The 60,948-nt window shown below is 48.4% G+C and overlaps 3 protein-coding genes across 3 annotated transcripts; 1 reads left to right on the top strand and 2 right to left on the bottom strand.

Moving 5' to 3' along the window:
* Positions 1-240: 240 nt before the first annotated feature.
* On the bottom strand, positions 241-6,117 carry C1H22orf23 (chromosome 1 C22orf23 homolog). Its single transcript, XM_065423818.1, has 7 exons — positions 6,088-6,117; positions 4,199-4,319; positions 2,886-2,948; positions 2,212-2,400; positions 1,539-1,673; positions 670-770; positions 241-345 (listed from the first exon to the last, which is right to left on the bottom strand). Exons 1-7 carry the CDS (start codon positions 6,115-6,117, stop codon positions 241-243), a joined length of 744 nt encoding a protein of 247 aa, XP_065279890.1.
* A 233-nt stretch (positions 6,118-6,350) lies between these two features.
* On the top strand, positions 6,351-12,764 carry POLR2F (RNA polymerase II, I and III subunit F). The gene is made up of 5 exons (XM_065412087.1): positions 6,351-6,455; positions 7,385-7,454; positions 8,285-8,415; positions 10,519-10,590; positions 12,583-12,764. The coding sequence occupies exons 1-5, from the start codon at positions 6,436-6,438 to the stop codon at positions 12,671-12,673; spliced, it is 384 nt and encodes a 127-aa protein (XP_065268159.1). The 5' UTR covers positions 6,351-6,435; the 3' UTR covers positions 12,674-12,764.
* Positions 12,765-17,452: 4,688 nt separating this feature from the next.
* On the bottom strand, positions 17,453-27,468 carry SOX10 (SRY-box transcription factor 10). Its single transcript, XM_065406231.1, has 3 exons — positions 27,059-27,468; positions 18,660-18,925; positions 17,453-18,168 (listed from the first exon to the last, which is right to left on the bottom strand). Exons 1-3 carry the CDS (start codon positions 27,466-27,468, stop codon positions 17,453-17,455), a joined length of 1,392 nt encoding a protein of 463 aa, XP_065262303.1.
* Between the last annotated feature and the right edge of the window lie 33,480 nt (positions 27,469-60,948).

The raw sequence follows: 60,948 nt of genomic DNA, 5'->3' as shown, positions 1-60,948 counted from the left end.
GAGACTAATCAGTGTTGGTAGGATTTTGCAAAGACTTTCTCCTGTTTTGTACTATGCATAAATAGTTACTGCCCTCTTGGGTTTATGCAACAGGTGCTACTGACATTCCTCCGAGAGGATCTGCCTTAGATGGATAGGCGTAGACCAGTTCTGTGACCATTCTAGGGAGGAGGCCCAGCCCTGTTGGAAGGACAAGGAAAGAAGGGGTGGGAATGGTCTGCTCTGGTGTCTGGTTTTGGTCTAGCTATTGGGATCCGATTTGTTCCCCACAGGGAAGATTTTTGCCATTGCCTCTCTTATGTCCTTACTCCTCTTCTTATCGATGATCTCCATCTCCCGCAGTTTCTGCAAAGAGCAGAACAAAAAGGATGAATTGGTGAGAATGCCAGAAACTCCTATTTCCTGCCAAACCTGAGAAGAAAGGATCCTCTTCCCCAGTGAAATTACATACCGAAATGACAGAGGGGCTGGAGGCCTCTCTCCCGCCCCAACCTCCTAAATTCATCCCTCTTTTTCTACCTCATCGCCTGAGAGAAAATGCTGGGCTCTCCTCCTTCCAAATCTAGGCCACATCTAGTTATTGGATAGAAACCCTAGAACTCAGATCCTCCAACACCAAGGTTCCCTCAATCCAACATGCTGCAGAGGCCAGAGGGGTTCCCAAGGTACCTGTGAGATTTCAGTGAGGACAATCCCTCGATACTGCTTGCTCTGGCCCAGAGCCTCCATCTCTGCCAGGAATTCCTTCCGCTCCTGAATTTCATTCATCACTGAGCACAAGAGAAAGAGACATGCACAGAACCAGTCAAAGTGGGGACACACCAGCATTGCCTGAACTCTGACCTCCCCACTTCCCAGCCCTGTTAGAATGGAGGGGGGGCGTAATATCTAGAATGACTCTGACTTTGCCCTCATCACCACAGTATCTTAGCATCCCCTGCATTTAAGGATAGAAATAGCCATCTCTTTATTTCTCTCTCTTCCCAGCCTATAGGAAATACAGCTTGATTTGGGGCCGGGGAGTGTTTTTAAAAGCTTATTCAGTGCAGTGGGATGTTGGGAATCACCCCCATAGGATTCTACACGCCAAAGCTGAGCAGTGGTCCAGCTAAGGCCCAGTCTACATTAAAAGTTTTGTCAACTTTATTGGTTCAGAGTGTGAAAAACATCACACCCCAAACTGACATAGCTATGTCAGCAAAAATCCTACTGTAGGTGCAGTTATACCAGCAAAAAAATGTTTTTGCCAGTGTAGCTAATTTTATTTGGGGGAAGTGGTATAAACTATACTGCCAAAAGCACTTTTCTGCCGGTATGAGCTGCATCTCCACTAGAAGGGTTTGCCCATATAGCTATGGTACCGTACTACTAGTATAGCTATATCAGCAAACCTTTCTAGTCTAGATAAAGTCTAATCCAGCATCCCACCTGCCACAACAAATCTCAGCTCACTAATGCATAAAGCCCACCACCCTGCCTTTTGTAAGGGGCCTGTATCTAAGGCCTTCCTTTGTGCCTTGGCCTATTTCCATACGTACGTTCTTCAAACCGGTCAGGTTCAGGTATTTCCTCTTCCTCTGTCCGCACTGGCTTCTGCTGTGGCTTCTGTTCCACCATGTCCTTTCCAGTCGCTAAGATATTTTGGAGCCTTTGCTTCTCCCTCTCTAAGTCACCTGTGGAAGATAAAGAAAACAAATCTTTGTCAGACCGAGGCAGAAGTACAGTCTCCCCACCAAGGCCCTGCTGGCAGCTGTGCCTGGACACACACAGCTGGAGATTCTATATAAGTAATTGGACAGGAAATATCTATTATGGTACATCCCATTCGCATCCTATATACAGCACAGGCACTACACGTACTGTACTGACAGCAAAAGTCCCAGCTACATTTACATCAGTGGTCTGATACCAGTCTATGAGCCATAAAATTATGTGAGAATTGCCTTGTCACAATAAGGTAAAGTGAAATCCTGTTCTGTTAATGAGCCAGCCAGCCAGCAGGCAGGGTTGGGATGTGATCATCAGTGAAGGGAGGCGCTGTCAAGAGTCCCCTCACAGCTCTGGCTTTTGTGCACCTGCCAGTGGATTAGAGAGAAGGAAGAAGGAGGCTGGAAAGCAAATAAGAGAGAGTGTTCTGGAGACTGGAGGAAAATGGGAGGAAAGGAAAGAGAGGAGGCAAAACTGATCCCTTAGCAGAATTTGCTCACTTACGAGTGGCCCGGGGTTTGAATTTCTCTCGGGTGTAGGCATCGCCTGCCCGGCAGATCTCGGCAGGTCGGAGATGAGGTCTGGCCAACAGAGTGACTGAAAGACAAGGCTTTGGTGGAGAGGATGCAGGCTGCGCAAGCTGTGGTTCTTTGCTGGATGTTGGGTTGCAGTGAGTGGGCAGGGAAACACCTCCTGGGAAAGGAAGGGAAGACAATGGCAGGTTAGGAACAGCCAAGTCTGTGGCTTGGTGATTTCCCTGGACCACATAATGCAGTTCCAGTATTAGTCTCATTCCCTGGACCAGTTACATGGGGAAATCCCATCCAGTCCTTATAAAGGATATTAATAGCTACCAAATTTAGCCTTAAATGGTGGAGATTGGATGCAGGGTTCAAGAGATACTGTTGTATGATGAAAGAGATGAGAACAGCTGCAGTGGACCAAATGCTGAGGAGAAAGAAATACTCCCTCCCCAATTTCTTCCCAATCCTCCAGTCTATAGGCAAATACCCTCTGTAAAAAGAATGATCTATGTATCTGGGCCACGTGAATGCTTCACCACAGCAGCTGTAAGGTGTACACAGGGGTTAGGAGCAGAAGATCAATAAGCAGCAACGTGCACAAGGCAGAGTGCATGTGTGGGGGTTGGGGGTGGACAAAGCTGAGGCATCACTCACGTTTCATGCAGTCCATGAGGTGGCGTTGCTGGAAATTGGTAAGTTTGGATTCCTCCATCATCACTGAAAGGCAAAAACCATCAGTAAAGACCCCAGCCTGAGAACTCAGCAGAAACAGCCTGAGGAACTACATGTCCACTTCAGGCAACCAGAACAAAAGAAGGGAAGGGCTTTGGAGGAAACTCCATATTTGTAATCGAGATCCTTTGGGAAAAGACCCAAGTGATTCATGATTCCTAAGGGATTTAGGCTGAGAATTTCAAAGGTGGGTGCCTAAAGTTAGGTTACTAACTCCATGTTTACGCACCTAAATAAGTGGCCTAATTTACAAAAGTATTGGCATTCTCCTTCATACAAAAGGAAACACCAGCTTTAAAAATGGTACGTAAGGGCTGTGGTGGAGGTAAAACTGTTCTCCCAAATTTGAAAGCAAATGAGAACAGCATTTGCAGTAAGAGTAGCAAGGGAACTAGTTATAAGAGCTTTCGAGCCTAATCCTTTAGCTGATCACCAATTGGGGGATCAGGATGGCATTACCCACATGGCGTAGTAATGTGGAATTAGTACAACAAAGGGGTTTTATGTCTTCAACTTTGGCAACGGTTGGAGAAGGGAGACAGAACAAGGTTATTATTTAGTATGTTGTAGAACCCAGAAGTGTGCTTGGCAATAGGTGTTGTGTAAAAATCTAGAGAGACTGACAGGTAGATTGGATTAGACAGGCACTTTACAGGAAATACATAGAAGACAGGTTCCTGCCCTGAAAAGCTTATACACTAAAAGATGGATTTGAGATGTGAGAATATAACAGAAAGCAGGAAAGGGAGGGGTGAGGAATGGCATGGGTTACGGTGATACAATGATGGCTTTAGTCAGTTTAGGCAGATATACAGTTTAGGGGTTCAAAGTGTGTATGTGGGGGAGAGGGGGCTGCAGAAGGGGTCTTTAGGAGTTATTTGAATAAGGTGAGGAAGAAGGATGAGAGAATGGATTTAGGAAGAGCATTCCAAGCATCAGAAGCAACATGGACTACTAATGTTCTTTCTATTCTATGTAGGTTCTTTTACCATCCTAATCACTGTGGTACCTGGGCACCTTCCAGTAGTGCATTAAGCGAGGTGACTAACATCTATTAGATGTGCTTCATTCTCTCTTTCATCTTCTCCACGGGGAGAATTGTGTGAGTGTTTTGGTTTGGTTTTTTAAAATGTCCATACTGCTATTATACAATGATCCAGTGAAGCCAGAAGCATGACATGAGTTTAAGGGGGTCAATGGCCTTTTCACTGTTCTCCATTCAATCTTCCTGCTACCTTTCAGCAGCTCTTTTGTTTCTTTGCCATAATGAGTTGTCCCTGGAGAATGCCAGAAACCGGTTCCTTTTGGGACAGCTGGCGCTGCTCTTCTTCCGTCCTGGGAAGACATTGTGAAACCCTGAAAATGACAGTGAGGCAAGGAGTCAGTAAATCATATTCAACTTCTAATGGTTCAACTCAAAAGAACATTCTCTCTTCACTACCCTCAGTCATTCTAGGATCCCATTACACAGTCTCTACTACCTCAAAATCAACCTTAATACTTATTTAAATATAGCTAATCCATTGAAATCTTGACCCCTGAAGAGTTACTGTAGTGTTTGAGGGACTGGCTGGAATCTCCCGTGCCCTTTTTTATTCTCCCCTCTGTTGCAGTCACAAACCTGCTTCCAACTGAGAAAGGTTGTGAACCCCTAAAACCCACCACAGTCCTACTAAGCACTGCTCAGACTGGAATACCTTAACACCGCAAATTAAGGTGCTGTAATTGTAGTACAAGTAGACATACCCACACCAGTTTTAATCTACAGAGCGCAGGTAACAATGGTAGTGAAAATGTGGGAGCATGGACTTCAGCATTGTTAGCAATGGTCCAATAAAATATATTACCTCATCCACCTTGTCTCCCTATATAATCTTCATTAAAGCTGGTTTGATCTACAGCGGGGGTAGTCAATTATTTTTGTCAAGGTCCAAATTTCTGGGTCAAGGTATAACCAAGGTCCAGGTTCCAGGGAAAATAATAAAAAATACTAACAATAATGATAATAAGTAAATACAGGGCCGCCCGGGGGGGGGGGGGGCAAGTGGGGCAATTTGCCCCAGGCCCCGCAGGGGCCCCCACGAGAGTTTTTCGGGGGCCCTGGAGCGGGGTCCTTCACTCGCTCCGGGGGCCCCGGAAAACTCTCGCGGGGCCCGGGCCCCCGGAGCTTCTTCCGCTCTGGGTCTTCAGCGGCAATTCGGCGGTGGGGGGTCCTTCCGCTCCAGGACCCACCGCCGAAGTGCCCTGAAGACCAGTGGCGGGGGGTCCTTCCGCCCCGGGACCCGCCGCCGAAGTGCCGGGTCTTCGGCGGCAATTCAGCAGCGGGGGCCCCCCGCCGCCGAAGACCCCAGGCCCCCTGAATCCTCTGGGCGGCCCTGAGTAAATAAAAAGATTTCGGGGTCTGTTCAAAAGCATCTGGCAGTCCAGATTTGGCCCACAGTCTGCCTATTGACTACCCCTGGTCTATAGTCTTCAAGGACCTTTAGCACTGCCACACACAAACACACGCACCCTCCCACCAGTCAACTCCCACCACTGGCTGAAGGAAAAACATCCTTTTCCCTCCACATGGTGTGCAGTGATGTAGGTTCAGTTCACATCTGTGATACCACAGATGACACCACCATCCATTGCAATAGAGAAGACACCTTGCTCCACAGTACAGTGCCACGGGGGGACACTCCTCACACCTTGGCACAATACTCCTCTCACCCCACTCTGCATTGCCACAGGACAGTGCCCCACCACAACGCAATGCCATGAAACAACACCCCACCCACCCCATTGTGTAATGCAATAGGATGATGCCCACGTCCCCCCCTCCCCCCCCCCGGAGCAATGCTGTGGGGCAACACAATAATGCAACAAAGCAAGGCCCATGACCACACAGTGCAATGGCACCTGGTGTCGCCTCCAAGCCACTACATGCATGATGCCACAGGGACACAGTAGTGGCCCCACTCATGCCCAACCAAGGTGCAATGCTGTGATGTGGCACGGGCCCTCTCCCACACAGGGGGGCACCCAGGGCGGTGCAATGCCCCCTTCAACGGGGCCTCGCCACCCAGCGCCCAATGGGAGGGGAAGCCTATGGGGTGACGTCACATCGGAGGCTCGGATGCACCAGATGGGGAGAATGAAGTGCCAAGGCCATCTTCCAGTCTCCATGGAAACCCGTGCCGGTCCCTGATTGGCGGGTGGCCCGGCCCCGTCCAGGGAAGCGCAGAGATTCGGGCGTCCGCAGCGAATTCTTCTGCCTCGCTCGATCCTCTCACTCACCCGAATTAGCGGCTCCCGTTACCATGGGAACCCGCTCCGCCGTCCACTTCCGCTCACGTCAGCGCCGACCCCGGAAGTGGCTGCTTGGAGGTCAGCCGCCGCGCTCGTGGGTTGACTGCTCTGTGACGATTCCCTGCTGCTGGGGGTCTGCGGTTGGTATCGTGTCGCGAGATTCTCGCGCCCGGCCGGCAGCATGTCCGACAACGAGGACAAGTGAGAAGGAGGCGGGGGGCTCGTGTCCAGCCGGGGTGAGGGGTCAGGCGGGTCTCGCCAGGGGGCGGCCCAGCGAAGGGGTGGAGGTGAAGGGGGATTCCAAGGGACGCGGGGCAGTGCGGGGGGGGGCAAGTGGGGCGGGTGGATGGGCGGGGACGGGGGGCCGAGGGGAGCGGGGGGATGGACGGGGGGCGCCGAGGGGAGCGGGTGGATGGGTGGGGGGATGGACGGGGAGCGCCGAGGGGAGTGGGTGGGAGCGGGGGGCAAAGGGGAGCGGGTGGATGGGTGGGTGCGGGGGTGGAGGGCCGAGGGGAGCGGGGGGATGGGTGAGGGTGGGGCGGAGGGGAGTGGATGGATGGGTGGGGGTGGATGGATGGGGGGCGCCGAGGGGAGCGGGGGGATGGTTGGGTGTGGGGCGGAGGACCAAGGGGAGCAGGTAGATGGGTGGAGGCGGGGAGGGTGTCGAGGGGAGCAGGTGCGGTATTGCAGGGGAGAAGCAGGGAGCAGTGCGGGGTGGCCCGAGAGGAGCGGAGTGGGGAGGCAGCAGGGCTGCATTCGGATCTCCAACGTGGGCGGCAGCAGCCTATAGGCTGGGATCTGGCTGTAGAGCGATAAGTGACCTTGTGTCAACTCCCATTCTTTCATGTATTTATACCTGCTCCTGTATTTTCCACTCCATGCATCTGATGAAGTGGGTTCTTGCCCATGAAAGCTTATGCCCAAATAAATTTTTAAGTCTCTAAGGTGCCACAAGGACTCCTCATTGTTTTTGCTGATACAGACTAACAGGGCTACTACTCTGAAACTTGCAACAGAGAGTCCTGTGGCCCCTTTAAGACTAACAGATGTATTGGAGCATAAGCTTTCGTGGGTGAATACCCACTTCATCAGACGTATGACCTGAAACTTGTGTCTTTTATCACCCACAGCTTTGATGGTGACGACTTTGATGATGTGGAGGAAGATGAAGGGCTAGATGACTTGGAGAACGCAGAGGAGGTTAGTGCTCAAACCCTTCTTCCCCATAGCAGTCTGCACAGTGCCCACATGCTTCACCTAGCCTCCTTTTTTATACAGCATGTACATTTTTCCTAGACCACTCCCAAGTTCCTGTCATCCAGGAGCTAGTGACTGGGAATGGCAATTGAACCAAAGTCCCTATGATGGCACTGCAGGGTGCCGGCTCCTAGAGCACTCAGCTGCCATAAAAAAGATGGAGAAAAGTTGTTCTCTTGTCACAGAGGGCAGGACAAGAGGCAATGGGTTCACACTACAGCATAGCAGATATAGATTAAATCTCAGGAAACACTTTCTAACTGTAAGAACAATAGGATAATGGAACAGACGCCTAGGGAGGTTGTGGAAACTCCTTCACTGGAGGTTTTCAAAAAGAGGCTGGACAGCCATCTGTCTTGGATGGTTTAGATACTACAAATCCTGCATCTTGGCAGTGGGTTAGACTAGATGACCCTTGCAGTCCCTTCTAACCCTATGATTCTATGATCTTGGTCCTGTCGCGCTCTAGAGAGTGAGACACTAGGAATGGGATTAGAACCCAAGTCTCCAATATGGAAGTTCAAAGAACCAGCTGTTAGGGCACTGGACCCAGAACCTCAGAAAGCCAGTCTTGGTATCTCTGTATATTAATCAGATAAATATACACTTCCCAACTGGGCTTTCTACTCTGCTTTACTCAAAGTCCTTGGCTCGAATTCTGTGTAGACTTTAAACCTTCATTCTTTGATGGTTCCAAAGTCTGACAAAATCTATTAAGGACCTAGAGGTCCCTCAGTGTGCTTACAATAGTTTATATTCCTTTATTTCTTCAGGAGGGTCAAGAGAATGTAGAAATCCTTCCATCTGGAGAGAGACAGCAGGCAAATCAGAAGCGGATCACGACTCCATACATGACCAAATATGAGCGAGCCAGAGTCCTGGGCACTCGTGCACTCCAGATCGCGTAAGTATACTTGTTCCACACCGCAGCCTTGGCAGTGGCATCTCATGGCATTTCAAAATGTTTTTTCCATGTTTAAGTTACTTTCTTACTGTTTGGGATCTTCCATAGCTCTGATGATTACCCACCTGCCCTGTGAGGTTCTGTGTCATAGCTACTGCCAGCTGCGAAGTGCAAGGGCCTGGAAATGTCTCTGCAGCCTTCCTAGAGCATTATACCCAGGACAGTGCTACTGATGGCATATCCTTTATGCCATCTGTCTCAGTTGCTTCTGAAGTGGGAGGCATTTCTCATCTGTAATCAGCCCTCTCTGCTGAAGGCAACGGGAGGGTGGGAGTAGTGTTCTAGGTGTATCTCCTTCCTTACCCAAGGGGAAACCAAACTCTGCTGAGAAACTCAGGATGTTTACAAAAGTCAAGACCCCAGGGGAAATTTGAGGTCTTCATCAACAAATATCATAGGACTGTAGAAAGTACAAATGGAAAACATACCTAAACTTTTAGATTGCAATTATTTTGAGGGCAGGGACTGTCATTTACTTGCTTGGACAGCAGCTGGGACAATGGTGCCCCAGCTTGGCTAGCTTCCCAGCACTACTGCACTACTACTGTTCATGTACCATCCCACCCGCTGTTCGTGGAGGACTGCTCTCTGCTTTCTCTGCTGCTTTGTCCAGTCTAATTTTAAATTATGCAAGTCAATGGGACTTGCACTCCTTGGGAGACTGTACCACAGCCTAATAATCTCAGCCTTAGGAAAGTTTATTGATATCCATCTGAAATAATGTCTTTGCTTGTTTTCATCCTGTTACTCATGGTTATACCCTTTCAAATCACCCCAAACAATTCCTCTATCTCTCCTTAGTCATTGCTTTGCAGAGATATTATTTGCCTAGCCATCATTTGGCAAAGCCATTCTTTGCATGTTCTTTTAATTCTCTGGAAGGCAAAAAAAAAGTTCTGAGCAATGAAGTGGGTCCATCATGGCTCTGAATCCAAAACAGGCTGGTGCCTGTTGCTACATTATCTACTCAGGCGGTCTTTAATTCCAAATCTAGGCCAGCAGCATCCCCCAGTGGCCAAGTTCACACATGCAGTAGAATCTCAGAGTTACGAACACCTTGGGAATGGAGCTTGTTTGTAACTCCGAATTGTTAGTCGCTCTGAACAAAACGTTATGGTTGTTCTTTCAAAAGTTTACAACTGAACATTGACTTAATACAGCTTTGAAACTTTACTATGCAGAAGAAAAATGCTGCTTTCCCTTTTTTTAGTAGTTTAACACTATACTGTATTTGCTATTTTTTTTTTTTTTTTTTGGTCTCTGCTGCTGCCTGATTGCGTACTTCTGGTTCTAAATGAGGTGTGTGGTTGACTGGTCAGTTTGTAACCCTGAGGTTCTACTGTAATAGCGCATGCTTCCTTTGCTGCCATCTCTTAAAAGGAAAGTTACAGATAATCCTCATCTTTGACACCCCACTCTGACATCCCTTCCAAAAAATACATTACATTTTCTATAGTCAGGAGTCCTGATTAAGAAAATCAGCCCCTCTCTTTCTCCCAAAACAAGATCTGCAAGATATTGAGCATCTCAGCAAAACAACAAATCCAATAGGTGTGGAGGTGAGGGGATGATTTCAGTGTGCCTTTTATTGGCTAATAAATGGTACTTATTACTGGGTTAATTTTAGAGTCCCTGTTTTCCGTCCTCACATTAAAATATGTAGGGAAGTGACCCCTGAAGGGATGTGGGCTTCATTGTGAATCTCAAATCCGAGCTTGTGAGCAAAACTGAGAGAAGGGCCATGCGGGGCATTCAACTAAAAACTCTGCCTGTGGCCACTTGCACCCTGTCACTAACTGCCAGACATGCTACTGCCGCAATAGGAAAGGGTCTTGGGATGAGAGAGATTCCTGAAGAGCTTTGTCCTCCACGTCAATAGAGACCTTACAAATCAAAATTGCACCTGTCATTCCGTCCTTCATATTCTGCTGGACTTTATCTGGGGAACAGATATGTCTGTGAAGCAAGTATCCCCACATGCTTTAGCATATTTCTCCCACTTCCTTCTGTCCCCCTCGTGATTGTGAATATTCTTCCTCTTAGGATGTGTGCTCCAGTCATGGTAGAGTTGGAAGGAGAGACAGATCCTCTGCTGATTGCAATGAAAGAACTCAAGTAAGTCCTGGAGATCTTGGCAGTGAGATGTCCTTAGAGTTACGTTCCTCTCGTCAACACTCCAATGATGAGGGTTTATTTCCATTAGTTCCCGAGGCTACAGTTTGCGCACTCTCTTGATAACAGTGGGGGAATACAATCTCCATGTTCATTCAGGCAGTCTGTCCTTGCATCTGTGTCCCTCTAAATCAGGTTTGTGGCTAGAATGGAATTCCTGGCCTGGGAGTATGAATCCCCCTTCCTCTTTTCCGTTCGGAATCTGTTCCCAGCAGCAGGTAGCTTGGGTGTCTGTATTCTCCAGTCCTAGGAACTTCTGCAAAGTCCTACTGGTTAGCAACATTTTCCTGTTTTACTTATTGTAAATTGGAATTCATATTTTTTCTTTAACAGGATCCTTAAGGCCCCATCATGAACTTGTTGGGATCGGAAAAGTCCCTGATTGGAACTGATTCAAATGTAGCCATTTGGACAAATTCATATTTTCACATATTTCCACTGAAAAAATAATGTTGCTTAATAGATTAAAATGACTACAAACACATGGTGGTCACATTAAGAATTCCCTGACTCCCTCCACCTGTTCCCTCCTGTATTCTGTTTCTCCCTGCTACCCAATTCCTTGTGCCACAGCTTCTGTGGTATGAGAGAGACAGACACGCATACACACCTACCAGCTGCCTAGCCTGATTCCCACCACCTCTCAGGCAGTGGAGCTTTGGATTGGTATCTGGATACTGACACACATCATTTGAATTTCAAATGCCCAGAGTTCCTAGCACAGCCTGTGACCTAGCAGACTGGCCCATCAAATAGCTAACGATTTCCCCACTTACTCATCAGATACTGGTTTTTGAGTGGAACTGGTGTATTTGTTTGGTTGGGATTTTTATGCTTCAATTCATTGTAGTTTGTCCTGCAGACTTTACACCCTCATAAGAGAGCCTTATCTTAACTGCATTCCTTCACCTTTATCAGCAGCCAGTACCATCTCAGTTTGTGCTCATGGCTGATCTGAAACAGCCAGAGTTGGTTCTGGTCAGTGGTAGAGTGCAAGACCTGGGAAATAATCAGAGGTGTTGTAGGAAGTAGTGATTGTTTCTTGACAGGGGGCACTCTGCTCTGTCAATACCAAGGCAATGCCTCAGGATGGTGCTAATCAAGTGCTTTGCTACGGGAGAGGCCATCTTTTGGTTAAGACTTAAAACCATTATTCTGAATGCTTGTGACCATTAAAGATCCCATGTTATTTTTCACAAACTGTAGGGTTGTAAGCCTCAGGTCCTGGCCCAATTCCAATCTGGTTAATTACATTCTGCTGACTTAAAAATGCCTCATGTAGATTAAATTTAATTCAGTGTTTTCTAACTTTGTGTCTTGAACTGTGGTGCACTGTTGCTGGGCACTGTTAGCAGCAGCTGCGTTCTGACTTAGAGGTAGCCGTTTTTGGTGGTGGTGGAAATGATCTCTGTTCTGTGCATACATAAAATATATCAAGTGCTTTGGATGAAAGATACTATGTAAATGTTAGTTGTTTATGAAATTCTTCACAACTCTCATTGCGCTATCTGAAGTGGTTTGTGGAGAACTTATCACTGTGGGTTTCCTGTCCGTCAGAACAGTAGCTTCATTTTTCAGTTCCATTGGCTCTCCCACATGCCTCTTGGGATGCGCAGTCTCTTACTGTTGTGATGTTCTGTGGCTTTAGATTGTGTCCAGTGTAAGAATTCAGCACTGCAAAGTGCTGAGCTCCTCCATTTTTTGACTTCTTTGGGGGTGCACAGCGCCTTATAGGATCTGACCTTCCAAGGGAAAGAACTTTCATTGTAATTCCCAATCATGAGCACCCCACCACTACACCAGAAATCTGCTAATGAAACAAAACCAGTGAGTTACTAGCTCTCACCAGCATGGCACATCTGGACTCCTGTAGCTTGCTGAGAGGGTGTAATTAAAGCTCTGGCATTTTCATTTACCTCTCTGTCCTCCCTTCAGAGCTCGGAAGATTCCCATAATCATCCGCAGGTACCTGCCAGATGGAAGCTATGAAGACTGGGGTGTGGATGAGCTAATTATCACAGACTGACCTGCTTCCTGTCATTGTCCTTGGTTCCTCCTTCACCTGCAGAGGCTTTTATTTTTGTTTATATTTGTGTAAATAAATAATAAACCCCCATTTTAAAGCAAATTGTGGGTTTTTTCCCACCTTACACAGTTCAGTCTGCTGTGGCTGGGGGGAGACGGCCTCTTCCTCCTTTCCATCCATTTAGATCTGTAGTTATTCCTTCCCTCTGCCTCAGCCAGCCCTGGCCTCTCTCTTTAGAAGCACAGTGCCTGTTAACTTGCTGTTAGGCTCACTGAGCAGGGTGAGGTGTCTCTCCCTCAGTGCTTCCGCCTCAGAAGCCCTGTTCTTGTAAGCTAGTGTAAAGATTGAGGGGAGCAGCTGTTTTCCCCCTACTTAGTGGCCCCTCATCATATTAAACCTTTGCTCTATAAAAATGATCCTGCAGCTGCCTGGCTTCCAGAAACCCTCTGAAGCAATTATGAACCCTCTGCCCACACCCCTTTTTACAACAGCCAGGGGTTGGAGTGGAGGAGACACCTCCATTGCCTTCCAGTAGACAGGAGGGCCTTTGTGCCCTGGAGCAGGTTGCCGTGGAAACCCCCAATTTCCTCTCTGATCAGGGCTGGCTCTGGGGGCTTCTCAGGAGTATCGTAGAGCGGCTCTCATCAAATCCCCCATTGTTTCTCCACTCCTGCCCCCCACTTCTTATCAATCACCAGGATCCCCTTTCAGTGGCAATGCCCCAGCAGGAAGCGCAGTTGCTGGCCTGAATCCCCACCAACTGGGAACCTGTTCAACAACTCTAGGCGCAGTCTGTGCTTCTACTACATATACAGTCATCCCCTCTCCCCATAAGTCTACCGGTGCCTTAGCCATTGCCCATCTGTATGTACACGTGTTCCCTCTTTCCCCCCCACACCCATCACTACAATAGCTAGAGAACCATTAACAGCTTGAGTTTTTTTCAACAGTCTGACTGATTAAGAAGTTGTGACGTTGTCCTTTAAGACAGCAGCAGTCATGTTAACCTCCACTGTTGACATGGGCCAAGAGAGGAGCACAAATGGGGGCCCACTCCTCTGCCACTAAGAGAAGCTGTTTCTCCATGGTAAAGTCCTCATGGGCCTAAACACTGCTGCTGCCTCTAGATTTTGCCCTGAAGCCTTTATGTGTGTGTAAGGACTTCAGCTCTTGGGGCAAAAAAGCCAACGGGAGGGTAAAACAGCTAGTGCCTTTCATCAGGGCTGATTGCATTATTAAAAATTGCTCTTGGGTTTAAAAAAACAAAACCACCACCAATCTTTGGTTGTGCATGCTGCCCTCTGCTGTAGGTTCATACCTGAAGCACAGGAGCTGTTTTGCCCTTGGATAACATTTCAGTGCCTGTGCTCTTAGAGACAGTTAACATTTGTAAAATATATACCCCCCACACACACTGTTTGTGCGTGCGTGAGTGCCCACTTTCCCTAGGGGTTTATATCCACCTGCCTGTAGAATTGTTATACAGCCCTACAATATACCAACTTCTGTACGTTACTCATATAATCACTTAACAAATCATATAGGCACCAATTAATCTCTCTTGTGTGTGTATAGGGACATGAGACATAAATAAGGGGATGGCATCTGAGGCAAGCTTAAAAAAGCTGAATAGGTCATTGGCCAAATGAGGTAAAGGGGGGACATATACCCAGCTGCATCTAGGGAAAGGGTGTAAACTCCCAGGAAGCCAAGTATTTGCTGTCCATGCTATCCTTGCCAAGAAAAGGTTAATCCACAGAGCGATGGCCTTCAGCCCTCTTCCCCCACCCCTCCATGGAATCCTTTAATCACGTTGGCGCGGTGAAATTTCAGTCATGAACGGTGTCTTTGTGCAATCGTTTTGGCGTCCGCAATGGAGCGCAGGGGTCGTTTTCTCGGCCCTTTTTTTTTAAATGGCTTCTTTGTTTCATACCCGCCTTCTCCCCCCACCCCACCCCCCAGCATTGCATCTGTATCAGATACGATTAAAGGGATAGCAAAGGACTCTGGGCCAGCTCCTGCTTGGCTGCAAGGGGAGTGTTTAACCCCTTCGTTCCCATTCCAGAGGCTAAGGGTGGGGTTGTTCTGGATTCTGTATCAGCTGGGGGTAGAGGCCTGGGCGATACTGGGCCCCCTCCCACTAGATGCTGATCAACTGAGAACCCCACCTCCTTCCTTAAACTGGAGAGATATGGGAGGACTTTTGTATCATGTGAGTAGGAATTTTCTTTTCTCACTCCTCACCTACCTTTCACCCCTTGTGCTCAGCCCCCTTCCTCCCCACACAGTCAGTCCCTTCCCTTTGAGCTGTCAAACAACGTCATCAATCGATTGTCCTGCAGACCCTTCCCCCGGTCAGTGGTTTATAGTGAGATCTCCCTGCTCTCCTCCCTTTCAAAGGTTTTGCCCACCGCTCTGGTTCCCTTTCATTTCCCTGCACCAAACGAACTGGTCTATGTGTTTAGGTCTGAGTCATTCCACTGATGGTGCTTGTGTGCATCCTGTGGTTCTATCCGGCTAACACTGCCCTGGGGAGACTTTGTTCTGAAGTGGGGCGGGCTCTATCATCTGTTCTGCTCATGGAGGGAAGTAGTTGGTGTTCATGTGTGCAGGATCCACGTAGGTGGGCAGTAGGCCCTGCTTAGGAGGTGCCAGATGTAATTTGGAGGTCAGAAGATATTGATAGCAGTCAGGAATGTGTGTGGGGAAAGAGGGCTTCTGGTATGGAAGTATCACGATCTAGTGCTTGGAGCTGAGACTCGAGGTGAGGAGAAGAGAAACAAGAGGCCCCTAGTCCAGGCAACACTATTAACTCACTGTCAATATCCTTTCAGTGATGGGCATAGAAGAAATGTGTACACGCACACAGGGTCTGTGCCATATAAAGGCCCCCCTTCCCTCTTACTGGGGAGGAAGGATAAAATGTGTCTGAAAGGGGAACAAATATTAAAAAAAAAAAAATGGACACACGCAAATGAAACCTTTAAGTTTATTATTCCATACATTTAATGCAGAGTTAATGGTGCTAGGACAGCATATTCTGGAGACAGGGAGAGGGGCTTGGTGGGAGGGGAAGGTGTAATGGAATAAATAAGGGGGGGGACAGCGATGGGTTACATGCATACAGGGGAGCAAACGTACTACATGCTCTTTTCAAACACGACAGAGGAGGAGTCAGCCAAAGCTAAGGGTGGAGGGAAAGGTGTATAAAGATCATCCTCAGCGGTCTCAGTCGAAGGAGAAAAATGGTAGTGAGGATCACAAGTTCTGCTTGGTCAATCTGTCTCATCTTCCCAGACCTGCATATCAGCTGGGGGTTCCATCGTGTGTTTTGGTGGCCAATGGGAGGGCATCATCTTCTCCCACCTTGAGTTATGACATCCTTCATGTCAGCATTCTCTCTGGCACTGTGAAGCCCTGCTAGTCCTAAACATGTGGGATGGGCAAGCAGACCACCCAAGAGAGCAAGGGGGGAAGATGAAGACAAGAAGGAGGGGAACCAGTCTGACCACTGAGGATGGTTGCTTCCAGGTTGAAACCCAAAAGGGAAGGCGAGTTCATTTTCTTTTTACGTGGACTAATTGTCTTTATGCTTATCCACCAACACTGAGAGCTTTCCCCCTAATTGGTGCCACAACAATATCTTCCCCTTCTTTATGAGGGTAGGCCTAAGGTGTTGGCAAATTGGAACAAGCAATGAACAGGCAGGGAGGGGATGTGTTCTTTAGTTCAGCTCTGCTTGGGGTCCCAACCTTGCAGCTTTAAGGTGATTATTTTCGCAAACTGTGTTTGGGCAAGTGGGATTCATGCTGATGCTTCTGGTTGCCGCAATATCTTCAGCTACTCTTCCCTCACATCCCATGCACGCACACGCACACACACACATGCCAGAAGGACAAACACTGCCTTGGCAGTGTATCTTTTGGAATATTAGAGGGTGAATGGAAGGATTTAGAAGGGACCAGGAAATGTTTGAAAGAAACAAAATACAAAATAATCATAAGAAAGGAAGATTCCGTCCCTGTTGCCTTAACAGTCCAAGAGGCCACACACACACCCCCGCCCTCACATGTATGTTGTGACACGAATAAGGCTAGAACCAGCGATATGGTTCCTGAGTCCAGTACAGTGCGGTACAGTACAGTAAAGGGAGGGTGGGTTGAGGGGAGGATAGATGCGGATGTGGAAGTCAATAGGAAAGCAAGCATAGGTTGGTCTTCCAACAGGGATCAAGAGTCATGCATGTGTGAATTTTAGACGGGAACGTTGCAGAGCACTGATCACAAGGAAGTTGACTTTACAGCCCTACCTCTCCTCCCACAACATGTCCACCAGGGTGCCCAGCCAGCTGCTCTTCACCCACAACAGGTGACAAAGAGTTGGCCATTGTGGCCTATCCGAAACACTTGCTAAATCACTGAAGCAGTTGGGGGCGGTTAAGGATGGGGGGTATCTCGTATCTTACAGTCCAGGGTGTGCACAACGAAACCCACCATGACCAGTCACTCCATGTCTAGAATCATCCTCATCTAGAAGGCCAAAAGGGTTTTGCAAGCCAATCGGGTTGGCATACATTGAATTGGGGGCGGGGGGAAAGGGGTAAAACCTTCCTCTAGGCGGCGAGCCAGCGATAACCGGGGTCAAGATAGGCATGTCTGGATACTCAGTGGGTTCTGATGGCTGGATTACACTGAATGACCTCGGAGTTCAGAGGCCCTCCTGCCTGTGCTGATGCTTCGGAGCCTTTCTGTTGCTGCTTTGGTCACTGTTCCCCTTTTCCTACGGTCTGGAGAGAGTTGTATACACGGGCTGTTCCCAATGTGTGGGGCTGTGGGACTGTGGCACAGAGGGTGCAGGGTCAGAGATGGCAGTGTATAGGGGACGTTGCGAGGGTCCCATATACGAGAAGGCAGAGTAGAGGCCAGAGGCTTGGCTGGAGTGGCTATAGTAGGGTCCTGAGGGCTGGTGGTCGGGGTAGTCAAACTGGGGCCTGGAGATGGAGGGGAAAGCCGAGCCATAGTGGGGCAGGCTCAGGGACGTATATGCTATCTGGGAAGTGGAGGGCTGGTCAGTGTAATGGCCTCCAGGGGCAGAACCCTCCGTTTTCACCTGTGCCTTGGAGTCCACCACCGATGATGTGCCAGCAGACAAGGAGACTCCATGCTGCTTGGAGATCCAGGCAGAGTGTCCACTGGCTGCAGCCAGGGCACTCCCGAGGCCGTAGCCAGCGGCCGCTGCTGCCGCATAGCCCCCAACATGGCCTGGATGGCCAGCGTGTCCATTGGGTGGCAGGTACTGGTCGAATTCATTGACATCGAAGGTCTCCATGTTGGACATCACTTCATGGCTGATCTCCCCAATATCCACGTTGCCAAAGTCAATGTGAGGCTTGCCCCCTTCCCCAAGAGAGCGCCCTTCCCGCTTGGAGTCAGCTTTGCCTGCCTGGAGTTCTGTCTTTGGAGTTGTTGGAGGAGTGGGGGGTCCATGGCTTTGACCTGTGAAGTGAAAACCGTTTGGGGGGAAAGAGAAAGAAAATGTGATACCAGTTCACAATATAGCCCTGGTACAACCTGACAGGCAATAAAATAGCTCAGCCAGCTACATGCAACAGCTCTGCTCCTCCTACTGCGCAGACCCGATACTGCCAGGCCTCCCTGGGAACCTCACTGTAGAGGGACAAGAAGGGAGGAGGTGGCCAGCCTTAACCAAAATGGCAACTGTGCATATGAACCCTTTGGGAGATGATTTCCCACCTGTCCAAAGGGATGGAAACACCTGTGGAGCGCAGGTGTCCCCAATGCTGGTGACAGCACCGAGCACGTAGGAGTCATGCCCAACTACTGGGTCCCACCATGGGGAGAGGATCCAGCTCACAAGGTGGTGCCCCAAGAGAGCCATCGATTCTCCAGATGGCTTGGGGGACTCTCCTTGGGAGGAGGATGAGCTGGTAGTAACCTGCTGGTGTAGCTGCAGACATGGGACTGACCTGAGGAGTGCTCGGGGTGCCCATCAGACATGGGGGATCCTTCCCCAGGATGTCTGTGATCCAAGTGGGCATTCTTATAGTGGGCCTGGATAGCTGCAGCCCCGCCAGCTTCTCCCTCGGCTTGGCCCTCACCCTCGCCCTGGGAGGCCTTGCCATTTTTCCGCCGGCGCGGCTGGTACTTGTAATCGGGGTGGTCCTTCTTGTGCTGCATCCTAAGTCGCTCTGCCTCTTCGATGAAGGGCCGCTTGTCGCTTTCATTCAATAACCTACAGAGACCGGAGAAAGAGGAAGAGATGGGAACAGGGATGTCAAAATCCTACTGTAAAGCATCATGGGCACTTGAGATCTGCCCCATTTCAGATACTGCCAGGCATCCTAGAGAAGGTAGAGAAGTATTTAAATAGAGTCCTCAAAGCTTCAGCCCCTTTTTTATTGTTGTTAATTATTAAGCCCTGACACTGTGCTCAATACTGTTCAGACCCAGAGGAAGACATGGTCACTCCCACAAGTGGATTACAATCTATAACCCATATAAATTCACCTCCTCCCATTCCATGTTTGTACTTGCCTTAGGGGACAAAAGTAATCATACTGTGATGACTGAAATCAATGCAGGGCTTTATAGTTACCAGACAAGCTGGACTAAAAGAACTTGCTACAGACGTGAAAATTGTGACTATTGCTTGAATTATGGAAGGGTGGCAAATCTTTGTTACCGATAATGCTCTTTGTCATGTATCTCTGTCTCTCTCAAATCAACTTGTCTCGGTCACCTTAGCTTCAGAGTTTCTGTGTCCTATCCTAACCTTCCATCCTTGCCATTTTATAGGTTTTGTTCTATCAGCTTGAGTGTGAGTGATCACTGAGCACAGAATGGCTATTGCATTTGCCAGCACAGTGGCTGTGCTGCTGGGATCTGCCCCTTAAAGAACCCTGGTATCTCCTAAGAGTGAGTTACAGAAGATGCTGGAGGAAAAACACATTTGCTTTGCTTCTACTTTGAGGATTCTTGATCACACAGCTGCCATTTTCCATCCCAGAAGTGGTTGACGTGGTTCCTGTGCTAAGAATCGGAGAGTTGCAAGTCCTGAGCCACAGCCAGGATCAGGCTTGTAAATCAGGATCAGTTTGTAAATCATCTAAATACTATGGTGCTGGACACTGTAACAATAGATTAATTTTGATCTTTGGGTGAAAGACTCTATGGAAATGTAAAATCATTCCCCATATACCTGTCAGATCTAGGGCTGCTTCAGTCAAGACAGGATCACCTAGGAAATTATGTAACAGAACCACTTTGGATGATGTAAAAAGAGATGAAACCCATTTGATCAGTCATTTTCTTTTAATTTTGAAAATGTTTGATTTAGAATCCAGAACACTGAAAAGGGGCAAGGCTGTTTTTATGGGTATTGCAACCCAGCCAAAACTCTGAGGCTGCAGAAATCTCAAAAGCAAAAACTTGTTCCTTTATGAGATTTCCAGCCCTGATTTTTCCAGCCCAAAGAGAGTTGGACAAAGCTTTGGGGATATTCAGCCAAATGTTGAAGAGGATTCTCTGAACCCTCCCCCCCCCCCCCAAGCCTTAGAGGCTCTGCTTTTGCTAATTCCACTTATTAGATTTAACCCTTTGCAAAGCACAGGATTAAAAACCATGAATTTGTCTTAGAGAATTTAGGAGGAGCAGCAGATGGGGTTTGAGGGGCCTGTTGGTAAAAAAGATGAGGAAAATCAATAGGATCCAAGCAGGTACTGACCAGCATTGAAGCACCTCCATTTTTCTCCTTCTGTCCCACCAGCCAATAGCTAGAGGGTGTGATCTGCTTTGGAACCTCTTAAGGTGCTGACCTGGGTTCACACCAGGCAGCCCTGAGAAGGTCATGGCCGCACATTGCATTCCACCACTGCCTTAATCCAGGAGATTAAACAACTGAGCCACCATGAGTCCAACACCAGCTTTCCTGTCTCCCTCCCGCCGCCATACACCACGCTCACACGTCCCGAAGAGCTCTAATCCTCCACCCTGAATTGCTCCACACACAGCCTTCCATCACATCTAACGGGACATGCATAACCTCAATCTCCTGCAGCGCCCTAGCGAGAGACCTGCATTAGGAATTAAACATGTCCCTGCAAAGCGCTAGCCCAGGGGTCGGCAACGTTTGGCACGTGGCTCGCCAGGGTAAGCACCCTGGCGGGCCGGGCCAGTTTTATTTACCTGCTGACGCGGCAGGTTCGGCCGATCGCGGCCCCCACTGGCCGCGGTTCGCTGTCCCGGGCCAATGGGGGCGGCGGGAAGTGGCGCGGGCGAGCGATGTGCTGGCCGCGGCTTCTTGCCGCCCCCATTGGCCCGGGACGGCGAACCGCGGCCAGTGGGGGCCGCGATCGGCCGAACCTGCCACGTCAGCAGGTAAATAAAACTGGCCCGGTCCGCCAGGGTGCTTACTCTGGCGAGTCACGTGCCAAACGTTGCCGACCCCTGCGCTAGCCCCTGCGTCTCCCAGACTCCATTGGCTGTTGAGGGGAAGCAAAAGACCAGCTGTGGGAATGGAACCAAGCTTTCCATCCTGACAGCACAGGGCACTAACCACGAAGGAACCAGGCTCCTCAGCACTCCTAGCCCCTCCTATTGCACAGCAAACAAGACTCCGAGACTGGGACTGGAACCCACATCTTCCACATGAGCTCAATCTCTCAGTCCCTACTGGTCCCAAGGAGTTCCAATATCCTTCACCTTTATTTGTGGGCGGTACCAAGCATATAGGGTTACTGAAGCAGAACTGCCAAAGGAAACCTGCAATGGAGAGAGAAGCTGAGACCTCTATATTCGTCTCACTGATGACCTAATTACAATGACCTTAGGATCTCTAGGAGATGAACTTGGATCTACTGAGCTGTGCACGCCCTCCCCATCTTCCTGCCAGCATCCTGTAACTCTGCAGACAGCAGGATCGCACAAAGTCCATTCCCCCCATCCTTGTCTTCTCTCTCCCGGTCTCTCTGCTCCCTCCTCCCTCCCTGGGATCAGAGCTCAAATCGGCTTTAACAAAGTGAAACCGGTGTGAGCAGGCAGAGGCCAGGAGATTTGGGGGATTTAGATTTCACTTGTTTCCTGCCCCTGCACCCCCTGGTCTACAATGCAGTGGAATCTTGCAGGGACACAGAAGGGAATGGATCACATAGCAAAGCCCATGGGCTTAAGTCTGTCTGAACTGAACCTTGTCCCCCCAGTGGGGAATGCTCAGAACAGAACCCATTGGACACCCCTGTTTTGGTGGGAATGGAGAGATGAAAACTCTGTCTCCCTCTTTTGTTCTCTCCTTCACCACCATTTCTCCGCTCGCACAGGGCGTTGTGCTGAATGGCGGGGGGAACCCAAGCCCTGCTTCTTGCATGTCAGGTGACTGGAGCAGCCTGATGCATGGCCCCTCCCCGTCAGCCACGAGCGAGCGGCAGCTGCAGATGAGTCAGTGTGGCATGAGGGTCTCAGTAGCGCCAAGTTGATGCAGCGCACGCGTGGGTGAGGGGAGGATTGAACAAGAGGTTAAAACATTGGGGGGGGGGGGGGGGAGATCTCACACACACACACACACACAGAGGCCCTGATCTTCCAGGCATGGCTCGGCTCCCGGGGCCCACTGCCTAGCTAAAGTGGGGTGTAGGTAGAGAAAGGTTCTGCTGCTGTCCAGATACAAAGATCCCTTCACCCCATAGTCAGCTCTTTGCTGCCCCTTTCTACCCATGTCTCATCTGTTTCTGGCCCTGGAGATGTTTCTGGCATTTGGGCTAGTGATCGTGTTGACCTTTTCAACAGTCATTACGTCCCACTCCATTTGAGAACTGTTCCCTGCCCTGCAAGGAGCAGGAAGTGCCCCACCCAGGTGAAGAAAGGGGAGCCTTTGGGCAGGACACGTGATGAAGTCCCCCTTCCCCCTGCATCCTCAGGTAATCATGCATCCTTGGGATGGGGGGGTCAGCCCAGCCTGCACTGCTGACCTGGCTGCTGCTGGAGAGAGGAATAGCTTCTCTCAGCACACCCACCAATGGGAGGCTCAGAACAATCAGTGAGTGTCTAAAGCCAGCTGTACCCATAAGAGAGCCATCAACCCACCGTCAGTATCACTCAGACACACACGCACATGCCAGTTATGCTGGGGAGGTTGACAGAAGCTCATGGCCTTGCTGAGGCATGAACACCCACTGCCCCAGGCTGGGCCATCACCTTGCCAATTGTCCCAAAGTGTTTGCAAATGAAACTGGGCACTAGGGTCAGATTTGAGAACGGAAATCTTCCTTTGGGAGACTCTGCACTGAGGGTAACACCCCTTCCACCACTGTATAGCTTAGTCCTGATGTCTATCACTTTCCCAGTGCGTTCCTAGGACTCGCACACAAGCTGTGCTGATGCACCTCTCTCCTGGCCTGCACCACGCCCTGCTGTTCTAGTCCTGCCCCTGTCCAGCTCAGCCAATGCACCGGAGTCCTGACCTGGAGCAGTGTCCATTCCATCATTCTGTTCATCAGTGATTTCCTCCCTACCACTCGGGAGCCTGGCTGGAATCTGGTCCCACTGGTGGTGCTCCACTGTCATTAGCATCCTGTTTGCCTTTGCCCGACCAGCAGCTGCAAAGTTTACATTCTCCCACACTACAGCACAGTCCTGGCAGTTTGTCTTTGTTATTCCCCAAAGGGTGAGGCTCCTGATTCTAACCCTCTCATAAGCGGAATGAGTTGGTGTAGGTGTGAGGGGTCAGCCTTGACACCCCGCACAACCTCCCAAAGGAACGTTTGTCTACATAACACTGATGCAATTTGACACAGCCATCTGCCTCCGTAGCTCCCTCTGTCTCCCTGTTTGCCTCCCTCCATCTCCTGCAGAATGGCATGTTTCTTATCCCGCAGATCCCAAGTGCTTTACACAGCACTTGGTTTGAGCTCAGCAGCACAGTGGTTGCATGAGCAAACGTGGCAGCCATCCTCCGTTCAGCGATCACTCACACCGAGCTAGCCGAGGGGCTCGAGTCCATTTTGTAGAGAGGATCATGTTGGATGGGACCCTGAGGTTGTTTCTCAACCTACTGGACTCTTTCCAAGAAGACACACAGGATTTTTAACTATCCCGTAGGCAGCATCTCCTTCCCCACCCACCAGAGATGGGCAGAAACAAGCTCAGTTTAATGTTGCTTTCAACTGATCTCTCTCTTTCCCTACTCACTTATAGTGGATTTCTCTCTGCCTTAGGTATTTCTAATGCACCCATTACCACAGCATCTAAGCACTGATATAAAATCAGACCCACTTACATGGAAGTATATCTAGATGGCCCAAATTTTCAAAAGTGACTGGTGATTTTGGGTGCCCAACTTGGCACCTTACAGGATTCTGATTTTCAGACATTCAGGCCCCTCTTCAGGCATCTCAAGTTAGGCACTCAAAATTGCTAGCCAATTTTGAAAGTCTGGATCATGCTGCATAGTGTGGAGTTTGGAGCGGGAGGAAACTGGCATCAGAAAATTGTCTGGAGGACTGTGGGAGATCATAGGGGCTATGATAGCGTAGTAAATTTCCTATGGGACAATCACACTTTAGGTGACTTCCCCTGGCTTTTGTGGTTTTATTTTATTTTCCCACACCTAACAATGCCAACAAAGGCAGTGCAGACACCGATCCTGCCTATACTTGCACGCCCCTAACTTGCTCTGCCGCATTGCCCAACACAGACTGGTAAGAATATCTCCGAAGGCAGCAGGCTCCCTGCCAGTCCATTAGCAAAGACAGCACAAATATCAGACATGTGGGGGAGGGGGGAGACTTTTCCCTTTTAAAAAATGCAGAAGTATTTGACAGTTACAGTCCGAGGCCCTGATCTTGCAAGCTGCTCTGTACGACAGACCCCTATGCCCACGCAGAGCCCTATTGACTTCAGCGGGCTGCCTGTGGGCTCCACAGTCTGCCTGCAGGATCAGGAACACTACAGCTCTCAATAGTGTTAGGACAGTGTCTAAGGTCTATCACTGCAGCACTGTGCGGAGGAACGGTCATGTACAATGCTGTCGCATATCTGGACAGTGGAGCACTCTGGTCTCTTAGGGCTGTTACTGGAGTATTTAAGGGCTCATATACTGCAGTCTTGTATCTTCAGGCCAGAATGGTAATGTAGCGCTTAAGGAGGTCATTGCTACAAAATCCTGCAGGATCCTTGGAACGGTACAGTAGCATTTTTTTAAATAATACTTTTGAAAATTAGAATGGGGGTCTTGCTTCTCCAATAGAATAAAATGTTGGGGTGGAGGTGGGAAGAGAAATCAGGAAGAAATCAGAAGGAATGGTTTGGAGCAAAGCATACAGGAGGTAATTGTTAGTAAAGGAAAGACAAGTGAAAGTATAAAGAGAGAGGCAAATAGCATAACGCGACTGCGTTACAAAGTGGGAGAGAGTAAATAAGAGCAACGATAAATGCTCAGTACAGTCACTTTGCTACCAGAAAGGAGACAACAGGGGTGGGTTAGTGCAACGTGAACTAACTGGGATCATCATTCTGCATGGTATCCAGAGGTGAGCACAAGGTTGGAGTAATCATAGGAAAGGCAGAGGGAGAGGGGAATGGGAAGGGTTAAAAAACACCCAGGCATGGGAATCATATTTGAGGCCTACCACAATTCCCTGCGTTAACTCTCCAAGGAAATCATTTTGTTTGAGTTCCATGAAAGACAGAGGGGTTTGGATAAACTTATTGATGTGATCAAGACAGAAGCTAACACACAGGGACTCAATTCTCCCATACAGGTGGAGCTGACTGAAGTCAGCGGGAGAATCGAGCCACAGGTGGCAATGGGATGGTCACAAGAGTGGAGTTTGCTTCTGTTTTGGAAAAGTGTCTGGTCTTCCTGCAGTTCTCAGAAGACATCCCGCCCCACCCAGCGGGTGGGGGGTCTCCTTTCAAGGGCAGCGCCAGGGAAGGGAAGGGTATAAAAGGGGGCCTGTTTCTATCTCTGTGGAACTCCAAGGCCATTCACATGAAGCTGAGGGTTTTGATTTGTGGCAGGAGGCCCAAGGCAGGGAAGTGATGGTGGCGGGAAGGGGTGTATCTCGGACAATCCCAGGGAGGGGGGAGGCGTTTATAATCATTTGCTGGAGTTATTCATGGAAATCAGGCGGAAAAGTGGAACCACTGGCCTTGTGTCACATGGGTGTTACGTGGTCCCTCCACCCTCGTCTCTTGGCATAACCCATCAGTCCCAATGAGGGTGACTTCATGTAGGGGTCCTGGGGGCAGGGAGGATGGGGAAAGAACCCAAAATTAAAATGGCTTTTACAAACTGAGGGGGGTAGTGTGGGTCCGAAGGATGAGCTTGTGTCTGTGTTGGGAAGAAGGAAGTGTGTACCTGTGTATGCATAGTGGGAGTGGGAAGGCTATGTCAGCCTGTACCAACTCGCTATAGGAATGGCTGCTGACTTGCTGTTATTACTTATTTATTGCACGCCACAGGCCTGCAAACAGAGGCAGAGTTGCAGCCCCTGCAGTCTGAGGGGACACAAACAATGCTCTTCAGCCATAAAAAGCTGTGAATGGCAAGGCAGGATGGCATACTGGATGCATCGGTTGGAGTCTTTTTCTAACAGCCCCCTCTCTCCACCATCCCTCACTGTCCTCTTGTTTTCACCGCTTTATGCTGGGATAACCCATTCCCACCCCCACTTATGCAGTACCTGTGCTGCTAATGTTAAATTGACACCTCCTTGAGCGGGATCTAGAACCAGCAGCTAGCCGGGTCTGTGGCTGGCCATCAGAGAACACGTTCTTTGGGTGGGATGTGTCATTGGGTTTCACTGCTTGGCTACCTGCTCTCTCTCCTTTGTCCCAGACAGGAGTCCAACCCACTAGGTGGAGCTCTGGGGGTTAGGGTCATCTAGCCTATGATCTCCCAGACCTGGTTCAAACAGGCCTGAGGAGATCATGAGTGTAATGAGTTTGGTGGGGGTCAGCTTAGTTAACCTTTCTGGGCCTTGGTTTGCCAAACAAACACACACAAACAGAGAGATTGGGCAGCTGAGCCTCAGGAGAGGACCAGGACTGGAGTGGCATGGGGTGTTACGGGCCGGGAATGAGGTACGCTGGCACAGCTGCTGGGGAAGAGCGGGTTAGAGTGGAATAGCCAGGTGGGGGCTGCAGGTCAAGACTGGCAGAGCTTTGCAGAGGAAGCTCCCCATATAGCTGATGCTAATAACCATTGTTGGTTCCTCACTTCCCTGTGCCTTTCCCTCACCCCGTGATCTTTCCCCTTGATGAGGAACTCCCTTTAATAGATGCCCCTTTAATCTCATTCTGTGCCCAGCCTCCAGCTTGAGATGCAGCCTCTCCATGATTCCATTTGCCCTCACCCTTATGCCCTCCTTACCTCCAGAGCTTCCCGAGGGTCTTACTGAGCTCTGCATTGTGGAGGTGAGGGTACTGGTCAGCCAATTTCCTGCGGGCAGCCTGTGCCCACACCATGAAGGCGTTCATGGGCCGCTTGACATGGGGTTTGCTTTTGTTGCTCCCATTGACCCGCACAGGCATGGGCACCAGGGTCCAGTCGTAGCCACTCAGCACCTGGCTCACTGCCTCCCGGATGCACACGGGGAACTTATCGTCGTCCGTCTCTGAGTCTTGCTGTTCCTTCTTGACCTTCCCCATCTCTCCGCTCCCGGAGCTGGTGAGATGAGAGGGGGTATCTGATGCCATGGAAGGTCCCGGTGAGAGGCAGTGATGGTCTTCGGAACCCACCGGGCTCATTTCCACCTCTGAAAGGTCTTGGTCATCTGTCATTATGTCTCTTCTTCTTGCTCTTTCTTCCTTCTCAATATCCGTCTTCCCACTGGGGGGGGAAAAAAAAGAAAGAAAGGAAAAGCAAACACCAAAACTAAAAGACTTGAACCTCTCCCAGTAACTGACCACGAGACAGGAGCCACTTGATAAAAGTGAAGCAAAGGAGCTGCCATGCGTGCGTGCAGCTTACGGGACCCACAAAACCCATGATCAAGTGGGGGAGGGGATCCTGATTAATTGGAAGCTCCCGATCTGTGCTCTATTCTGGAGTTTAACATGGGCATGTAGAGGGGTCTGCTGCTGGCTAAGCACATTGGTGACATGAGTGGAAAAGGAGAGATCAAGGGGAAATGGACCCCATTTTTTAAGAATAACCTTACTCAGGGCCCTCCCCAAAATTTGGCCCTTGGGAATGACACTTTCTCTTTAAAACCTGCCTTGAAAGTCTGACCAAGAACATAGATGGGAGGAAATGAGTAGCTTCAGTATTAATAAATCAGAATGAAAAGGTCTCCAGGTTGCAGGAGAAAGTTTAGCAAGAGTTGCTGAGTAGAGGCAAATCCCGAGCGCACCCCTGAATTGCCAGGCAAGGAATCTGATGCAGACTGGGAAAATGTGTTTGTGAGCGGAAACGCTAACACTTTGTATATATGCATATATTTCTTTTTAAGCCTCTTTGGCAAAGCCAAGTCTTTAACTTGCCCGTTTCACGCATCCCCCCATCTCTCTCTCTCTGCGGTCACCTCCAAGAGTCTCTGCCAACACCCACCAGTTCCCCCACCTTATTAAAGAAATGCTCAAAAAATAAAGCCCCCCTCCCCCCCCCCCCCGCACACAAAATGGTTAGAAAAATGTGTCTCCCTTGGTTTAGTTGCAAAAGGGGTCAATATGGAGCAGGGGTTGTTATCCCCCCAGTGAGGGAGGCAAGGACTTTTCCTGAAGAAGAGATTGAAAAAGTAATAGAAGGTAGAAAAAGAGCGAGCGAGCATGTGAGTTCAGGTAGGAAAACTTACGTTGGCTGGTATGCCTGGTAAATCCTGAGAGGGCTGTAATTTGTATCCCAATAGCCCCTCTGTTCTCCTCTCAGAGCCCTGGCAGCGTAGGGAGCCCTGCGTGGAGGAGACTCTCAGACGAGTGCCATTCCTAGAGGGAGGCTTGGTTTTTACTAATCCCCTGGCTGGATGTCTCTCTGACTGGCTTGCTGCTAAGCACCGGGGGAGGGAAGGGCAGAAGGTGGAGCTAAGCACTCCTTATAGCTGGAATACATTGATTTGATGCAGGCAGGGAGGGGACCCTGACAGCCCCCCCAAACTCCACCTCAGCCACATGCACGCTCCTCGCTTTCTCGAGTGCAGCCTTCTTTGGGAAAGCTCCAGTCAACTTTTATTTTATTCTTTTTTTCATCCTCTCGGGGATTTAAAATAGGGCATTGTTCAGGCCATTGGGCATAGGTGGTGAGGGGTCTGCATTGTTATCCAAGTGGACTGGATTTAAGTCCCTGGCCTGGTCTCTCTTGCCCTCGGCCAGCAGGGTTTGTTCTAGGGGCCAGGCCTGGTGATCTAAGAGTTAGCATGGAGAGGTGGGTTCTAATCACAGCTGCTTGCTGTCCATGGACCAGCAGGACCTGAGTGCACTGCAGAGGGCGGGCCTGGTGTTATGGGGGTAGTGCTGTCCTATGAAGGAGACCCAGATTCAGTGGCCACTCCTGGTCTTTCACTCTCTAGAGCTAATGGGGACTGGGAATAGTCCAGGGGTTTCCTGGGGATGGTGTGTACTGGATACATTACAGGGGTTGGGGGATTAATACTTTGTGGCCATGCAGAAGACATGGGCTTGGTTTCCTCTCCTGGGCTCTCATGCCCCCAAGGTGGGACTGACACACCACACGCATGCCAGTGAGGTGTCAGGAGTGTTTTGTGTCTCACCCATGCTGCTGAAAACCCAGTAATGTATCCATTCAGGATTCCCTCTGCAAAGTTGTCAAAACCAGGAACCAGCTTTCCCATATCCTCCAATGGTACCAACCAGACCAGTACAGAACTCTTGGCATGGAGTTCGAAGTGGAGTGTCAGCTTGGACATGTTTCCATGCCGGGCCAGGAATCCCAGAGCGAAGAAAGGATGAGTTGTGGTGAGACTCGGGGAAATAATTCCATCAAAGGAGTTCTAAGGACATTATGAACCCCTGGAGCAGAGCTTGACTCACTAGAAGGCCCAGTGATGGAATGACAGAGTAAATAATGGCGGGGCCCACCCAGAGAGACAGGGAAATAATGTCACGGACAGATGGTGAGCATTTGAGCTACAGTTCCCAGAATGAACCTGGAACTGATAACTAGGATTGTGTTATCTGATTGACAGAGTATGACCATTTTCCCTCCACAATTCTCAATGGTTTCTTTCACCTCATGCATCTCAGTGTGGTGAGGGCTGGAGCCACAACGTGGCACCAAGGACAGCTGCATTAGAGCCCAAAGGAGAAGTCTATGTTCGAAGCTTAATGAAGCCAGGTTAGGGGATGACAGGGGTGGGGCTCCCTGGTGCTGATGGCAAGCACAGGATCACTGGCACCAAATACTTGGCACGTGTGTAGTATTCAATGCGCCAAAGGGCAGCTTTCTGGGGAGGGGTTGGCACCAAATAACCCCCTACCAGGGGACTGACTTTAGCCCTCCCTCCTTCCTCCAGCACCATCTGTCTGTCCATGTGACAAAAAGCCAAGGCAAGGGTCTGGTGGTTCTCTCCTACCCAAGAAACACAAGGACTCATGGCACCTATCCTAGTACTGTCCCATCTTCCCTGGGAAGGTGAGGTGTGTAAGCTCCACCCTCTCTCTCTCTTTCTCACACACACTTCCCAATGGAGATCTCAGGGGAGAAATCTCAGGCCCTGATTCCTAGATTAAAATGGTGTAGGTGCTGGTGAGGTGAGTCCCAGGTGTTATCACACAGGTGTGTTCCCCTATTGGGAAGAAATCCTATGTGTGTATTCCCAGCAGAGATTCTGGTGGGTTGTAGGGAGAGCTCCGACTGGTCTTGTGAGGGTTGTTTGGCATTTTTAGCCTCTCTCCATTGGGATTTTCGTGACCTGCTAAAACTGTCCCCGTAAAGAGAAAAGAACTGGGGCAGGTAACCTCTTCCCAAGAGCCATAATAATAGGCACATGCTAGATGCAGTGTCGCTGTATCACACAGACTTTGCTGAACTGAGCATGTCTTCTTTAGCCCGTGAGGTTCATCATTAGGCTGACAAGAGCCTGTGTGAGGGATACAGGAATCTCCATGGAGAAGAGGAACAGCCTGAGGGAGGGGGAAGGGGTCGTCTCCTGGTCCCATTGGGAGGTAGCCACGGCTGAGAAACACTGGCCTGATTGTTCCCCTGTCTGCGGCTAATACCAACCTGGGATGGGGGAAGGGCAAAGCAGGATACAATAAGATGGGGCATTCGTTTCCCATCCCTCCAGGTGCAGGTTCCTGCTGACCTCAGGAGACAGAGAGAATGGGGAAGGGATGTTTTTTCCCAGGAGTGGGATTACAAGGTCCTGGTGGCCAAGTGGTAGGGAATAAGGCATCTGAGGATTGAAGCGCCTGCTCTAAGAGAACCCCACTTAAATCTGGGGGGGAAGGTGGGACTGGAGATCCCACCTCTTCAATGCATATGTGTCCCCAGGGATTTGAGGGTGGAGAGCATACTCTGACCTTTCCTAGTGTTGGGACAAAGAGACAAAATCAGAATGAAGCAGTTCTTTTAAAGCATGAAGTTGTGGACCATCGCTTGTTTGTTTGTTTGTTTATGTTGCAGTAGCACATAGGGGCCCCTGTCACAGACCTGGACTCCAATATGCCAGGTGCTGTACAAACACATGACAAAAAGACAGTTTCTGCCCCCTTATGTTGCGGTAGCACCGTGACCTAGGGGCCTCAGTCAAGGATCAGGGCACAATTATGCTAGTCACTGTACAAACACATCCCCAAAAGCTGGTCCCTGCCCAGGAGAGTTTACCATCTAGGTAGTTTCTGCTGAAATGACGTGTCAATGGCACCTCCTATTAAACTGGGAAAGGAATTTTTCTTCTTTCTTCCTCTCTCCATTCCCCTCCTTTTTCTCTTTCTTTGCCCCATCTCTCTTGGTCCCTCCTTCTTTTTCTTTACTTCTGTGTCTTGATTTCCCCTCTCTTCTTTTTCCTTCTGCTCTTGGGATTGGTTTCCAGTTCCCGCCGTGTTCCTCAAAGACTGGAGGGCAGCACAGGTTTTGCAGCCTAATTTCCTGTCCTGGTAACTTTTCCTATTGCACCAAGGCAGCATGGTGGGAAGTAGCCAAGGGAATTTTCTCTCGGTCATTGTGGCTGACAGTGTGGCACCATTTCTCCAGTTGAGACGAGAGGACGCAGAGTGAGAGAAGAACAGTGACCGTCTCTCTGCGAGGAGCTGTGCGTGACACTTTTCTATCTACAGATGAAAGTTGTTGCCTCCGTGAGGATCTCTGTAAGGGTATGTCTAGACTGCAGCTGCAAGGTGTAATTTCCAGCGGGAGCAGAGATTCTCACTCTAACTCTGATCGAACCGAAGTGTAGCCGCTACAGTGTAATCAGCAGGATGGGCGTCAGCCCTGACTATGATCCCATCCAAGACCATACGTAGCGGCTAACCCCTCTGACCATTTACAGTGCCACGGTGACACTTCTATTTTTAGCACTCTAGCTTGATCAGGTTTCTATTCAAGCTGGAAATGACACCTTTGAGCTCCCGTGAAGACCTACTGTATGGCTGAGAAGCCTCCCACCACATCCAATGTATTTCAGCACTGATCTTCTTTCTAAGGATAAGGGTCCCTTGGGTTCTGCACTGGCTACTATGGAGTTCCGGCAACAATCTCTTCAAGGCTTCCATCCTTTTTCCCCAGTTAAATTATATATATTTTTATTATCTCTGTAAAGCTACGATCTCCGGGTCCCAACCTCTGGTTTTAGACTAGGAAGGATAGTCCAATGGTTAGGACACTAGCCTGGGACTCAGGGGACCCTGCTGTGCCACACACTTCCTGTGTAACCTTGGGTAAGTCACTTAGTCTCTCTGTGCCTCAGTTTCCCATCTGCAAAATGAGGATAATAGCACTTTCCTGCCTCACAGAGGTGTTGTGAGGATGAATACATTAAGACTGTGAGGCACTCGAGTACTACAGTAATAGGGGCCATATAAGTACCTTAGATAGATCCCAAATGAGAGGGTTTTCAAATCCTCCCATATAAAGACATATAAAGCCAGTGGTTCCTCTGCCATAATCTTTTAAGTATGAGGTCCCCCAGAGCCAGTACTGGGCACCCATCCAGTTATACCTCTTTAATAATATCTCAACATACACACACATCCCATTGTGACGCTTAGGTTGAATAAATGGATGCTGTTTGTTTGGGACTCCTCTTGATAACCTCCAGTAGGGTGCAGCTCTGACAGCATGGCAACTCCAGGACCTAAACCTGTGACAGTCAATGACACCCTCACTCTGTGACCTGGGCTGGTTGTGTGTTTCATGCTCCTTACTATTACATACAATTCTCTAAATAATATAGGACTAGTCTGTCTAGGGGACCTTCAACCACTATATGTCCCATTGCTGCACTTAGGATTGTCAGGGTAGGAATTACTGGCTGACCTGTAGTACAGTCTCAAAGAGGGAGACAGGCAGGCAGGCAAATGTCTATCAAGGGCCCATGGCTTTGGATTGCTCTCCCATGGGCTATGATTCTATTATTTTAAAGTGCTCTTCCGCTCCTCTTTTTTTCATCCTGCCAAGCTCTCTGTGCAGGAGGAGGCTCCATGGGTGAATTGCATAGCACTCCAAGCTCCTATTACCTTCCATTCCCACCCGCAAGGGGATAAGGTTAGGCACCAACATGGGATCCTGCTTTTAGCCAAGCATTAAGGGTCGAGCCAGGAAGAATGGGTGAGCCACCAGCAAGCCGGCAGGAAGAGTGAACCTTCCTAGGAGCAGTCTGCAGGTAGGATCCAGGCTCAGTGTAACTCTGAAGAGTTACAGTGCAGTAGTACTTCAATGAGATACCAAGAGGCCAATTCATCTCTGGGACAACTCCATGGAAGTCACTAGGGATGAATTTGGCCCAAAGAGTCTATCTGGTGAGTGACTGGGAAAGGAAGGTCAAGAGTTCCACTGGGGTGTGACTCAGGAAGGAGGAAGAGTCTGTCTGAAGGAGGGGATGGGAAGGAAGAGTCTCCTTGCAGAAAGGAGGTGAGGGGAAGAAGATCAAGAAGTCTGGGGATGCCTCCGTTTTGAAGAAAGCTTTGGGTGCCACAGGGCCGCACTTATTCTTAACCAACCTCTCATTTGAGCTCCAGAGCGAGCTTGTGCGTGTGATCACATACGCACCACAAATACCTGAGCTGCTTCACCCCAGCAGCAATCTGGGTAAGACAGACAGCGGCTGCTTTTGTGCCATGTCCCTTCTCGGGGGCACAGGACTAGTATTGTCCTGGGACCGCATGGGAAAATGGGAGGGGCTCACAATGAAATCTTTCCATACAGTAAAACAGTGTCAGAGTGGGGGGAACAGACACTGGAAAACACAGACACACAACAGCCAAACAATAACGCCAGTGTGCCGAGGGAAAGGGAGACCCATGAATTGGAAGTTTGATAAGGGTTCTCTCTCTCTCTCTCTCTCAACAACCCCTTCAGTTTCCCTCTACACCCCCCTCCCTCCCTTGCCTGCTTTCTTGTTTGGGCCTTTAACAGTGCGCTGTCTTTGTTTGAGATACAGGTGAATGACAATCATGTGATTAACACACACACACACATAAAAAGCTTTTTAAAAGCGTCCAGCTTGCCTCAGACCCGAACAGGAGAGAGGAGACAGGGCTAGCCGGAGCAGAGAGAGCAACAGCTGGACTGCAGGGCAGGGCAGGGCTCTCTTGCTGGGAACTGACTCCTCTTTGAAATGGCCAGACTCGGTCCTGCAGCCGTCGTTGGTGCATTCCCTCTGGGATTGAGGATTCATGCTGCTTTTATGCAAAAGAGGTGGGGAAGCAGGAAGAAGAGTTGGAGAATGTAGGGTGGGCTGGGTTTTTATTTTGGAGGGGGTATCTTGCTGGGTCCCTCTCCTGTTATTTTTGTTCTCCTTCCCCCACGCTACCCTCCCTCACGTCCCATTGGCAGGGGCGGTGGATTGGCGTGGATTTCAGCTGGCTGCCTCTCTCTCCAGTGATATCAGGAAGCCGCGATGGAACTAAAATGAGGGACCTTCCCAGTGCCGTATTGGGGGGGATAGCAGAGACTGCTGAAGGTTTGTCCTTTCCTTATGTTGCTAATCTGGTTGAGGGGGACCTGGGGAAACGGAGATGGTAAGGGCTCCCCACCTTGCCTCTCAGGGGGCAGCAGTGCCTCCCTCCTGTTTCCCCCTTTGCCTATCCAAGCTCCAGTAATGCTCATGACCTGCCCCAAGTGCCACCGCACACATCGACTCTGCCTTCACAGGTGTGCGATGTCCCGCCTTCTGACATGACAGAAGCGGGTGTAGAGAATTCCACCTCTTCCAAGGTGCCAGGTATATGAGGAGGAGGGGGGGAATCATTCTCACTGGAAAGAGGGGAGGGCGGAGGGGATGTGAGCCCAGTGATCATGGGTGGGAGGAGGGCTGAGAGGTGGATTCCTTCTGTCTTGTGCCCCACTGGGGAGAGAGCAAGGGCTAGATGGCTGGAAGGAAGATCCTAGACAGAGGGGACGTCGGACATACCCTGGATATCCCATTGCCTCAGGCAGAAACAGGGTATCCAATATACACAGTGAGAAGTGAGAACTGTGTCTCCCTTCCGGTGTGAAGATGTCACAGGGCAGTGCCGTGACATCACCCCACATCATTATGGAAATGGCTGTGAAGTCAACTACACTGCTCTGTGACATCACTGGAGGAAAAGGAGGCCAGGGAGAGGAGTGTAGAAAGAGAGCCAGAAAGGTTTCAGTGACACACAAAAAGCTGCATAATCATGAAGGCAGTCAAAGGGGAATGCCAGGAAGGAACCCAACAGATTAGCAGGGTCTCAGCAAAATATGCTCTTTGTTTAAAGCTGGTCTGAGTGTGACACTCAGAAAGAGGGAGGGAGAGGGGAGGAAAAGAGTCTCTTCTTTATTATTCTTGTAAAATGACACTGTAAAATCTATGGATCTGATTCTGCTCTCACACCAGTTTGACACCAGTGTAACTCTATTGACTTCAGTGAAGTTACTCTCAATTTATGCCCGTGTGAGATCAGAATCAGGCCCTATCCATTTATAGAGCCCATCACCACAGTATCTAAAAACAGCCTCTTGCCACTGCCCCACCACCATCTTCTTCCCAGATCCCTCCCTAAGCAAAGGCCACAACCCCTCATAACATTCACACACTGGTTCTGATTTTCAAAAGTCTTTCCCAATCACAGCAGAATTTATAGCGTCCCCATGTTTATGTTGGGCTCCAGGATGATGCAAACATTGCCGTGTTGTGAGGTGACTCTTCTGTTCCAATGGACAGTTCCAGAGTGGTAGCCAGCCTGGAGTCTGATCAACCACAGTTTGTGACAGAATCAAAGATATTTTTTACCTGACATTGGGGTCCCTGCAGATGCAAGGCAGCTGTAAAAGTGACAGACAAATTCTGGTTTGTTTCATTCCACATAATTTTTGGCAGAACCCTCTGGTGCCAGTCCCAGAGCTTCTCAAAGGCACCATTCAGTTCTCCCTCAGCCACTGGCCAAGCATCAGTAGTCTCAGAGGATTCACCACAGGAGAGTCACCCAAGCAGGCAACAGTGGAGGGGAAAAAACAAAATCCTTGACCTGGCCACAGCCACTCACTCTATAACAGTTTCTGGTTGTTGGCTCCATGTGGCTGAACTGCAGCTGTCTGTGGCGTTCCCTCAAGGGAATTGCAGTAACTGCTGTCATGGGGAATCAGGGGCAAACGAAAGGCATCTTAGGCATGGAGGTTGTTTACCATGTAATGGGTTAGTTATTTCCTTCTATTAGAAAGAGTCCCCTTCGTGCGGCAGGCTCAGTGGCTGAGGGAGAACCAGATTGCATTCCCCATTTGAGTCTCTCACTTTCTGAAGCACCACAGGGTCTGGGAGGTCAGTGGTTCCTGGGTCCAGTTAGCAGTTTGCACTGCCCCACTGATCAATCAGGTTCGGGCCCCAGTCCCATTCTCTCACTAACCTGGGGCAGGCTGGCACCGGGAATGCTATGGAGTCTTTTCCCCAAGGACTCATGAGGACTGAGGGTGGGCTACGGAGCCTTTTACCTTTAGGTTACTGATTCCAATCTAGCCCCGGGTTATTAGAAACTGGAAAATGTTTATCATTTCGGATTGTTCACTCAACTGTGTGGAATGAATAGGGGAGGAAAGGGGCAGGGGTTTTCAGCTCAGTTACTCCCAGGACAGGTGTCCCCATCACAAAAGCATCATGTCCAGTGACACTAGTTGTTCTCTTTGTTACAAGTCCCACCAGACCAGCCAAAGATGGAATTGGCCACAAAGACAAACCGCCCTCCTAGGCAGGGCTGAGGGACATTGGTGGGGCAGGATGTGCAGGAAGCTGGCACGGCTGCTGCCAGTGTTGTGCCTGCTGTTTTGGGATAAACAGAGGACTTGATTCTCCAGTGCTTGCAAACTGAAGGGGTGGGTTGCTGAGCAAAATACTTCAGAGAGGAACTGTAGGGGACCCCGCTAGAATGGGAAACAAAAATCAGTCTGGGGATCACCATAAAGACCCCAGGCTCTATATCCATCACCTTGGTTATTCTAGCATTGTTTTGTGGGTTGGTGGAGGTTTTACAATTGCTAAATAGGACAATTTTCCTGCATTACTAGGGTCTGGGAAGATCAAAGAGGGAGCCGGGCAGAGCATGTCTGTCTGCTACCTGCTTTGACAGGTGGCTCTCCGCCTTTCATTCCCTTGCTATTAACCCCCTCATGTCCTAAAACAGAGATGTGGTTTCCAAGTATTGGTCAAAATGAAGCACTACAAGGGTGGGGATTGGGGGGAGAATCCCCGGTTTTGCTGTTGCACTAGCTGCGGTTGGGTTTTCTGTATCCAATCTGATGTACCAGCGAGAACTTAGGGGTTCTTGGAGGTGATATTTCTGTGCAACACAGGGAATTCTTGGAAGGGGGAAGAAAGGGGTTATCTGGTAATGGATATAACATATAGGCAGTGGGACCCTCCTGTCTGAGCCTCTTGTTGCAGTGTCTTTTGGTGAGCACAGGGGGTTCTATTGAAGCAGGATGATGGGGTGCTGGGGTGATCTCTCTCCCACTTTCTGATTTCTCTGCTGGCCCTCTGGCTGTAGGGAGACTCCTGGGAAGTCAGGGGAAGGGTTAAGTCGGGAACTCTTCAATCTGCTGCCTTGGCCCCTGTAATTCCTCAAGGAGAGTAGGAATGGAAGAACAAGGAGCCTATTCTGTACGCAGGAATTAATAGCGAAGAGTCATCTGGGGTGTCATTCAAGCCCTGATCAGCTCCCGGAGGAATGTGAGGGAGAGAGCAAGAAAGAGAGCAAGGCCTGAGGCTGAGACGTCAAAGCAAGGGCAGAAACGGTTCTATTGGTAACCAGAGCTACCAACTGGCATTCAGACAGTGCGACATTCCTCCCTTTAACCCCCAACCTTCAGAGTCCCCTCTGCCCCACAGGGAAGGGGGCTATTTCCAGCCCTTTTGCCCAAAGCATCACCACACCAGAAGGGGGCTGTTTACATACTGTAAGTCCCCAGTTTTCTGTCTGTTTCATGCAAGGAGGGGGATGTCTCCATACCATGAATCCAGACTCTCCTTTGCCTTAGGCTGGGAGGGGCTGTGTCTCTCTCTCTTGAACCACCAGTGTGATACCAAAGGGGCTCTAATACACACCAGAATCCCTTTTGTCCCTTCTCTTTACTTGAACCACAGTACGATGTCAAAGGGGATCTCGTATACAAGTGATCTCCTATAACCCCAAACTCAAGCATCCAGTTGGAAGGTTGGGCTTGTTTCCTTCACCCCAGACTCACATGGGAGACTAAAGAGGGATTTAAACTCAAGTTTGTTAATGGAGAAGGTCCTCTCGAATTCAACCCTCAATGATATTCATCAGAAATATATCCAGCCTGGGAAATGGGATAGCTGTGGGAACTGAGAATGCAATACAGAGTATTTCACCTCTTGGGCATTGGTTCCAAACGGACGTCAGGCAAAGGCCAGGCTTGCTACCCAGCTGATTTTTTCAGGATAATCTCAGTTTTGAGGCAACTATTCCACATCTTACAGGAGCCTCTTAAAAGATGATTAAAAGGTCAAGAACAAAAATTTAGGCCAGCAAATCAACGTATCAGGTCTTCACAATATTGCACCAGAACCTCAAGAGATGGCCTTGTGATGTTGCACTGGGACACAACAAGCTTTGGCTGAAGTGGTAACAATAACTGATGAGAGAGCGAAAGAGATACTGAATCAGAGAATCATAGCACTGTAAGGCTGGAAGGGACTTTGAGAGATCATCAAGACCAGCCCTTTGTGCAGTGGCAGGACCAAATAAACCTGACAGGTGTTTGTCCACCATGTTCTTTAAAACGTCCAGTGACAGAGAGTCCGCAATGTCCCTTGGAAGCCTGTTCCAGAGCTCAACTATCCTTATAGTTAAAGTTTTTCTAATATCTAACCTAAATCTCCCTTGCTGCAGATGAAGCTGATTACTCCTTGTCCTACCGTCAGTGGACATGGAATACATTGATCACCATCCTTCTTATTACAGCCCTTAACATATTTGTAGATCGTTATCAGGTCTCCCCTCAGTCATCTTTTCTCAAGACTAAACGTGCCCAGTGTTTTTTAACCCTTCCTCATAAGGTCAGGTTTTCTAAACCTTTTAACGATTTTGTTGCTCTCCTCTGGACTCTCTCCAGTTTGTCCACATCTTTCCTAAAGTGTGGTGCCCAGAACTGCACATGATACTCCAGCTGAGGCCTCAGCAGTGCTAAGTAGAGTGGGAAAATTACCTCAGGTGTCTTACATACAACATTCCTATTAATACACACCAGAATGATTTTAGCCTTTTTTGCAACTGCATCATGTTGTTGACTCATATTCAGTTTTGATCCACTATAACCCCTAGATCCTTTTCAGCATATTACCGCCTAGCCAGTTATTACCCATTTTGGAGTTGTGCATTTGATTTTTCCTTTATAAATGTAGTACTTTGTATTTGTCTTTATTGAATTTCATGTTGTTGATTTCAGACCAATTTTCCAATTTGTCAAGGTTGGTTTGGATTTGAATCCTGTCCTCCAAAGTGCTTGCAACCCCTCCCAGCTTGGTGTCAACTGCAGATTTTATAAGTGTACTCTCCACTCCATTATACAAATCATTAATGAAAATATTGAATAGTACTGAACCCAGGACAGACCCATGCAGGACCTCATTAGATATGTCCTCCCAGTTTGACAGCAAACTGTTGATTACTACTATTTGAGTATGGCCTTTCAACCAGTTTCCCCCCCCCCCCCCCACCTTATAGTAATTTCATTTAGACCACATTTTCTTTGTTTGCTTATGAAAATGTTGTATTGGACTGTGTCAAAAGCCTTATTGAAATCAACATATATCACGTCCACATCTTTCCCCTTCTCCACTAGGCTAGTAACCCTGTCAAAGAAGGAAATTAGGTTGGTTTGGCATGATTTGTTCTTGACAAATCCTGGTTGGCTATTACTAATAACCCTATTATCTCCTAGGTGCTTACAAATTGATTGTTTAATAATTTGTTCCAATTTCTTTCCAGGTATCAAAGTTAAGATGACTGGTCTATAATTCCCTGGGTTCTCTTTATTCCCCTTTTTAAAGATAGGTACTATATTCTCCTTTCACCTCTAGCTCACTGGTTCCTCTCTATCCCATGCTGGTAGTGAACAAAAGTTCCATCTAATAGTTGGTGGATCTAATCTTCAGTGGCCTGTGTGAAGTGAGATTATTTAATCTACCTACTATCTAGGTATTCTTGATTCATAGATTTCAAGGCCAGAAGGGACATTATGATAATCTAATCTGATCTGCTGCATAACACAGGCCAAAGAATTTTACCCAGTAATTCCTGCATCAAGTCCATACCTTGTGGCGAGGCTCAGCACTGCAGTATATAATGCAATCATCATAACTTAGTATCTGGGCACCAATAACCAGTCTGATACCCAACCCAGTTCCTAGCAGATGTCATCACAAAAATACCATCAAAAATGGCTACTAATTGGCCTCCTTATTGGCAGTCTCAGCAGAAAGGGCAAGAATTGACTGAGGAATGAAGACCAAATTTCACTCTCACCATTAGAGGAGCTCCATTAAAGTACCCCTGAAAGCACATTGGCAAGATAGTGTTAGAGAAAACTCACTCGTTGCCTTTGCTAGTGCTGCACTGGTTCTATGACCAAACTGTAGTCTCCAGGGCTATTTATCTGGCACCTTCACCAGCACCAAATTCACTTAAAACTACAGCTTATCACCAGTTAATACTGACTATCAACACATGTTCGAGTGAAGAAAGAAGTCTACAATGTAGTGTGTATATTCCCTCTCCTCAAAGCAAATACTGTGTAAACCCAACACTGCCACCGCGATAAGGGTCCATTGTCAAGGAAGGGTTAATAAATGATGCAAGGAAGGAGCCCTTTAAGAGATGATGAACTTTGACCTTTCATAAATCACACAGGCTGGGTTGTGAGTGTGTGGGGGGCTATATGCAGCTGCGCGCGACGTTGACATTGTTCCCACCATCTCTAAGTGCAACAAATCCCTCTATTGTGTTCCTGGTTTATCTGGTTCCTCTTGTTTATTAGCAGAGGTTGTTTGGCACTGGTTCCAGCCCTGGGCGGGTGGAAAGAGTGCTGGCACGCACCAAAGGAGGGCGGGGGGACGGGGGACGAGAGGAGTGCATCAATGGCTTTATTGTCCCCTCTTTTTTGTTTCTCCTGTAATGATATGTTCAAAAAAGGGTATTAAAAAAGAGAGTGAGAGAGAAAGAAAACTGCGCAGCGGACTTGGTAAGAATTGTTGTCTGGGCCTGAAGCGGATGCTGCTGCAGCTGGGGAGGATGGGCCAGGACAGAGCCGCGACGGGGCTGCAATGCGCCTTTATGCTGCTCATTCAGGTTCTGATCTGTTAGCCCAGCTACAGAGGCTGGAATCCACAGGTGCCAGAGCTATTCATGGGTGGGTGGGTGGGTAGGTTTGTGCACATGCGAGGGGGGAAGGGGGCAGTGGTTCTCTATCCTGACCTTCATCTAGTCTGAACCTGAGATTGTGAGAGGAACGGCTCCTCCTCAAAGCACTAGGGGCTCTTTATTTCATTGCGAACCCCCTCATGAGCAGTATCGGGGGTTCCCTCTCAAATGAATGAGGCCTTTTACACCTAAGCCGTGTCTATGCTAGGATTTTTGCCCCTAAATTTCCCACCATTTCTTTCACTGGTGCAGCTCCACTGGTGTTACCAATGGTGGGAGTGGTAATGTAGGCAAAGTGCTGGTAGCCATTGGCATTTTCACCGCCATCTTGGCTAGCCCTGTTGTGTGCAGTGTTAGACAACAATGTGGTAGAAACTCCAGTGGCCACAGGAGCCTTGTCTACATTAGTGCTCCCACCATTACTACCACTGGAGCAGCTGAACCAGCCAAAAACCTAGTATAGACACAGCCATAGCAAAGTACTGAGGAGTTCCTTCTCAGACTACCAGGGCACTTCTACCTAACTGGAAACCCTCCTCAATTACCCCTGTGAATCATGAGACGTACCAGTGTAATATAAAGAGTGGAACTGGAGAAAGAGGGGGTCAGGTTCCAGGAGGCACCTCATTCAGCCTGACACCTGGGGACTCAGGAATGCAAGATGAGTCCAAACTTCTAACTCTCAAACTCTAGAGCCCCTGCATGTAACACTGGCCACTCAGTCTCATCTTACTTAATAAAGATCTCTTTCCTGCAACTCTTCCTGAGGCCTCTCTGCCACATCACTTATTGCCAGTGAAGATTTCCAGGTATTCTTGCACCCAGGCTAAACCCATCTCTCATTGCTTGTTCTCCTGCACGTTAGTAGAATATACGCAAAATACTGGAGTCTCATATCTGGAGTCTGATTCCCCCTTAATCCCATCTCGCCATGAGTAGTATCAGGAGTTCGTTCTCAAACTACTGGGGGCTCTTTCCTCAGTGTATCCCACCCAGACCCCAAAACTATTGGGAGTGGAGCTTAGCTCTGACATTATACCAGCCCTGGTACAGAAGAATTTCGAGTAAAGATAATGTAACTCTGCCTCATGCATTCATGGGGCTGTTTCTTGGGGAGCATGTGAAGAGTTTTGGTAGTGGGGCTGTACCACTGTGATGCTATAGAGGATTCAGGGTTGGTGTTATAGGGGACCCCTTCACACACACACATTATTATAAAGCTCTGGAATATGAAATAAGTCATATCTAATAGATGTTGCTTATTTGATTAAAATTAAACAGATTCTCTTCCCCAGTGTAACCTTAACATGGAACAATGAATTGTCCAGGTGGGAACAACGAGATGATCCAAATGGTGACAATGGAAGAGTCCAGTAGTGATTAGCTCTGTAACCCGAGGCACTCTCCCCCGATTCTAGGATTGGAACATTCAGGTCAGCCCCATGACCCACCTCTCCCACCCCATACTGGCTGCTTTTGTCACAATACTCATCTGTTCTGCTTCTCCCCATTAGGAGACTCCACCTGAATATGACACTGGCTTCCTCCTGCAGTGAGTTCTGTGTGTTCAGCTGGCCCTCTCTCATCAGCTTGACCTCACAGACATGAGGGAGGTTAGGATGGGCAGAGAGTGAACAACTCATGTCTCCTATCCCTATGCTGCCTTCTCATATAGACATCCAAGGGAAATTGCCCTTGGCTTACCGCCCTCCAACTCAGTGACAGAAGGTTAATGGGGGATTTCAGAGTTCTGATTCTGGGGAGTTACGGTGTTTTCCAAGGAAGTATCTGGTTTTGTGGGGAATTTAACAGCAACCTTGAGATGGAGTGGGATTTGGATGCGTGGAGCAGCAAAGGGAGGTGTTGGCTGGATAAGCTGGAACCAATGAAAATCCCTTATTACAAATCAATCAATAAACAAAGAGGAAAATTAACGCTCAATAAGCACATGAAGGCGGAACACCTTTCTCTGCCCAGATAAAATGTGAAAGACCCTCTCTCAGTCCCCTGGCTCTCAAGATTATTTGGGATGGGTTCAACTCTAGCCTTTCCTACTATAGTCTTTTGGCGCAGAAGCAGGGTTGAAGAAGACTCCAGGAACTTCCTGATGGAGAGATATTTAAACTCGCTGTTTGGACGAGTTTTCTCTGTCTCTGTGGTGATGTTTCCTCTGCTTTTCAAAGTGTTTGTCCCGCCACAAGTTCCTGTTACTCACAAAAGAGAAAATCAACAGAAGGTTCCTTCTAGTGCTCAGGAATTCACCAATGAACCACCAGGGGAGCACCAAACTCAACAGGTTCTAGCAGCTATGGTGAGTAATCATTGGTAGGTGCTCCCTGGGGAATGCTTTGCGGAGCCATACTGGGTCTGAATTTTTCCAGAGCCTATGGCACTGACACAACTTCGACAGCTTTCAAGTGTCCCACTCCTATCACTAGGTTTTGGTCTCTGAATCTAAGGGAAGTTCACTTGGTTGCCAGCATTGATCTGGCAGTCCTTAAATCACTATTGGCACCAGGCTGTAAATTCTTAACCAGAGACTGTCTGAGAATTCCTAGTCACTGATCACACCATCCTGGACATTTTAAATCAAAGAAAGCACTGGCCTTGAAGCTGTTTCCTGGAGACGGTGCAGACCTCAGAGATCTTAACCAGAGGCCGCATCGGCATCAAGAGAACGCATGACTAATGGGGATTAAACCCTAAAGCTGTTTAACTAGAGGAAGTTTTCAGGGGAGTCAGCCATCATCACTCAAAAAGACACTCGGTCCCCATGCTTGTTACACACAGTGACTAGAAGACCAAAGAGAATTAGCTCAAGGATTTCACTGCTGGTGGGTAGCACTCACTTGAGAAACTCAGCTTGAGTGGTACAACTGGACTGACCCATTGCAGGTGCAGGACTCCAACAGAGGAGGCAACAGGCTGCTATTAAACTACATTCCTTCTAGGTCTATAGGAAGAATATCTCAGTATTAAGTTTGGTTTGTGCTCCCCATCATCTCTCCCCACAGGGGCCACCCTGCATTCATGATTGTATGGTCACCCCACAGGCCCAAAGACAGGGGTCCTATCACCCACTCCCCCTTTTCATCATCTGTTCACTTTCAGTTTGAATGAGCACATGAACATTTCCTTCTTTCACACAATCCACTCTCTCCCCCCACCCCCAGCAAAATCTCCCTCCCTCCCCCTCTTCTCTCTCTGGAACTTCCCTGCAGCTGCAGAGCTGGCCAGACAATCGGGTGTTTTAGAGAAATACATTTTTGGGCTAATTTGCCATGCATAAGTGTTTCTCTTACCCTTTAAAGGCAGGGAACAAAGAGCACATTCTCCAAGCGCTCTGCCCTGTTGTGAGCAGCCCTGCAGCTGTACAGCGCTGTGCTACCCTCCGCTCTCCTGCTCCATTCTCTGCTAGCTTTGTAAGGAGACGGGGCACTGCTTTTACCAGTCCCACCAAAGACCATGCCATCTCCTACCCACTGTTATGTATTTATTTTTGTTTGGAAAGCCAAACAGAGCAGGTGGGGAAGGAAGGAGTGTGATAGCATCATCTCCCCGCATAGGGTGACCACATAAGCCTTTATTTTAAAGCGAAATCCCTTATTTTAAGAGACATTCTTTATTTGAAGGCATATCCCTTTACTGGTGTCTAATGTCCCACATCCTGTACCAGGTTAATATTAGATGCATTTTGCCTCATATATGTCAACGACAATCATGCAAAGGATCATATACAGTCATACAACTGGACGATATTATGCTGCGTATGATTTTGTATCCTCAGTGAGTCATAGTGAGGTACTGACCATTAAAAATAAGCTTTGTCCTATATTTATCAGTGTTGCCCTTTATTTCCTTAAAATGCAGGTAGGCGGTCACCCTACCCCCACCTTGTTAGTCTGCAGGGGAGGGGAATTTTTCTTCTTCATGTTAGGATGCTGAGTGGTGATAGGAATTGATCCAGCAGATTGGCACATGCAGAGAAAGAACAAGTTCTGGTTTGAGTGCCTCACGATTGGCTCAGCCCACAGGCTGGGAAAGGGAGAAAGTTTGGATTAGTTGGGATCTGAAGGACCAAATTCTAGATCCAAACCTATTGTCAATATTTTGGGGGTTCATTTCAGAACTTCATATCCCTAGAGAGCAGCTTCAGACAAATGCACTCTGACCCAACCGGGCTGGTTTGATACGAGCCAAAGATCCCCACTTTACCCCACATACAGCCAATCCAGCGCAATCCAGTTCAACCTCACTGTCCCCAATCCAACTGTGATCCATTCCAGCCCATTCCAGTCCAACCTACATGCACTCAATCCAACCCAAGCCAGTGCCAATTTCAATTCAATCCAAGCTGACCCAGTCCAACCCAGTTTAACCCACCCTGACCAAACTATGCCCAATGCAAGCTGCTCTGATTCCTTCTAAGGCCTTCATCCAAAGCCCATTTAAGTTAAACTATACCCAAGTCAACCAGATCAATCCCAGTCTAATCCAGTCCAAAGCAACTGTGCCTAAAGTATTCCAGCGCAGCTCATTGATCCTACCTAGTGCAATGCATTCCAACCCCACCCTATCCAACCAAGTCCAACTCAAAAGTCTAATCCAATAAAAGTATGAACTGTGGTGATTGCCCTGGTTGAAGGACTAAAGCCAAGACAGGTTCAAACCCGGAGATGCTTTAATGTATGTTTATTTATTAAAGTAAACACTTCCATTAGAACCAGAATCTGTCCTGCAGGACTGGATCAGCACGACCATTACAACACAAGAGATCTAGAGATTTTCCTCTCTCCCTGATACGTTCAACACAGCAATATGGATCCTCCAACCCCTGGTGGTTACTGCGCTGATACAGCACCCACCACACCATCTGCAATCCTCTCTGATACATTGGCACTATTATTTTTTTATGGTTTGCAGAAGAGCTCATAGACTCAAATAGGGCCACATTGTGCTGGGCATCGTACAAAAATATAGGAAAATGTGGCCCTTGCTCCAGAAAGTTTACAAACTAATTTAAGAGGAGAGGCAAGCAGTGAGTGAAAGAAACAAACGGAATGAATGGGGGAGGGACGACAAAGGTAACAGCAATAAAACCAGGGATCTACATAGGCTGGCAATCTGCACAAGTTGGTGTTTTGTAATTATTTAAAAGGATTGGGGAGTTGGAGGAGGGAGGGGAGTTGAGTGGTTTTATTTTGCCCCAGTCAAGCCATGGTTAATTGAGAGGTTTCAGGTTGGCATTACAGCAGAAGTGGGTCTTGAGAGGTATCTGGCATTGGAAAGGGTAGAGGGTTTATGGACTAGATCAGAGAGAGTGTGCCATGCGTAAGGGGCAGCATGGAAAACAGCACAGAGACAGCTGGACAAATGGACAGTCAAGACTGGCATCAGTAGCAGAGCAGTAAGTGTGCAGGACAATACAATAAGAGACGCGAGTGCAATGGGTTGTCAATTCCTCTGTAATAGTCATGGGCAGAGTACCTTGGAGCCTGCCAAGCTCTTCCCAACCGGCTGTGTCACAGTACCACAGATAGGGTGACCAGATGTCCCAATTTTCGAGGCTTTATCCCAATATTAGAGGCTTTGTCTTATATAGGCTCCTATTAGCCCCCACCCGCTGTCCCAATTTTTCACACTTGCTATCTAGTCACCCTAGCCTCAGAGCTCACTGATCCTTCTCATATCATGTCTCACATAGTCCCGCAGAGCCCTTCTGGCCACTGCCATCAACAATGGCCAAGGGCCCACCAATCACTCTGTGATTAGCTCTGGATCTGAACCATGGCATTGGCCAATTTCTCTGTGGTCATCTCTGGTATAATGCTACGGACCTTGCTAATCCTTCTGATCAGCTCCAGCATGGCAACAGGGAGCCTGAGGCACTTTCCCTGACTGGTATAATGGAGCTTACCAATCCCTCCCCCATCACTTCTGGCACAGCAACCTGAGGCCTGACCATCCTCCTTGATTATTTCTTGTATAATACCATGATTTCCACCATGTTCTCCTTGATTGGTTCTGGCGCAGCATCACAGAGCTTTCCCATTTCCCTCCTATTAGTCTTGGTACAGCACAAAGGATCTGTCAATCCCTCTCTGATAGCTTTAGCACAGAGCCCATCTACCTCTCCCCGATCAGTTGTGGTACACAGCCACAAAGCCCACCAATCCTCCCCAGTTGGTACTGTCACAGCGTAAGGCATCTCATCAATTCCTTCCCTAATGACTCTAGCCTAGCCTCATGTCTCGTGCTGTAGACATTAACCCTTTACATTATATATGTATTTGGAAGAGAGATTTTTTTGAACATAGTTAATAAATGGGAGGTAATCACTTAGCTCCCTCCCGTTTTATAGAGCATATGGCCTCACTGAGAGTCTGAGGGGGGAGTGTCTGAATCAGAGGGATCTTTTAGGGGAACTGTCGCTGGATTGCAACCCAGAAGGTTCATCTGGGTTCAGTTCCCACTCTTCCTCCTCACTCACTGGATGGCTGTATCTGGGCAGCCAGCACTGAATTAAGTCTATGTGAGACTTTGATCCACCAGAATCTCAGAGTCGTGACTTATCCCAATTCCTGCCCCATCAGACTCCCTTCTAGCCCCACTGCTCCAGAGAGATCCCTCCACACTGTTCTGTCTGTTAGAAGGTGGTGGTTGAATACTGCTCTCCACTTTCTGGCTGCAGGAGAGGTGAATGGGATAATAACCTGGTCCCCTGTCATGTAACCTGTGTAACCGTGACTCAAGTCATGTGACTGGGACCAGGAAATAAAATTCAGCAGCTCCCGTGTGTGTGTCAGACCTTTCCCTCATCTCCAGAATTCCTTCTGTTCTTCATCTTCTCTTACCCACCTGGTCTCAGTGCCTCCTTCTTCTCCCCTCTCCCATCTGACTGTGCCTAATTTCTAGCAGAGGAAGCCAAGTATTGACGTACTTGTCACTGACACAGACAGACCCATGCATGAGTTGTTGATGCGGGTAGTGGATCCCGAGAGTTCAATGCTGTGTGTGTAGTTCCCAATTCCGACACCTCTGAACTCAGCGGGGTTGCCTGGCTGGAGGCATCTAAAAACTTTGTGACCCCCGGGGCCCCATTTCCTAATGGTCCCTCAGTGGAGACAGGGCTTAAAGTCAGACGGAATTTTCTCAGTCTTCTGGGTGACCCCTGTACATGAAGGGAGCACCATTGTGGGCTTGTCCTGGAACACGGGATCTGAATTTTAGTGAGCTGAGGATCCTACCTTAATCTGCCACTATGAATGGGTTTGATGAGGGGTCTTTGGGCTGCTGGAGATGCACCGGGCCACAACATTTCTTCGTTTCCTAGCCTGGATCGCAGAAGACTGGTGGCACAAAGAGTGGAATTTAGTGGCCTTGTAAGTGACTCAACTAAAAGCCAGTCAGGTGTAAACAGGCAGTGCAAAGAGAAGGCTGATCTCTGCAAGGGTCATAGAGGCAATCCCCATCAAACAAAAATTTATCAAATTCAGCATCCAAGATGGGGTACAGTGGACAGGAGCACCTTACATCACTCTCTGACTCACCAGAGCATCATGGATTCCAGAGAGTCATTGAACAGTGTCCTCTTTGTGGCTGCAGGTGTTGACAAGTTCTGAAAGGGAAATTCTGCCTCATCCTCCTAGGGACAGCAGCCAGAAGGCGTAACGTAAAATTGTAGGATGGGAGATCTTCAGGGCTTCAACGAGGTTTTCAAGGTGGGAGTGGGGAGGGAAACGATGCAGCCCAGGTGATCAAAGTGGCACAGGTAGGGCTTATGCGAGCTGAGATGTGCCAACAAAAACACCCCAAGGCCCAGTACTAAGTTAGTAAGAGCAGAATGCCATTTCAGCCTTTGTGGTTAGAGTCACAGAAAAAAAGAGAGAGACAAAGCAGATCAAGGGTAGGGCAGAGGCTAGGGCAGGGAAAGGGAGCCTGCATATTTATGTTTCCACATGATTTCCTTGGCTGTTTTCAAAGTGTTACTATAACACGCGCGTACACACACACAAGTCCCATGTGATCTCTCATTTACGAAAGCAAAGTCGTAATGTAGTGTGCAGCCTGCATCCTCTCATCATCCCACCTGACCTATATGTTTCAGGGACACAGACTGCAATGCTACCATTGACTCTGCTGAGGTACTGGTGCCCAGGCCGGGAACAGTCTGTACTGTCACATGGTGGAACCCATATTCAGTTCCCTGCCTGGCCTGTTGCTCTCCTAGGACTGGCAGGGCCTAGAGGTTCTGGTAGACAGGAAGCTATAGCTCTGCACTGTCATGTGGGAAATGAGGTTTTATTTCTTGTCTGGCTGTCTCACTTCCTGTAAGGGGCAGACAGCTGGAAGTCAGGCTTACCCTGCTTTCTTAGGGCTTAGTGCTCAGCAGTGTCACATGACCCAGGTTCCTTTCTCTCTCACTCTCCAGGGCTGGGAGTGCTCTTTCTGGTCCTGTGCTCGTGGTCCTAACCACGTCTCCCAGTGTCCACATGTGGGCTATCAATACGACTTCAGCTTACTCTGATTTCTTCTTTGGCTTGTAGGTCTCCCCCCTAAAACAGCATGCGATCAATAACACCTAATGAAAGAGGAAGCTTTGTTGGAAAGGGTTATTGTGGGGTTAATCCACTAGCCTCTTACTTCTGAAGATCTGGTCCTACCAGGGAGTCACTGGTGAAATGAGTGGTTTTGGCTTTCAGTCTTGTTCCAATTTATGAGTATCACAAACCCACAACATTGTGAAATAGGTTATCTTAGCTAACTAGAGGCCCAGGACATGCATAGAGGTGCTGTGTGTCAGAACTGAGGTGTGTTAGCAGAACTGTCTGGGAGCCCAGGACTGGAATAATGGAGATTGGAATGGGACAGATTATCATAGAAATGTAGGATTAGAAGGGACCTCGATAGGTCATCTAGAACTAGCTCAGTCCCCTGCACTGAGGCAGGACTAAATATTATATAGACCATCTGTGACAGATGTTTGTCTAACCTGGTCTTAAAAACCTCCAGTGATGGAGATTCCACAACCTCCCTAGGTAAATTGTTCCAGTGTTTAACTACTGTTACCGTTAGGAAGTTTTTTCTAATGTCTAACCTAAACCTCCCTTGCTGCAGTTTAAGCCCATTGCTTCTTGTCCTGTCCTCAGTGGTTAAGGAGCACAATTTATCACCCTACTCTTTATAACAACCTTTTACGTACTTGAAGACTGTTATCATGTCCCCTCTCACTCTTCTCTTCTCCAGACTAAACAAATCCAATTTTTTCCATGTTTCTTCATAGGTCATGTTTTCTAGACCTTTAATCATTTTTGTTGCTCTCCTTCGGACTTCCTCCAATTTGTCCACATCTTTTGTCTCATTGGCAGAGCTGTTTTTCTCTGAGAAGGCCAGGACTCCATCATCCCCAGAAAAAATATCCCAAGGAGGGAAAACTGAGACACTCCCCACACTGCCAAGATGTCTCCAGACACCTTGCCAAGACTTCAGATGGAAACCTTCCTACAGAGAATGGCTAGCTCACATTTTTAATCTTGTTGTGGTCAAACCACCCAACCTCCTCCCCACCTCCCTTTCTGAAATAACGAATCCTGTCTTTAAAGTGCTGAAAAAATAGCGCTGCTGCCATCCTGAAAATTCTCCTCCCTCTTCAATGCCTGTCCTGCACCCTCAGTGAGTCACCTCCATGAAGGGTTAATTCAGCCAGGGCCTTTCACTCCAAGTTGTTTTCCAAGAGGCTGAGATAATAGTTCTCTTGTTACAAACATGGTTTCTGGGCATTTGGTGATGCTTTCCCTTTTTTCTCTCAAAACCACAAAGGAATCTTTTGTTCCTTTCTGAGTCTCTCTTACTCCCCCAACCCTGCTCCCGCCTTTTCCCCCATTGGCTGCCAAGTGACTAAGGAATGGCAAAAAATGACCATAGCGCGGTCATGGAGAATATTTCTCCAGCTCTTATTTGATTGGGACATTAAGGAGCTCCGTGAAGGGCCCTACACCTTCCATTAGGCTTCTCCTAGCGATGAGGGGCGGAGGGAGTCAGACACGCCAAGGTAGGCGATAGGTTGAGTCAGTCCAACATGCTTACAGGAATTTCAGATATATAGTCATGATGCCTGTCTCAGAAGAATCAAACGACAGGGACTAAGAACTGGCAGGAGTCCAGTAGTGGCCACATAGAGTCTAGATTTCTACAGGAACTTTGCATTTATTAAAACACACTGAATGCACAGAAAAGTCACTTTCTTTGCTCCATACTTATTGTTCAGCTGCTTGGAAACAGGAGCTTCCACTCTTTGTTAAATGGATTTAAATGTCATCTAGTTCTCTCAGAACTCCCATTGGCATCTTTGAATCCCCGGTTGCAAAGCTATTGTGTACAAGAAGTCCCTACTGTGAAACCCTCAGTGACTCCCCACAGATATATCTTCCTCCTGCCTCAGGGTTAGCCCTTCCATGGCTTCTTATAGATACAGCACCACCTCCAAGTTGATAATTCCTCAGTGACTTCCCAAAGTTATCCTTCTGCCTCCCACATCAATAATACCTCAGTAACTCATCATGGAGATCCCTCCGCCTCCCACAGTGATAATGCCTCAGTGACTCCCAAGATATATCCCTCCACATCCGATGGCAATCTCAGTGATTCCACACAGATATTCCTTCATCTTCCACAGTGATAACACCTCAGTCATTCCTTAGTTATATCCTTCCCCTTCCCTCGGAATGCCATAGTGACTCTCCATATATATTGCTCCACCTCATATGGTGATCATGTCTTCGTCACTCCCCACAGACATCCATTTGCCTCCCACAAAGATAACACCGAAGGGTATGTCCACACTACGGAGTCTATGCCGGCAAAGCTGCCTAGTGTAAACACAGCTACATTGAAAGAAGCTGTGTTTTTCTGTCGGTGTAGAAACCCAACCTCTCTGAATGACATTAACTATGCAGACAGAAGCACTCTTCTGTTGACATAGGACTTGGTTACACTTAAAAGGCTGCAGCGATGAAGCTGTGTGATTGTAGCGCTTCAGTGAAGATTCTACAGGTAGGTAATCCATCACCCCAAGAGGCGGTAGCCATGTTGGTGAGAGAAGCACTGTCAACATAGCGCTGTCTACACTGGGAGTTAGGTTGGTGTCACTGCATCGCTCAGAGGTGTGGATTTTCCACACCCCTGAGCGACGTACTTATAGCAACATAAGTTGCTAGTGTAGACCAAGCCATAGCTGTTGCGTTTTGTTGGCATAGTTATGTTGGTCAGGGAATGTGTTTTTTTCTTTCACTGTTATTGTCTCCCATATGAAACTCAAATTCCTCATTCTTACCCTAAACTACTTTGCTCCTTTCTACCACACTGCTCTTGTTGCCTTTCCCTCCCCCAGTCGCCCTCTTCACTCATCTGACTCCCACTTCTCTCATGCCCTCCTCTGTGCCCTTCTGTCAGGTAGTTAAATCAGTACAAAAACTGCATGTCACATCCCTTATTGTAAAGCACCATGCCCCTCTATATAAGTAATCAATAATGAATAAATAATAATCCTCTTCCTTGATCTGCCTTGATACTGTCTGAATGAATGGCTTCCCAGATAGAGCTAGAATTCTCTGTATTACAGGGATGCCTCAAGGACCCAACCCAGCGTGCTGGACGCTGTACAAACACAAACCAAGAGGCAGTCCTTGCCAAGAAGAGCATATCAGCTAAATAGATAAAGGAGTATTCTCTCCGTTTTATGGATGGGGAAGCGAGGCACACAAAGATGAAGTCATTTGCCTGAGGTCACACAGGAAGCCTGTGGCAAACCCAGCTCTCCTGAGTCCCAGTCTAGTGCCTTAACCGTAAGACTATCCGTCCTCTCTAAACTATGCCGTTCATCTCCATTGCTTGTTCCTCATTGAATCTTCTGAGCTATCCCTTTGTCTAGGGATGGTGAAGCAAGGAGAGTAGTTTCTCCCTGGTCTAATTCTCCTCTCACTTACACTGGTGTAAACCAGGGGTGACTCAGTGAGAGGCTAATTAGGCCCTCTGTTCAGTGGCAGAAGCACGCTGGAGTGCCAGGGCTGTGCTCTGTAAGGCTGCTCTCTGCTCCTCATGGAGACCGATAGGTAGGACTATTCAAGTCACTTTCAGAAGATAATCTGCCATCATTTCATTTCCAGAGGAGGTGGATTATTGATTCCTATTTAGCTAATTTTAGATGAATCGAGAAAGGTGGGGGGCTGCGGGGGCTAAATAAAGCCAATGAGATCACATGTTCCGTCTTTTTATTTGCTGTTCTTATTCCGCTTTCGGATAACAAGGCCTCCTTTCATACAGAACGGGAAGGGGTTAGGACGGGCGGGGAGAGGGGGTGTCACAGTCACCCCAATGGCCCCCGGTCACTTCTCCACGCTCCTTAATGTGATGTTCCCACTGTTGGAGAGAGAGAGAGAGAGAGAGAGAGAGAGAGAAAAAACAGTGATCTCATGATGCCAAAACTGACTCATGCAAACAACACCGGGGGGGGGGGGGGGGGGAATGGAATGAGGGAGACAGGAAAGGAGCATCATGGGGGTTGAGGGGATGAGTGTGCAGGGAAAGGGGCAAAGGGGATAGACGTATAGAGGTGAGAGGGATAGGGGAGAGAAAGGGCAGTGGTGATGGGGGACAGAGGCAGAGAGACTGGAAGGAGATGGGATAGGGCAGGAGAGACAGGAAGAAGGGGCTGGGAGGACTGGAGTGGATGTGGTTTGAGACAGGGGATCAGAAGAGGAGGGAGGAGGTATGGAAGGACTGTGGGGACAGGGTAAGCCAGAAGAAACTGGGAGATGGAGGCAGGGCAGATGAGGCAGAAACACTGGTGGGACAGGGTTAGAAATGTCATGTAGAGGAGTTGAGGGCAGGGACAAAGATAAGGAATTGAGTGGTTAGGGATGGAGGGAAGACGGCGTGGGGACATGGGAGGCACAGAAACAAAGAGTAGGAGGAGATAGGGCATAGGGATGAGGCATGGGTGAGGTGAGGTGAAGTAGATGTGGAACAGTAGGGACAGGAGCAGAGGGGTAGATGAATGCAGGCTATTTCTTTCTCTCCATTAGCACTACAGCATGTAATTAAAATCTGCAAGAGAACAAATTTGCCTCATTCCCTCAGGGCTGGTGAAGCCTGGGAACATTATGAAGACCAGGACTTATTATTACCTTAGGGGACTTCACATTGTCCTGTGGGGGACATGGGTTCTGGATTCCATTCCCACTTACATAATCTCGCTCTGGCTGGAGGGAATGGTTTGAGCCTTCATTAGGCACAGACAAGAACTGTGGTGTGTAGGGCCCCCCAACCCTCCCACGACTGTCTTCTTCCTTGCTTTTGCAGAGAGAAAATGGGAAAAGGAGCTGGGTAGAGTCAGCAAGAAATGCCCTGGCTCCAGTACTTACTGTCACCTTTGCCAGTTCCCATCTGGGAATCTGCCACCCAGCAGAGCTCATCCTGTGCACTGAGCGATCACAGCACGGCCTGTGCGTTTCATCCCACATTGCGGGGTCAGTGCCTAATGCCGCCACATCACAAGGCCCATTTGGGGACTGTTTCTTTGTCCCCAGAGCTGAGACTGGCTGCACACAGGAATCCACCCATGAAAACCTGAGAACATCCTACGATCGTGGGACAGAGGTGAGCCCAGCTCAGCAGGGAACAATGGCTGAAAGAAAACAAGGTCCTCCTGAACAACTACCTTTGGATCCTGGCATGTCCAGAAAGAGCATTCCCATCTGAGTCCGAACTGGCGGGGACATACACAGGCACCCCACCCCTCGAAGTCGCAGCTGGCCAGGCCTTGGACAGCTTCATTTCTGTCAAGGACAGAGGTGTAGGGGTGAGGAATTACTCCTCAAAAATGAAACTCCTATCAGGGAGGAAATCCCTGAGCCTTCCCAGTCGTGCCTTATTAAGGAAATTCATTACACTGCAGCCCCCCACCCCCACCCCCGCAAGGCAGCTAATAGGTGACCCACTGACAGTACTCTGTCCATCACTCAACTCTGTGCACAATGGGGTAATTAAACCCTGACCCTTTGCTCTTTTTATCCGCTTCCTCTGTATGGAGGAGGAGAGGGGCAGGGGGCTCTGCTAAACCCTCCATCTGTAATGAGGATGTAAAGCTCAGGAAGGAATTGCTTTAAAACAAGAGAGAAGGAGAGCAATGAGGAGAGACTCAGAGCATTGACTGGAATGAGGCAGAGAACAGACTTCCCAAGCACACAGCTCTGCCGGGGCACCTCAAGAACAGCCCAACACTCCCTGCTATCCCAGCCCTGGGCTGCCCACCCGCACCTCTGCCAATGCGTCTCAATCCTGGGCCATCAGCACCACTGGTTAGTCTAGTCTTAGTTCCTCCCAGCCCCATGCAGTTCTGCCAATGTAGATCATTCTTAGCTAGGCACATTGCACAGCTCTGGCAATGCACCTGGATCCTGACCTCAAGGACCCCTTGTTCTGCCTCATGAAACCTGGAAAGAGGCAGAGAAGGAGGGAGGGATGAGAGTTCTCTGCCAGGATGCTGGGATGTGTGCGGCCATTTTGACTTGTCTCCACTGGGAAGCCTTGGGTGGTTGGGGTGGCGGGAGGAAGAGGTTCACATTCTGAAGCCCGGATGGGTGAGGCTGTAATCTCGGCCATAAGTGATGCATGAGATGACAGGAAGTGAGGTTTTGGGCCACCCCCTGAAATCACTAGAAATGTACTAGAAACCTCCACAGCTTGACAAATGGACTGAAATGACATGGAAATAAAAGAGACTGGTTTCCTTCCTACCCTGAGTGGAGAAGCCACCTCCCTCCCACGCATGAGCCAGAGGGGCCAGGGCCACCAGGAGAAGGGCATGATGGGTAGAGCAATGCCCCTGAACAATTGAGCACTGTCCCCAAGCACTGCACACTCCAGCCCTCTGAACAAAAGGCTCACACACAAGAGACCTGACTGTGAAGCTTCCATCCGCTTTCATCACTGACCCCCGGGGCAGCCAGGTCATGGGGTCAACCCACTTAAACGCCAAACTCAACCAGAAATAGAGCCGGGAAGTGGGCAGGGGTGGCCAAGTGCAGGGGTCCCAGGCATTTGAGGGGTTCTTTGACTAAGCATTTAATTTGCTTTTTGTCAAAGACACATTTCCTCTGTAATAAAAATGGAGGGGAGGTCGCGGTGAATTACGACTCACGCTCAACAAGAGTCTTTTACAGTCTGGAGGTGAAAAAGGGCTGGAGTAATCGGACAAGTTAGAACCAGACATAAGGAGGGCAAGCACTCTGCCTGCTTCCCACCCCCCAGCTCTGCCAGGACGAGTCCTGACCTGGAATACACCGCACTATTCCAGTTCTGGGACTGACAGACAACTCTGCCAGTGCAACTCATCCCTGTCCCACAGCAGTCCTGGACTCCCACCCAGCTTTGCCAATGCACCTTCACCTTGATCAGCAGATACTCCAGTCCTGAGCCTTCTCCTGAGCCAGGCCATACAGTGCGGTGGTTTTGTGAGCTACACACATGGAGTGGCTATGTTGACAATCACCAAATTACTTTTGTGACTCAAGCCAGGGCCTGGATTTGCCACCTGCAGGATTTGAGTAACTCCAATTGCATTTGGGCCTCTGGTTTCTCAAGGCGATGGGTCAATGTACTAACTTGCTTCATCACGCCCGTCCCTACTATACCATGTTTTCCTTCTCCCCTCTGCCAACCCCCACCCCCCCCCAAATACCGCCAGAACAATTTGTAATACACAAATCCTTGCCATTCAGGAGAGAGACAAGTGCTCTAGATGTGAAGGAAAACGCCAGCGGCTTGGTATGATCATTTAGGTAGCTTCCTTGTTGGTAGATGAGTGTATAGATATCTGTATCTATCTACACTATTTATGTGGCTTTGCTATCCATGTGATAAACTGCAGACATGTAGATAAAATACATCTATCATGCATCCACTTCACCTCCACTCTGCCCATTAATCCATCACCTCTGGAAAAACTTCTGACATTCAAAACCCTGGGCAGCTTCAGAGAGATGAAACTTAAAACAACAAAAGATCATACTGCCACCAAAATACCCACTTCTCCCTGACAAATGTGACGTTTGCTTCCCCTCCCTCCACCCCCAAAATTACACTGGTCTGAAGCCCAGGACAGCAATATTAAGTTCTGATTGATCTTGTGACTACGGAGCGCTAGAAATGGGAGCATCACATGGTTGGAAAGGGAGAATTCCTAGCTTGCAAATGGGACACACACAACTTGCTTCTAACCTTGGGAGCTCTTGAGATATCAGTCTTTGAAGTCACAAGATGTATATGTTTAGGAAAGATTGTTTAGATTATTTTTAGAGGTGGTTTAAATTATTTGTTTTATTTGTTTTTCTCCTTTCTGAGGTGGACTCATAAGCCTACATTATGCACCCATGAGGGATCCCCTCCATGTGCCACATTCGGCACTGAACAGGTCAATGCCACCTTGTCACTGGCTGATTCTTCTCTACACCCTGTAAAGGCTTCTCCATGCATCTGGGGCACACTGGTAGGGAGATGCAGAGACTGGGCTGGGGGAATGGGAGGGTTAGGGCCAGAGAGGATGCTCATCGTCCCCTCTCCAGCCCCCGAGAAAATCCCCCAAGAGGATAATACAGCCTCAGAGTTGAGAATTTAGGTGCATAAGTGAGCTCAAATTTGGCCAGGCTGACTTTGAGCTGACAGACTCAAAGACTGAGGTATTAGAAAGGCAAAAAGAAATGAGAGGGATGGGTTCACTGCAGAGAGAGAGATTTGGGGGGCATCAGGCTAACTAGTCTAAAGATGTGATTTGCTTGCAGAACCTTTATTACTGGTGATTAAGTGCAAGCAGAAAAGAAGCCAGCTTGGCTCTCAGAACCCAGCGTGAGTTTGCAGAGCTGACAGCTTGGGAGTGTGTGGAAACTGCTTTACTTGTAACCTAACCTGAACCCGTTTGATCTGGAAGCTATTGAGAGACAATAAAAATGGAGCAGAGCTGCATTTTAAGTCTCTGTCCCTACAGTTAATAATCAGGTCCAGCCTTAAGCACAAGCAAAGCAAATGGTCACTTGTTGGGACTCATTATCCCATGCAAATTCTGCAACTTGTCTTCCCTCTTAGTAGCAGGACAGTGGAGGAGGGAACACCATACTGCTACCTTTCCGACCCCCTAGTCTAGCAGCGAAACAAGGGTGGGAGGGAATTTGTGCTCTGATCTCCCCTTCTGTCAGTTTGGTGCCCTGCCAGTCATAAGGCCTGCTGTGCTAAACATCCAGAAATGCCTCACAAAAAGATTTTCACCAATGCATTGTGCAAGAGATATTATTCCTCTTGCAATATAATAACAGTCACAAACCTCAATCAGCAAACCGCATTTCTTTGATATTGAACGCTTATTTGTCTTCATGGCACCAGGAGTTCTCAGCAGTGTCCACAAGATGGAACTGTTCCCATAGAAATGAAACACCAACCCCGTGAGTCACCTTTCTCTCTCTGTTATTTGCTATGTTTCATGGAGCAAGAAGCAGTAGGGATCTTGTGTATGTAATATAACTTCCCAGTTCACTTCTCTGTAAACCAGGAAGTGTCAAGAAAAGTTCTGAACCATCTTTCTGAATGCGTACTTTTTGTCTTTTTGCAAAGGGTGCAATTCAGATCCCCTCCAGCCTTCCTTGTAGCCCTACATTTACCTCTAGCCGTCAGATGCCAAAAAAGTTCCCTGCAGTGGGCTTATTGACTAAAGAAAATGGCCTTTAGAAAACAGGTTTGCATTACTAGAAGCTAATCCCACACCCTTGCAAGCTGAGTTCTCTATTATTTTATTATTAAGAAAAATTCAACTTTGCATTTCTATAGCTCCTTCTATCCTTGTACAGTGGAGTCGCATCATAGGCGCATTTAACTTACGTGATTTTAACTATACACGCTCGGCAAAACAAAACAAAAAAGAGAAAAATAACAATTTAAATACTGTACCTGTAGTGCGGGTGATTCCACCCGCCATTCCATTCAATGAGCGTTTGACTATACGCGATTTTCGCCTTATGCACTGACTTCAGAACCTAACCCCCGCGTAAGATGCGACTCCCCTGTATCTCAAAGCACTTTACAAGCATGATTCAATTAACCCTGCCAATGCCCCGGTGAGGTAAGGAAGTACTGTTTGCCCCATTGTACAGAAGTGAAAAGAAACAGACAAGGAGGTGAAGTGACTTGCTTGGTCGTTGATCAAAGATTGAACAGCAATTCGGTGACAGAGCTGGTAATAGTATCCAGATCTCTTGACTGCTGTAACAGGTGTGATCATACCTACTACTAGGCAGCCACTTCCCTGGGAAAGGTATGATTCAGTGTTTCCGAGGGGGACTGGGAACTACGTGATTCTAATGGTATCATGAAATAAAGCAGGGTCCAATGGATTGGGCACTGGATTGGGACTCAGGAGATCTGGATTCTATTCCTGTCTCTGCCAATGACTTGCTATGTGACCTTGCACCTGTCATTTTACCCCTCTCTTTCCCATTCTCCTGTCTATTTGACTGTAAACTCTTTGGGGTCATTAGGTGGTGTCCCTTCTTATGTATTTCTGCAGTGCCCAGCCAGTGAAACCCTAGTGGCAGATGGGGTCTCTCCTTGTTACTGTAATATAAATAACTACAATAACACAATTTGCCCCACTGGTCTTTACTGGGGGTTACTCTCAAGTTAAAAAAAATCAAGTACATTGTTAAACTTCATTAAACGTGATCAGTTATTTTAACCTAAGAACTGAAAGGAATTTGAGCGGTGAGATTTTAATAAGAAAACGCTTTCCCAAGTAGAATAGATTCCTCTCATAGGGCCATAGTTTCAGCTGGAGAGCATTGAAATCCATGGAGCTATGCAGCTAATTATCAGTTGAGCATTTCACCTTTAGACTCTAGGGGTGAAATCTTGGACTCATTTAAGTCAATGGTAAAATGCCCATTGATTTCAGGATTTTACTCTAGTTATTTCTGAGAGGAGAGGACGTTCTGGTCAGAAGTGTGGAGCATCTGCTCATTCTGGTTAACTTGGAAACCAAATCACTTCTCTTACACCCAGGACAGCAAACTCATTCTTAACCTCCACCTATTGTCACAAATTTACTGCAGCAGTGTGAATGGCTTCACCTTCAAGTGTTTTGATCAGTATGGTTACCAGGCTCAAATAACTGCAAGAAAGACATTATACACTCAGGGAGAGAGAGGTAAT

This window comes from Emys orbicularis, chromosome 1 (genome assembly GCF_028017835.1).
Source record: "Emys orbicularis isolate rEmyOrb1 chromosome 1, rEmyOrb1.hap1, whole genome shotgun sequence".
NCBI classification, from domain to species: domain Eukaryota; kingdom Metazoa; phylum Chordata; order Testudines; family Emydidae; genus Emys; species Emys orbicularis.
The sequence above is the reverse complement of the archived record's forward strand: the minus strand, read 5'-3'. Positions and strand labels throughout refer to the sequence as shown.

Coding starts and splice junctions, on each gene's coding strand:
- C1H22orf23 (XM_065423818.1), bottom strand. CDS start 6,117: ATGGCCTTGGCACTTCATTCTCCCCATCTG. Junction 4,320..6,087: donor CACTTCATTCTCCCCATCTG/GTGCATCCGAGC, acceptor TGTCATTTTCAG/GGTTTCACAATGTCTTCCCA. Junction 2,401..2,885: donor CCTCATGGACTGCATGAAAC/GTGAGTGATGCC, acceptor TTCCTTTCCCAG/GAGGTGTTTCCCTGCCCACT.
- POLR2F (XM_065412087.1), top strand. CDS start 6,436: ATGTCCGACAACGAGGACAA. Junction 6,456..7,384: donor ATGTCCGACAACGAGGACAA/GTGAGAAGGAGG, acceptor TATCACCCACAG/CTTTGATGGTGACGACTTTG. Junction 7,455..8,284: donor ACTTGGAGAACGCAGAGGAG/GTTAGTGCTCAA, acceptor TTATTTCTTCAG/GAGGGTCAAGAGAATGTAGA.
- SOX10 (XM_065406231.1), bottom strand. CDS start 27,468: ATGACAGATGACCAAGACCTTTCAGAGGTGGAAATGAGCCCGGTGGGT. Junction 18,926..27,058: donor ACCCTCGGGAAGCTCTGGAG/GTAAGGAGGGCA, acceptor CGGTCTCTGTAG/GTTATTGAATGAAAGCGACA. Junction 18,169..18,659: donor GCACCCCGAGCACTCCTCAG/GTCAGTCCCATG, acceptor TTCACTTCACAG/GTCAAAGCCATGGACCCCCC.